The sequence below is a fragment of the Peromyscus californicus genome, unplaced genomic scaffold (genome assembly GCF_007827085.1).
Source record: "Peromyscus californicus insignis strain IS unplaced genomic scaffold, ASM782708v3 Scaffold_5__1_contigs__length_169319896, whole genome shotgun sequence".
NCBI classification, from domain to species: domain Eukaryota; kingdom Metazoa; phylum Chordata; class Mammalia; order Rodentia; family Cricetidae; genus Peromyscus; species Peromyscus californicus.
Window position 1 is genome coordinate 77,360,768 of NW_026294573.1, and position 72,089 is coordinate 77,432,856.

Below are 72,089 nucleotides of genomic sequence, written 5' to 3' on the forward strand. Positions count from 1 at the left end.
ATTTTTAGTTATGCAGTTTACTAGTTGCTAACTCAGCTTTTCATTTTGATCTTTCATGGATTTTAGTGATTGGATAAGAGTAAGCTACCCTTCCAGCTGCTGGTGGGTCATGGCAGAAGTAAGCACTCCAATTCAGGCATTGAGTTTCAGTAGATTGAGTAGTAGACATAATCACATGTAGATATCCAGGGAGATATAAATGATTATTACCCAATTCCTAAAGCCTATGCCAACATCAATAGGATTTTTGGTAAATAACAACAATGGAATTTTGCCTATTATGTAAATGGTGTCTCAACCACTCAGTGCAGTGCCTTAGTTCTTGAGTAACTGCAGCAACAATTTGTCTAAAACAGGGTTTTCCACACTACTCACAAAGTCCCTTATTTTTACAATTTCACAGGGTAGATGAAATTTTCCTGTGTCCACCTAGCTCCTGCAGCTGCTCAGACCCAAGTAAATACACAGAGATTTATATTACTTATAAACTTTATGGACATGGCAGGCTTCTTGCTATCTAGTTCTTATATCTTAAATTAACCCATTTCTATTAATCTAGAAGTTGCCACGTGGCTTGTGGCTTACCGGTACTTTTACGTCTTGCTTCCTCTGTGTCTGGCTGATGACTCCTGACTCTTCCCAGTGTTCTCTTCTCTGCTTGTCCCATCTATACTTCCTGCCTGGCTACTGGCCAATCAGCACTTTATTTATTAACCAATCAGAACAACACATTCACAGCATACAGAGTGATATCCACAGTATTACAGTCCACATTTTCTTCATGTATATTTCATTATAGTATATATAGTATTGTTTTTTAGTATTTATGAAAAATTTCCAACACAATAGAAGTAGAAAACATTAATTCCTATGTACCACCACCCAGATTCAATAATTCTTTTAATGTATTACACACTTTCCATCTTTTTCCTCCTTCTGATTCCCTCTTTGTTATTTGAAGTGGATCTAAGTTGCCAATGATTATTTCAGTAGTTATGTATTATCTGTGAAACATAAGCTCTTCATAAAGCATATTCATGTATATAATCACACAACCATTATAATCAAGTTAATACTTGAAACTTGTGATGTCTGTCTTCCAATTACTACTTTCGTCAGATATGTATGTTTTTATTAATTTAAAATAATATAAGATATGCATACTACTATTTAATGCCATACTCCATTTTATGTTGACAAGCTTTCTTTTTTTCTCTCTCTCTCTGGCCTTCATGTTACTAATTAGTCAAGGAATTATTTTGCCTGTCCTGATTTTCTTCACATTCTGGTTTGAAAATCCATGGTAGTATTCAGTGCTTTTCTTTCCCATCTCTATTTACTAAAAAGCAGTAGTATAATATAAATGCTTAATCAGATCCAAGTTTGTTTTATATGAAAATGATGTTGAGTACTTACATCAGAAGATATGTATGCTTTTCAACAGCATTAACACTGTGTGATTAATTTCTAAACACAATAACTAATCTGTGTCTTACTAATCATGATGTTCTTTCATTCCTCTTAATTTATTAGCAAGAATACTTGTATAAAGAAGTGACCCCTGAGAGATTCTTTCATTACACAATGGAAAAGTTATTTAGCCATGACAGAAAAATAAAAATGCTTGATTTCCCCTATTTATTATCAATATATATCCAACATATTATTGTCAGATAATAAGTAGGTTCCCTAGCAAACACTATGATCTCCTTTAGTAAAACATTCATTTCAATTTATAGCTGAATATTATTGTGGTTATGTGTTATTTTAATGACTTTTCTATTGTTATCCTAAGAGACCATGTCCAAGGCAACTTAAGAGAGAAAGTGTTTACTTTAGAGCTCATGGTTTCAGGGAATTAGAGTCCATGACCATCATGTTGGGAAGCATGACAGCATGGCACTTGAGTTGTAGCTGAGAGCTCACACCTGAGACACAACCATGAGACATACACACACACAGAGAGAGAGAGAGAGAGAGAGAGAGAGAGAGAGAGAGAGAGAGAGAGAGGAAGAGAGAGAGAAAAATGATTTCAGGGGTTCAAATGAACATATCCTGTTGTGGCTGTTCTCTTTCCCTGAGTTTGTTGTGAAAAGTCCCAAGTTAGTGCTAGTGTTTTTGAATTTCTGATATTATATCTTTCTTCTAAAAATTGCGGGGAACATTTCAATATTTAGATAACATCTGCTTTGAAAGTAGGATATATTCTTCAGAAAGTGTTGGGCCCATTAGTTAAATCATTTTGGGATCCTTTTGGGAATTACCCTAGTCACTTTCCTCTTGGAGTTATCAATACTATGATTAAAGCAATTTGAGGAAGAAAGTGTTCATTTGGCTTACAGGTGATAATCCAGCATCAAGGAAAGCCAAGGCAGAAACTCAAAGCTGGAACTGAAGCAGAGACTATGTAGGAATGCTGCTTTCTGGCTTGCTAAGATTGCTTTTACAACCCAGGAATCCCTACCCAGGTATAGCACCAACCACAGTAGCCCAGGGTCTGAACATCAATTTTCAATCGAGAAAATGCACCACAGAAATGCTTACAGACAATCTAATGGAGGTAATTCCTCAATTGAGGTTTCTTCTTTCCAGGAAACTCTAGTTTGTTTAAGTTGATAAAAACTAACCAGCCCAATTAACCCTTGGTCAACCTGACATAAAAATACATCAGTATGAAATAATAACATTTCATTTCTGTTTTTAATCTTCGATCCTGGTTACTGTCACAATATTAAACAATATAAATTTAAAAGTCCCACAGTCTCTAAAAAGTTAAATCCTTAAGGTCCAAGTGCTCTTTAAAATTCCAACATTGCTTTAAAAGCCCACAGTCTCTAACTGTGGAATGATATAAAATAATAAAAGTGTATATGTTTACATAGTTCTTATTCTCAGAGGGAAAAATAGGGGCAAAGTTACACTCAAATCACAGCAAAATCAAAATCCAGCAGTGTCAATAGATCAGTGCCTAATGTCTGGGGCTCCCTCATGATCTTGGATCCACAAAGGCGTAGATATCTCCTCTTCTTCAGCTTTACCATTGTTGTATGACAAAACTTTTCTTGGGGAGAGGATACAGGAATGTCTACTCAACCTACACAGGGTGCCCTCTACCAACAAATGTATGGATACCATCAAATTTCAACTTGATAAACCAATGCGTTTTATTCTGATTACTTACATGAGAGAAGGTGAGGGGTACTTACCTGTGGTGATATTTTGTTTGTGCTGAAATGTGGTGGTATTTTATTTGTATGTTAATAAATAAAGATTGCCTGAAGATCAGAGGAAATAGCAAGCAATTTTAAGTAAACACAAAAGTCAGGCAGTGGTAGCACACACCTTTAATTGGATCACTTGTCAGGTATGGTCTCTGTGTTTTTAAGGCCATACTAGGGAACAGAGCCAAGAGTGGTGACACACGCCGCCTTTAATCCTAGTACCAACCATAGAGACCTGGAGGTCTGTATAGACAGGCAGTGACAAGGAAGTAAGGTACCTGGGCTAAGAGCCAATGAGAGGGCAGAAAAGCAAGGCATATAAAGGCATGGGTAGACAGGAAGTAGCTCGCATTTGGAAGCTGCAGAGCTGGTGAGGTAAGGTTGGCTGGCGGTTATTCCTATTTCCCTGATCTCTAAGGCTTTCACCCCTATATTTGGCTCTGTGTTTTTTATTTAATAAGACAATTTAGAAATTCATCTACAATTACCTGAGCAGAAATGACTCAAAGACAGCTATATCACCCAAACTCACCTCAGATGAGAGACAACTCACAAAATCTGAGAATCTGGAGTACACGGCATAGCCCACAGGCAGCTTAACAAGTTGGAGACTGTCCCTTACAAATAACTCTTCTCTAAACTTCTTCCAAGCAGATAGGATAGTTTCTGAGTCTTCCAAGAGGCGAGTAGGGTCTGAGAGTGGTTTTTTGTTGTTGTTTTGTTTTGTTTTGTTTTATTCAGCTTGCTTATCTGAGAGCATCTCTCGGCATCTCTATTGCTTTCTCTGGTTGGGAGGGGCCTAGTGAATCTTGTCAGTTTCAGAGAATTCCTGAAACTATTTTGAGTAGTTTTCTCCCAGGCTTTAAGAGCAGATGGAATATTTCAGTCTTGGAGGAAGTTGTTATACAATAGCCATGTAGTGTGTGCATAGCTTGTTTTGCAATCTAAGGACATATGCTTCTGTCTTTAGCAGTTGTCTTTTTATCCTGGCTTCTTTTACCTGCCTGAGTCTGTGCTGAACATAAGGTTTTATCTTCAACAGTGGTCTCTCCTGTCTTCTCATGGTGCCAAGCTTCAGATCCTCTCCCTGACCCCCTCACGCTTAAGGCTTTCATATTACTAAACTTGGCTGCTAGCTTGAGGCACAATCTTGCCCTCCTGCAGGACACAGTTTCTGTGGGATCTTCCTAAGGAAATGTAACCAAATGATTTTACTTTGAAGATGCTAGTTTCTTATTAACCATAGCTAATTTCTCAGCCTCATATAACCAGTGTCTCGGTGAAGCAGAAGTTTCAGTTATACAAGTTTTTAATCCAAAGTATTATATAAATTATCTTGCTAGAATCTTTGATTCCTATTGAAACCTCATGAGTCAGAACTTCATTGTCTGTACCTCTCTCAATATTCCTGTCTTCTAAGCCCCCAGAACATCTCACTAAGCTTTGAACACTCAGTTTATTTCCCATGCCAAAGTCCCCAAATTCTTCCCCAGTTCTCCACAAAACAACATGGTCTGAACCATCACAGCAACATCCCCCTATCTGGTACCAATTTTTGTCCTACTTACTTTCCTATTGGTGTGATAAACAACATGTCCAAAAGCCACTTAGAAAGGAAAAGGTTCATTTGGCATATAGGTTACAGTTCATCACCCAGGGAAACTAAGGCTGTAACTCAAGTAGGGACCAGGCAGTAGTAACTGAAACAGAAATCATGGTTCAACACTGCTTACTGGCTTGCTACTACTCAGTGACTTGCTCAGCTTATATTCTTATATAACCCAGGGCCACCTATCCAGGGATGGCACTACCAATAGTGGGCTATGTCCTGTCACATCAATGGTTAGTCAAAAGTTGCCACACAGACATGCCCACAGGCACCTCTTCTAAAATGACTCTAGTTTATGTCAAGTTAACAAAAGCTAAACAGCACAGAAGGCCATTAGAATGCTTTACTTTCAATATTCAAAACTGTTATTCTTTACAGTATATTATATTCACAGCATAACTGAAAAAAGTACATTTATTGTGAAAAACAGATGAAGCCCTGATTGTGTGAAGTTATGAATTAGCTTGTGCTGTTGTCATGGTTATGGCCATGTCAGGAATTCCAATGCTTCAGACCCATGGGAGTGGCAAAATGTGCCTCAGATAAGTTCAGAGTGATTGAATAGCCTTCCTAGAGGGTCAGAGTGAGAATGTTGATTGAAGAAAATGTCCACCATGGTTCATTCCCTCTGAATATTTACAGCCTAAATACTGTTACCTATGAAGTACAGCTTCTATCAAGATTAGCTAACCTACCTACTTTATTCAGCCATGTAGCATAAACTCTGACTCCTTGATTAAGCTGTATGCATTAATACTATCTCCCTATTCAAGTGCATATAATAAACTTGCTGAACCACCAGGGTGCTGAGACTTCTTTATTCCACACTCTGGGTCCTATTCCAGCTTCTCTGTCTCTATGTACATGTGCTGTCCCTTCTTCATTCCCTTGCAGTTGCTAGTCAGGTGAAGTCTCTGGAGTCATGCAAAGATGTAGTATAACCCCCTCATTACTTTTATACACAGTGACTCTTTTGTTATATTTCATTAACCTACTTTGAGCCCTCTTTATGACATAAAGTCCATTATCTATAAAAAGGTTGATTGATTCTGTTTTACATACTTTGCTTTTGGACAAGTGTATAATAATATATATTCAACAGTGTAGTTTATAGAATAGTTTCTTTTAAAAATCAGAAAAAGAACAGTTCTAAGAGTTGAAAATGAATTTTGACATACATGAGACTTTATTATTTTTTTCCTAAATAGAAACCACATTGATGTCCTGAAAGTTATATTCAAAACTAGAATTGCCACTTAGTTGTAGAGTGCTTGTTTAGCATATATGAGGCCATGAATTATATCCTAAACCCAAGAAAAAGAAAGTTGTATTGAAAAAAAAAGTTTAATATTGATAATATAGAAGAAATGGCCCTCTCAGAACAAGATGTTCCAGGCCCATCTAAACCATAAGACAGCCTTTATAGCTTTGTTCACCCCAATAATCATTGCTATGTATTCTCATTTCACTAAGTTATTTAATGATGAGCTTAGAATACACTTTCTCATTTGCTTTCTGTGTGATATTAAATTATCCAGACTATGATTTCATCAGTAAATGTTTAGCATCAATAGGATCTCCCTAAGTTGGTCCTCTTGTAGGCAATCAGCTTAAACATCTATGTTCACTGTCTTGGGGAAGGGAAGAAATGCCATAAATAAAAGTAAATATGATCAATTTTGTTTTGTTTACACAAGGTGAAATCTTAGTTTCTAGATGAATTGAAACATTCAATGTTTTTCTACCATTGTAAGCAAAGTTATGAGGAATGAAATGAGACATATTCTATTGGTTCTGAAAAAATTTGAATTCCTATCTATTCCCTTTCAGGAACTCTTGGGAAATATCAATTTAATCTCTCTTGAGTCCCATTGTTGGGTCCTGACCCCTGTTCCTTGGGTAGCTGTTGCCTTACTTGCTGACCTTGATCAGATGTCCTCCCTATGCTAATTCCCTGCCAGTTTCCTTCCTCCTAAACAACTTACCAGAGGTTCCTTGTTTGTGTATCCTGCATATTGGTGTATGCAAGAATGTAAAACATCTGTAGCTAACTTCTACCCTCTGGGGTTCTCCCACTGTGCTATAAGCCTGTATTTAAGGCCTCTTCCCTCCTTCAGAAAATGGCATTCTACTGAGATGAATGACCCATTGTCTTGTCTCTGTTTTAATCCTCAGCCCCTCACTGGGACTTGGTGAACGGGTAGTAGCACGGGCTCTACAAGTGGAGGTCCCACCCACCAAGATCTGAGAAAGAAGGGATACACTGAAGGACACCCAAGTAAGAGCAGGTGAATTGTTATGGGTGCAGCTAGTTCACAGTCGCTCCTGGAGGAACAGTTAATTGGACTGCTGAAGCAACAGAGCACCACCATTAAGAGCAGGATGGCTAAAGATTTCATTCAGATCCTCCAGAATGTTAGTCCCTGGTTTCTTGTTTCTGGGAGATTTAATATACCAGATTGGGAACAGGTTAAGAGTGACTTACAAAAAATGCTTGCATAAAGAACAGCCTGATTCCATACCCTTAGCTACTTTCTCTTTGTGGCACTTGGTTAAATATGCATTGCTTAGTGATAATGTCAAAGTTCAAGAACAATTAACTGAAGCTAAAGCTGTGGAAGAGGCTCGGGTAGAGGAGGCTTTCAGATCCCTTCAAACTTCTGATGTTTCTGACTCTGCAGAGTCATCTTCAGAGGGTGATGATGTAGAAGTCAGTTTAGAAAAGCATACTAGATGCTTAAGAGGGAAATTACAGAAGATTTCTTTCAAGGATAGACCCCCAGCCCATAACCCTGACCTTTGCAGCATGGAGGTCCTTCCTTCCATACCCATAGAGGGGTTAACAGGGGGAGTTGCTTTCCCAGTTATAGAGACTCAAAATGCTCAAGGTCAGAGGCAAAGGGAACACAAGCCCCTAGATTTTAAAAGCATCAAACAGCTTAAGGAAGCTGTAATGTCATATGGGCCCCATGCCCCTTTTACCACAGCTTTACTTGAATCTTTTTCTGCCTTAGATTATACCCCTAGCAATTGGATGCAGCTGTGTCATGCTGCTCTCTCTGGGGCAGGGGGAGGGGTTATTTAATTTGGAGGAGTGAATTTCAAGAACATTGTCAAACTACAGCTAATAGGAATGCCACTATAGGCTTTCCTGTTTGCAATCTTGAGATGCTGATGGTACAGGGCAGTATGTGACTTTATAAGCACAGATTTTGTATGATCCCACAGTTTATGCACAGATTAGTGTAGCCAGCTGCTACTAGAGCATGGAAAGGGCTGCCTAATAAAGCTGTTGGCAAACAAGTATCTAAAGTCATTCAGGGGCCATCAGAACCATTTGCAGAATTTGTAGATCGTCTGCTTCAATTAGCAGGTAGAGTATTTACGGATGCTGATCAAGCCACGCCTATAGTAAAGCAATTGGACTTTGAAAATGCCAATAAATATTGAGAGGAGGCCATTAGGCCCCATAAAAATAAGAGCTTAAATGATTATCTTATGATATGTAGAGGTATAGATAGGTATCACATCATGGGACAGGTAATAGCTTCAGCCATGAGGGAGAAATATTCTGGAGGAGCCTACCAAAAAAACCTGTTTTGGATGTGGCCAGCAAGGGCATTTTAAGAAAAATTGTTCTCGAGCCCAAACAGTGGCAAAGACACCAGGACTTTGCACCCCCCCCCCCCAATGTCAAAAGGGCCATCACTGGAGTAATGATTGCCGATTTAAGGTTGATGCTCAGGGAAATCTGTTACTGCCTTTGGGAAATGGGCAGCGGGGGCTGCTCCAGACCCCCCACAGCCAGGTGTACAGAGCCCTGGATACATCTGTCCCAACCCCAGTTTCCCACCATCCTATCCAGTTAGTTCATCGCAGAAATCCCTTTCTCTCCAAGACCTTATCAGAGGCACCCCGGAAGTGCAGGATTGGACCTCTGCACATCAGATGGGCCCCCAGGCTCTCAGTACTGGGGTCATGGGTCCACTACCTGCAGGATCTTTAGAACTGATTCTGGGCAGGATCAGTGCTCTTACGCATGGTATTAGAGTAATTCCAGGAGTGATAGATGAAGACTCTGAAGGAGAAATAAGAATCATGTTTGAGGCTGGTAAGGGGGTGACAATTATTCCCCAGGGTGCATGCATAGCACAATTGCTTTCGATGCCTCACTTTCAAACTAATAATCCTTTTCTTAAATCACAGAGAGGTTAGGGTGGATTTGGCTCTGTGGGCCCTCTAGCCTGCTGGGTTTCCACCTTAGAACAAAGACCCATGCTAAATTTGAAAATTAATGATCACAATTTCAAGGTCTTTTAGATACTGGTGCTGACACTTCAGTTATCTTGATAAAACATTGGCCCAAATCATGGGCCCTCAAAGATTCCACCTCTAACCTACAAGGTATTGGCACAGCTCAGATGCCATTACAGAGCAGGCTACTCTTAAATTGGAAGGATAAGGAAAGTCATGCAGGAACTTTTCAGCCCTTTGTGCTACCTAACATTCCAGTGAACTTGTGGAGATGAGATGTGTTAGAAGGTATGGGAGCAGTGCTTACTACACAGCCTGCACAACAGATGCTGAAGAGTCAGGGCTACTGCACAGACAGAGGCTTAAGAAAAATGCTACAAGGAGATCCACTACCTGTGGCAGACAAAAACTATGTTACTAGATGTTCTGGGGATACTAGAGTGCTGTGGGATGGTCTGTTTGTCAAATTGCTCTGATTGGTCAATAAATAAAACACTGATTGGCCAGTGGCCAGGCAGGAAGTATAGGCGGGACTCACAGAGAGGAGAACAGAGAGAACAGGAAGGCGGAGAGAGACTGCCAGCCGCTGCCATGACAAGCAGCATGTGAAGATGCCAGTAAGCCACAAGCCACGTGGCAAGGTATAGATTTATAGAAATGGCTTAATTTAAGATATAAGAACAGTTAGCAAGAAGCCTGCCATGGCCATATAGTTTGTAAGCAATATAAGTCTCTGTGTTTACTTGGTTTGAGTCTGAGTGACTGTGGGACTGGCGGGTGACAGATTTGTACTGACTGTGGACAAGGCAGGAAAACTCTAGCTACAAATGGTGCCCAATGTGCTGACAAGAGTTTCCACCTAAAACCTGAGAAAAAAGATACTAAAATGGAACTAAAAACAGTTCCTAGTTGTTTCTCTCAAGTTAGTGGCAGCCTGCATGTTTGAGCTACTATGGCGGGTTCCTGGAGTGTGCGCTTGACCAGCAGTTTGGCGGGAATGAGGCCTCTGCAAGTGGCACATTAAGCTGCATGGTGGATTTAGCCTTGGCTAGTACAAAACAAAAAGAGGTTTCTGGGCTCCATGCTGCTTTGATAGAAGCATAGACCCACTGTTTCTGAGAGTTGATGGCTCCCAGAGCTGGTGGAAAATGTATCACCGCCATGTTGGGAAGCTGAAGTGGGCGGAGCCAGCAGCCACAGCGCCATTTCAGTCTTAGAATGGTGCAGTTTAAAGCTATAGACTCAAGGTAATATAAAAAATAAGCCATGTAAAGATGGCTACCACAAAGAGAATCTGGATTATGCTCTCTTTGATATTCGTAACTGAAAAAAAAAACATTTGATTGCAAAAGCTGTTGAGTTATGCCAAAATGTATATTTTAAAGGTACCTTGACTTCAAAATTTGGATATAAGACTATGTTTCTTTTAAAAAAGAGGCTCTGCTTTTGTTTCCACAGAAAGCCAGAGGCTATGGATTTGTTCCAGATTAAGATGCATCAGGTTTGACCAGCCAAGACCCCCTGAAAGGTCTCCGATGACACCAAGGTCTAGATGATCCAACATCCAGAACCGTTTCAAGGCAACTGGCTCAGATGATACACCCTCACGGACTATTCCATAATCCTAAAATTTTCTTTGTGTCCCCATAAGATACAACACCCCCCTCCAGCAGGAAGTAGTAAGAGAAGCTATGCCCAAATTTCCAAATATACCAAGCTGACTTTGGAGATGTGTAAAAGTTAAAACCTTCCTCTTTAAAAAAAAAAAAGAAAAGGGGAAGTGCTGTGGGATGGCCTGTATGTCAAATTGCTCTGATTGGTCAATAAATAAAACACTGATTGGCCAGTGGCCAGGCAGGAAGTATAGGTGGGACTAACAGAGAGGAGAATAGAGAGAACAGGAAGGCAGAGAGAGACTGCCAGCCGCTGCCATGACAAGCAGCGTGTGAAGATGCCAGTAAGCCACAAGCCACGTGGCAAGGTATAGATTTATAGAAATGGCTTAATTTAAGATATAAGAACAGTTAGCAAAAAGCCTGCCACAGCCATACAGTTTGTAAGCAATATAAGTCTCTGTGTTTACTTGGTTGGGTCTGAGCGACTGTGGGACTGGTGGGTGACAGATTTGTCCTGACTGTGGACAAGGCAGGAAAACTCTAGCTACACTAGAGGATTGGGGTTTTTCCATAGGAGTCACTGTACAGCAGCCTTCGATAATACAACTGATAAAAATCACTTGGAAAAGTGATGACCCTGTGTGGGTGGAACAGTAGCCCCTTACTAAAGAAAAATTAGAGGCTGCAAATGCATTAGTTAAGGAACAGTTAGATGCTTGAGATGCCATTCCTTCCACTTCACCCTGGAACACACCTATATTTGTTATTTAAAAGAAGTCAGGAAAATGGAGGCTATTACAAGATCTTAGAGCTGTAAATAGAACCATGCTTCTCATGGGAGCAACACAGCCTGGTTTGCCTGCCCCTGTGGCAATTCCTAAACATTGGCATTTAATTGTGATTGACTTGAGGGATTGTTTCTTCACCATTTCTTTACATCCTGAGGACAGTCCTTGCTTTGCTTTTAGTGTTCCATCAGAAAATCTCAAAGAACCTTATCAGAGATATCAGTGGGTGGTTTTGCCCAAAGGAATGGCCAATAGCCCTACTACATGTCAAATTTATGTGTCTTTGGCTATAGCTCCAGTTCAAAAAGCTTTTCCAGATGTTTATGTAATTTACTATATGGATGATATTTTGTTGGCTGCTGAAGGCAAAAAACTTGTTTTTGATGCTTTTTCTAAACTACAAAAGGTTCTTAGCCTGACTGATTTACAAACAGCCCCATAAAAGGTACAGGTAAGCTTTCCCTATCATTATTTAGGTCATGAATTGTTACGCACAGGCATATGTCCACAAAAGTTTACTCAGCTTACGGATCAGCTACACATGCTTAATGATTTCCAAGCCTTTCTGGGAGATATTCAATGGTTTTGGCCCACTTTAAAGATTCTAGCAGGTCAACTTCATCCTTTGTATGATGTCTTAATGGGCGACCCTGATCCTTTATCTCCCCGTGAATTAACAGCTGAAGGGTGTACAGCCCTACAATGTGTGCTAGAGGCCCTGGAGCAGGCTCATGTGCAATATATAGATCTTTCTTCTCCCTTATTGTATTTGATGCTTTGTTTTTCTCATTCACCTACTGGAGTGTTTTGGCAAACAGGTCCTATTCTATGGGTACATTCCCCAACTTCTCCAGTGAAAACCATTATACCTTATCCTCAGGCTGTTGCTCAGATTATATTTAAGGGAATCAAGATTAGTGTTCAAACTTTTGGTAAGGAGCCAGATATTGTGATGACCCCATACACCCAGTCCCAAACAGCATGGTTGCAAGCTAATGATAATGATTGAACCATATTGACATGCTCCATGCAGGGTCAGTTTGATACTCACTACCGCTTCAATGATGTGCATCAATTTTTTAAATTGCATCCTGTTATATTTGCAGAAATAGTACAGATGACTCCTGTCCCTCAGGCCCGTGTGGTATTTACTGATGGCACTTCACGTGATTTTGCTGTGGTAGTTTCTGGTAACACAGTGAAGATAATGAAAGTCCAGGGCACTTCTGCCCAGATGGCAGAGGTACAGGCACTGTTGCTTGCTTTACAGATGTTTTCTGATGAACTTGTAAATGTTTATACTGATAGCCAATATGTGGCACATGCCATTGTGGCTTTGGAGACAACATTCTACATACCATCCATCTCTCCCATTCATGAATATTTATTGCAAGTGCAAGGACTCATTTGGTCCCACTCTCATAACCTTTATGTGGGCCATCTTAGAGCTCATACTCTATTACCTGGACCTCTAAGCAAAGGTAATCAGAGGGCTGATGCCGTTACTTGTATGACTGTCACATTAATTTGTTCCACCTTTGAAAGGGTTACTCAGTTGCATCAACATTATCATCTTAATGCTGGATCTCTCTGTCATCATATGGGCATAACCTGGGAATCAGCCATCCAGATAGTTAAATCATGTCCTATTTGTGTTGAATTTTTACCTGTTCCTCATTTGGGAGTTAATCCCCAAGGATTTTTACCTAATCATGTGTGACAAATGGACATCACACATGTGCCTTCCTTTGGAAAATTACAATATGTCCATGTATCTATTGATACATATTCCTCTATAATTTTTGCCTCTGCCCATTCAGGTGAGAAGGTTAAGGATGTGAAGAATCATTGTCTTCATGCTTTTGCTTATATGGGAGTGTCAAAATGCATAAAGATTGATAATGGTCCCACCTACAGCAGTACAGTGTTTTCAAAATTCTGCCAAGATTTTTCTATTGTTAATAAGACTGGTATTTCCTATAATCCTCAAGGACAGGCTATAGTAGAATGCTGCCATCATACCTTAAGAACATGTTTTGCTAAAGTAAAAAGGGGGGAGCTAGGGGCTCATCCTTCCTCTCCACATTCTATTCTTTCCCTTGTTTTATATATTTAAAATTTTTTATCAGTGGATTTTGCTGGAATATCCTCTGTAGATAAGCACTGGAGGGCTCCTGTTGCAAATCATCCTCTGGTGGGATGGAAGGATCTTTCTACTGGCACTTGGAGGGGACCTGATCCGGTGCTTGGGTGGGCCCGGGGGTCTGTTTATGTCTTTCCGCAGGACAATGAGGTTCCTCTTTGGGTTCCCAAGTGCTGTGTGTACTCTGTGGCTGCTGCTGAATCCCAACATGGCAGAGACTCATTGGGCCTTTGTGAAAAACTCTCCCCTTCTGATGCCAGTGGGGACTGAGAGCCCAATATGTCTGGCCTTGGCAAGCATTAACATAAGCCTAGGAACTGAAGCCATGCGGTTGGATTCTCCAGAAGGTAATGTATGGTAACTGCTTTTTCAAGAATGTTTGAGAACGTGTCACCCAGGCACCTTAGAGATTAAAGAGTAACCCTGACATTTGGTAGTATAGTCACTGACCTCCATTTCTTAACAATACCATGCCAGCTAAGTCTTTTCATTTTCACAATCCTCTTCAAGCTGGTGTAGTACCTACCTTTTCAGGAGTGGCTCTGTGCAACATTTATGGCCTCCTGAAATTCATCTGGCCCCCTTTTGAAGATATCTTAAAATTTGTGAGCCTGAAATGTAGGCATTATGAGACCATTAGTTCTGCTCCTTGTGTGCTATCTCTGTTTTTCTTTGTGGTTCTTAATTGTTCTTTATAGAACTGCCAGCTTAAGTCATGCTGGGTGGTTCATGTTCCTGGAGTGGTGTCCATGCCAGTGGACCATGGCAGTAAGACACAGATGGTGCTCACACACTCCAGAAGAGAATTTGACTTCACTGCAGCTGTTATTACTACTACAGTGGTAGCGGCCACCACTGCTACTGTTTCTGGGATTGCTATTTCACAGTTGGTTACTACAGCTAGTACAGTGGAGACCCTGGCAGCAAAAGTAGCTACCACCATTAATTACTCCTTCATTCTATTGGGTATGATAAATTTAATTCAGCAGTAATATACATTTCAATTGGCTTTGGAAGTTATAATATTAATAAAACTCGAGTTCCACTTACTTTTGGGATGCCCTCTTATGAGGACTCCAATTTGCAGTAAGGCTCATTAAGGAAGGGAATGGCTCAATTGCCCTTAGCCTACTGGCTATGGGTGGGTTAGGACTTCTGTTGGTCTTTTAAGTGTTGAATGCACAGATTGCAAGCCCAGCACCACTTTGAGATCACACATGGTTGAGCCTATATGATAATGTGTTCAATGATAGGTAATTCTTGGAGGGCACCTAACAACCTAAGACAGAGAGCCTGCGTGGCCTGGGCAGGTGTCTTGATGACGGGTAAGGTGATGTGCTGATGTCCCATGTAACCTAAGACAGAAGCTCATTTTTCTTTTTAGTAAGGAGGGAATCTGTTGGGCCTTGAATCCGTTCCTTGGGTAGCTGTTGCCTTGCTTGCTGACCTTGATCAGATATCCTCTCTATGCTAATTCCCTGCCAGTTTCCTTCCTCCTAAACAGCTTACCAGAGAGGTTCCTTGTTTGGGCATCCTGCATATTGGTGTATACAAGAATGTAAAACATCTGTAGCTAACTTCTGCCCTCTGGAGTTCTCCCACTGTGCTGTCAGCCTGTATTTAAGGCCTCTTCCCTCCTTCAATAAACGACATTTTACTGAGATGAATGACACACTGTCTTGTGCTGTGGGATGTTCTGTATGGCAAATGTGCTGCTAATTAGTCAATAAATAAAACACTGATTGGCCATTGGCTAGGCAGGAAGTGTAGGCAGGACAAGGAGGAGAATAAAGCTGGGAAGTGGAAGGCTGAGTCAGAGAGACACTGCCAGCTGCCACGATGAGAAACAGCATGTGAAGATGCCGGTAAGCCACGAGCCACGTGGCAAGGTATAGATTTATAGAAATGGATTAATTTAAGCTATAAGAACAGTTAGCAAGAAGCCTGGCATGGCCATACAGTTTGTAAGCAATATAAGTCTCTGTGTTTACTTGGTTGGGTTTGAGAGGCTGTGGGGCTGACAGGTGAGAGAGATTTATCCTGACTGTGGGCCAGGCAGGAAAACTCTAACTACAGTCTTGTCTCTGTTTTAATCCTCAGCCCCTCACTGGGACATCGTGAATGGGTAGTAGTGCTACACCCATCTTTTCCTTAATATCATGTACAAACAGTCATATAGTATCCAACCTGAGGTAAATGGCTTTTGCACTCAATATAGTGCTTTTGTGCATCCAATAACATTTCCCTGGATTATGGATGTATAGTACTCTGTTTATACATGTGCAATGCTTCTATTTATCTTCATTTACTAAACTTAACATGTAAGTAATTTTTACAATTTTTGACTCTTATGAATAAAGCTGTTAGGTACAGTAATTTACAATGTATTTTTGTGTGTGAGCATATGCTTTTGTATTCCTAGGAAAACATTATAATTCAAGAATAAGATTTGAGGATTTTATAACATGAATATATTCAGTTTTACAGTATAATGATGAAAAACATTTTTATTAAAATTTGCCAGTGACTTTTGTATTTCTTTTAGGGCTCTTAGTTTTCAGAATTCTTTGCTTAAAGTTTTGTTTTTTTTTGTTGTTGGTGGTTTTGATAGTTCTTTGTTTTGTTTCTAATTTTGGTATAAAAATCATACTATCCAGAAATGGTTGTTGAAGGCCAGGTGGTGGTGGCACACGCCTTTAATCCCAGCACTTGGGAGGCAGAGCCAGGCAGATCTCTGTGAGTTCAAGGCCAGCCTGGTCTACAGAGTTAGTTCCAGGAAAGGCGCAAAGCTACACAGAGAAATCCTGTCTCGAAAAAACAAAACAAAACAGAAATGTTTGTTGTTGTTTCTGACTATTTTATGATATATATATATATATATATATATATATATATATATATTTAAAGTTCGTGTTTATTCCTCTTAAATATTTTTGTAGAATACTGTAGTCAAGGAATACAGAACTGTAATTCTCTTCAGAATATTTCTGTGAAATGAGATTCATTAGTTAAGGGCTCCTCTGTCCATTATTTGACCTCTAGAAACCTTGGTCCATATTTTATCAAATTATTAATTTTTATCAAATGAATTCACTTGATGTCAGTTGCAGAAGTATGTATGTATAAGTGCTTTGGGCATTCGCATTCAATCCCTAGAAAATGAATGTGCATAATTCCTCAGGGATCACACCTATGCTATTTCTTCATCATTTGAGTCCTTTAGTTTGTTTCACTGTATTGAAATATACTCATGAACCTTAGAAAATCTAATAAAATGAGAAAAAATTATTTTCGTTTTATTTAGGAACTTGTAAATAAACTAGATTTATTTTTACTGATTTTCTCTTTTATAATTGCTTTCAATTTTGTTTTTTCATGTTTCATCATTTCTTTCTTAATTTAATTTGCTTTTGAAACTAAGTTCTTAAAGTAGAAGCTTAGGTTGTTGAACTCATGTCCTTAATAAACTCTAATGTAAGAATTTGGTTAAAATAATTAGTCATATTCACTTTTTCATTATAATTTTATTATCAGTCAACTCAAAACATTTCCTAATTTTCCTGGAAAATATCAGAGACTTTCCTATCATCCTTATTTCTTTACTTTTTATTTAATTTTGTGGTGATTAGGGAATGTTTTTAAGATTTAGCTTTTGAAGTATAATAATATTTGTTTGATCAGCCCAGAAGTTTCATATACTGAAAAATATTTTAAGTGGACTTAATAGCAATATGTATCCAAGTATGTTCTGGTTACATATTGCTTTTAAACTCCAGTCTATTATTATAAAATAATTACAATAACATGTTACATCTAGGTGATTGATACCATTATTTAAATTTCCTATATTGGTACTGAATTTTCTGCACTAATTATATCACTAAAAATTGGATATTGATATAATTATGGTTTCATCTTTTTCACTGCATGTATATTGCTTCTATTATTTGTCAGGACTGCTATATTAATGTGTTACAGACAGTAAAGAATAGAAATTAACTTTCCAGAGTTTCAGAAGCCAAAATTTTATGTTGAAGTTGTTACAGAGTTGTTCATGCTGAGGTCGTCTCTTTGGTTTACGTATTGCCATCTGCCCTATCTTCACATGATCTTTTTTTCTGTGTGCTACTACATCCCAAACTCTCATCTTGGGAGGATTACAACCATAGCAGATTGGATCTCAACCTTACCTCAATGATCTCATTCAGTCTTACTGCTTGAAATTGTGAATTGTTTGGCTTCCATCAGGTAATTAACCATGACCAATAGTGATTCATACAATGTAACAGAAATGGCACCTTAATTAACTTGAGAATATATTTCAATTTAGCATAAAAAGATGAAACCTACTTAAGAGAATTTAAAATTATTTAATACCACATTTTATAATAATTTGACAATATTACTATTCTCGTGTAGTAACTAGTAACAAAGCATGAAATGAACTTTCCTTTCACTAAAGTAATTTATATGTCATTTTTATGCATTTGTGATTTTTTTCTGAGTGATTTATAGATGCTATAGCATTTATTACATGTCACATTTTGAGGATGTTATGAACTAAATATTATTGTTTTCAATTAATAAATTATGATAGAGATTTTAATTATGAAGCTGTGGTTCCAAGACTATTCACTCTCTCCATCATTTCCAGCATGGGAAGCAGCCCATCAGGTGTTCTTTTCCAGTAGCTGGAGTCACATTATTTTCTCATAAACTCAAATTCCAGTGCCAGAGTCTATCTCTTATTCACATGTGCTCTGCTAGTGGAGTTTTGACTCTGTCTTGTCCTTATCCTTTCATTACCAACTGACTCTGATTTTAAATTAATTATTTCATTTTCAAATGAGTGTGTTACTAAAATAAAAGTATAAGATTGGATACTTTGCAACCCCTACCTTAGCCCTGCTTCACCCTTTTTTGAACAAATGACCTTGCCTTGTTGAGATAAATAGAGTTGCTGTGGTTACAATTACAAAAAGAACATAAGAAGTATAAGCAATTAAAATGAGCATACAAAGAAAAGGGGGATTAGGAGAAAGCAATTGATAGATTGGACCCATCCTACCTATAGGACTCGACAAAGTCTGAAGGGGAAAGAAATTTAATAGGAGGAGAAAGGCATATGATTACCCAATAATTATTTTGTTATGGTTTGTTGTTACCTCTTAGAAACCTGCTCTTCTCTAATGAGAGACAAAAAGGGAGTGGATCCTGATGGGAGGGGAAGTGGGAAGCAACTGGGAGGAATAGAGGGAGGAGAATCTGTAATCAGGATATATTGTATGAGAAAAAAAAATCTATTTTTCATGAAAGGGAGAAAATAAAATGAAATAAAATAAAATAAGAAAAAAATCAAGGAATTTCCAAGCAAGCCTTTTCTAAAAAGTGAAATATTATAAGATATGTTGAAAACAGTATAAAATGGTGCCTCATAAAAACATATGATTATAGCTTTGTAAATTGCTATGCTTATAGTACATTTTATAGTACATACTTATGTGCCTATCTACACTAAACTGTTGTAAAAAACCATTAGCAAAGCTGAGAATAATCAATAAAATACATTTAACCAGAACTAATTAAGCCATTCAACAATGGTTAACTTGGATGAAATTAATTTATCTACCCCTCCATTCTAAAATACATTAGGTATCTTCTATATTGTGGCATGTAGAAGACAAACCAGGTATAAAATATCTTCATTACTTGAATATATAATTTTAAAAATGTCAAAGTCATGTCAGAATTTTATGCAGATTCTCCAGTTCATGCTAGAATGAGTGCAGCTTTCTGCTACAGAGGCTGTTGACTTTTCAGATAGCTGTCAAAGTGGTGCATAAATTAAAGAAATGAGCAGAGGAAAACTAGTAATAAGCTTAGGTGATCATATCAACAAGCAAACCAACCAAATATCTGTCCTAAAGAAGACATATTAACTGAGCATTGGACTAACAGCTGATTCAATTGCAGGATGAAACATCTAAGAGATGGGAACTTTTTAGCTTGACCCTCTTTTCTTGCTGTAGTATCTTTGATATTTGGAATAGAACCTCAGTTCTTTTTTCTACTTCTAGTAAACATAGTTATGCAAGACCTCATCTGTTTCCTTCAAACAGACGTCCTTACTCTTATGTGTGGAATGAGGTTATACAAGTCAATCGACTTGTGGTTTCTTGCCCCAGGGATACAATCTTAAGAGGAAGGTCAACACCAGAAGAATAAATGAAGTACTCACGCTCCTGGAGCTTCAGGAAGACAATTAATTTCAATCATCATTGTTTTGAAAGTGAGCAGGTATGTTCATTTATAGTATTCACTTAATAGGGATAAGTAAAGTGGATAGGTATTCAGAAAAGATAGAGTTTGAAGTGTTTCCCACAACCTCATATGTTTGGACATTGGTCTCTAGCTCATGATGCTGAATTAAGGAACCTTTCAACAGAAAACCCAGCTGGATGCCGTGGGCCATTTAGGGATGGGCTTTGGGGGTTATAGCTCACTCTTTCTCAATAACATTCTCTGTCTCCCCCCTTCTCTGTCACTCACTCTGTATCTCTCCCTGTCTCCCTTTCTCTCTGCCTCTCTCTGCATCATAGTTTCTCTGTTTCTCTCTCTCTCTTTGATCCTTATTAGTAGTTATAACAAGCAAATAATTCATGTTCCTACTAACGTGGATCTATCCACCACTGTGCCTTCTTCACTGTTATAGACGTTAAACCACCAAATAACAAACAAAATTAAATAATTTTTCCTTTAATCTCCTTCATTCAAGTGTTTTATCACTGGATGAGATAAATAGCTAATACAGAAAATTAGTACTGGAAATGAGATAGTGATTTGACAGACCTGCCCACAAGTTGCATAAATTGTTGGAATTAGTTTTTAGGAAGACTGTTCAAGAGTCTTGAGTTTCAGATTACAAAGACCTAGAATTCTGAAAGCAGAGTCATTCTGGTGGGAATCTGGAAGGCCAAGATTACTACAGTTATGTTTGTATCAAAAGGCTGATTTAGAGCTGGAAACGATGGCACACAACTTTTCACAAGTTGGGAACTTAGCTGAGTAGTGTATTGCTCCAAGGTTACCACTCTCTTAATTCCACTTGGCATCTGGCTTTTCTTTGATCTGTGAAAACTTCCTAGCACCTTCTTTATCCTCAAACTGTACATTTTGTATTTTTCCTTGCTCAGCTTGCTCCTTCCCATAGATCTGAATAAGTGCAGCCACTAATAACTATATGGCACAGTCAACACTGGCTGTTTTGAAATCTCCTCTGCCAGTACAATTAATCATAAACTTTTCAATTTAGCCCAAGCATATTTTTTAGACAAGCGAGTAAAGTACTATTTTTTGCCAAAGTACCACAAGAATGGACTCTAGGACACATGCTAATATTCATCTACTCTGACACCTCTTGACCTGGTCCCCCATAGTCAAATTAACTTCAGCACCACTGTCTTTCATGCTTCAACCCTAGTCCCTAGTGAAAACTTTTGTCTTGGGGTTTATTGCTGTGAGGAGACACCATGACCATGGCAACTCTTATAAAGGAAAGCTTTTAATTGGAGCTGGCTTGTAATTCAGAGTTTTAGTCCATTGTCATCATAGTAGTAAGCATAGGGGTGTTCAGGCAGATATGGTGCTGCTGGATAGGGTTTGAATGTTCTACATCCCAACCTGTAGCCATCAGGAAAAGACATTAAGCCACTGGGCTTGGCCTGTAGTTCTGAAGCTTCAAACCCCATCCAAAGTGACACACCTACTCCAACAAGGCCACAACTCCTAATAGTGACATTCCCTGTGAGCTGATAGGGGCCATTTTCATTCAAGTGACCACAGTCAGCTTTTGATTCCAGTTCTATACAATACCTACTAGCATGGAATGCCTGCCTTCAGGTCTTCTCCTTTAAATATTGATTTTGTTCTCCTCCCACAGTAGTAACATGCTCCATCCCCTTGATCTCTCTCTCTCTCTCTCTCTCTCTCTCTCTCTCTCTCTCTCTCTCTCTTACACACACACACACACACACACACACACACACACACACACATACACACACACACACACACATTCACTATCTACTACCTACTCATCTTTCATTAAAAAAATTTGTGTTTCAATTTAAAGTATTGCATGGAGTATTATTTTTATTTTGGGCCATGTGTGTCTCAAGGCAACATATTTCTGAATATCTAGAAGAATATTTCCAACAGCAATCTTCAGATTCCCTTTTCCTTTCCCTTGTTTATTTTCTCCCCTTCCTTTTCTCAATTCCTCTCTTTTTATGATCTCTTTCATCTAACCCACTTAAAAATATTTCATTAACATAACTCCTTAATGATGCTTATTATCATTTAATGTCTAATGGTTTCTGTTGTTATTTTTAATTGATCTGTAGCCATCATTCCTTTTTTCAGTGAATTGCCCATGTTGTTTCACATGCAATGAAGGATGGTGGCTCACTTCCTAAATATAACACCAGTAGCACAGACACTGGGAGCAACAATTAATAGATGGGACCTCCTGAACCTGAGATGCTTTTTTAGAGCAATGTACATGGTCAACAATACAAAACAACAGCCTACAGAATGGGAAAAGTTCTTCACCAACCCCACATCTGACAGAGGGCTGATCTCCAAAATATATAAAGAACTCAAAAAGCTAGACTTCAAAATACTAAACAATCCAATTAAAAAATGGGCTATACAGCTTAACAGAGAATTCTCAACAGAAGAATCTCAAATGGCTGAAAGACAGTTAAAGAATTGCTCAGCATCCTTAGTCATCAGGGAAATGCAAATCAAAACAACTCTGAGATACCATCTTACACCTGTCAGAATGGCTAAGATAAAACACTGCAGACAGCTCACATTGGAGGGGATATGGAGCAAGGGGAACACTCCTCCATTATTGGTGGGAATGCAAACTTGTACAGCCACTCTGGAAATCAGTATGGTGGTTTCTCAGAAAATTGAGAATAAGTCTTCATCAAGACCCAGCTATACCACTCTTGGCATATACCCAAGGAATGTTCAATCTTACCACAAGGACACATGCTCAACTATGTTCTTATCAGCCTTATTCATAATAGCAAAAACCTAGAAACAACCTAGTGCCCCTCAACTGATGAATGGATAAAGAAAATGTGGCACATATATACAATGGAGTACCATTCAGCAGTAAAAAACAATGATATCATGAAATTTGCAGGCAAATGGATGGAACTAGAAAATATCATCCTGAGTAAGGTATTCCAGACTCAGAAGGAAAAACACTGTATGTACTCATTCATAAGTGGATACTGGATTTGAGAGAAGGGATGGCCAGACTGCAGCCCACAGCTCCAGAGAGGCTAGATAACAGGAAAAGACCCTAGGAGGGACACATGAATGGCCCAGCAAAGGAGAAGTGGATAAGATCTACATGAGTGGACTGGGAGTGGCGGGGAAATGGATGGGAGGAGTGGGGGATGAGAACAAAGGGAAATGGGAGGGTCAAGCTAGAACAGGGACAGAGTGAGAGAGCAGGGAGGGATATACCATGATAGATAAGGACATCTTGGGAATAAGAAGAGGCAGGGTACCAGGGAGGCTCTTAGGAATACATAATGATGACCCCATCTGGGAGTGCTGGCAGTGGTCTAGAGGGTGCCTGGACTTGTCTACTCTGGTGACTGGTCTAGTGAATACCCTAACCACCATCATAGAGCCCTTGTCCAGTGACTGATGGAGGCAGATGCAGAGATCCATGGCCAGGCACCAGACTGAGATCCGGGAACCAATCTATGAGAGAGAGGAGGGATTCTGCAGGTGGAGGGCATCGAGATCATGATGGGAAGACATGCAGAGATGACCGGCCACACTGGTGGAAGCCCATGAACTGTAGACTAGTGGATGTGGAGCCCCCATGGAAGTGGACTAGGCCCTCTGGATATGGAAGATGGTTGTTTGGCTAGAACTGTTTAGGGGGGCACCCAGACAGAGGGATAGGGATCCATCCTTGGTGCATGGGCAGGCTTTTAGGAGCCCAGAGACAGTGGTATGACACGTTGTGCAGCTTTAGTGCAGTGTGGAAGAGCTTGGACCTGCCTAGGCTCAATGTGCCAGGCTCTTTGACTCCCTATGGGAGACCTTGATTTGGGGAATGTGGGGGATGTGGGGTGGCTTGGGAGGGAGGGCTGGGGGTGGGAGAAGGGAGGAGATGGGATCTGCCGGTGGTATGTAGAGTGAGTAGAAAATTTCTTAATAAAGAAAAATAAAAAGAAAAAAGAATAAAAAAATAAAATAAAAATCAAATAAATAAAAACATTACACACACACACACAAACACACACACAAGGATGGTGGCTCAATCCATTATCATTTAGAGGGTCAGTTATATCTCTGATACAGTGACTCTTAGCAGCTTGCTGTGTGCTTTCCAGAGGTTAGGTGAATGTTATGTACAAACGTTCTCCTTTTCTCCATTTACCAGTTTAGAATCATTCAACAAAGTGATATTATTGTAATAACAGCAATGTTGCATAGAACTGGGATAATCACAAACAAAAGAAAACCTGAAGTATAAGTGGAGAGTTCATAAGACTGCATCATGGGGAGACAACTTCCTTGACATTCCTGGAGGAAAGCACTAATATTAAGGCCTTGCCAATCAAAGGCAAGCTAGGACAGCAACTGGAGAAATAAATGGCTACTGTCTTCTTTTGCTACATAAAGAGAAATACTCATTCCAAAGTTACATGGGTAGTTTATGGTTCATTACTTGGGCTAGGGAAGGTATAAATTTTCAGATACTATATTACGAATTTCCCCTGTTTTGAACACTCCCAGCATACCTCAAGCTTAAATATTGCCTTAAATATCTTTGATCTCTTTTCTACTTCATTGGAGCATCAACAATATGCTAGCCTAGGAGCTCTTTAGACTATCCTACACTTGCATCATAGAAGGAAATTTTTATATACTGCCTTCCTCATTCTGTACCTTGAGATTGCCCTGGCTTGGACTTGAAGAATTTCTCTGTAATTGAAATCACCTTAGACTTTTACTGTTTACTATGTTATCCATACATTTGTAAATCTGCTAACAAAATCACTGTCAAGGTGGCCATCTAATTTAATATTATTACTGATGTGATGAAACACTATGACCAAAGCAACTTGGAGAGAAAATGGTTTATTTCAATGTTCATCATCAAAGTAAGTCAAGACAGGAACACAAACAGGGAAGTAACCTGGATGCAGGAGCTTATGCAGAAGCCAAGGAGGAGTGCTGCTTACTGACTTTCTCCTCATGGCTTGCCTAGTTTGCAATCTTATATAACCCAGAAATATCAGCCCAGTTGTGGCGCCACTTACAATATTCTGCACTCTCTTATATCAATCACTAATAAAATGTTCTATTCTGTACATTCTACAAATTTGGCTATAGCCTAATATTATAGAGGTATTTTCTCAATCAAGGTTATGATGATATATTGTTTGTAATCTAAGAAATAAAACTTGCTTGAAGATCAGAGGAGTCAGTCACAGAGTTAGCCACAGAGGTCAGAAGGAAGTGACTGGACAGAGAAAGGAACATAAGGCGGGAGGAGACAGGAACTCAGGCTTGTTCAGGCTCAGAAGTTGGTGAGGTAAAAGGTGGTTGCTGTGGCTTGCTCTGCTTCTCTGGTCCTTCAGCTTTCACCCTGATATACAGCTCTTGGTTTTTATTATAAGACCATTGAGAATTTGTGCAACACAAGGTCCCTTCCACTTAGTTGACTATAACTTGTGTCAAGCTGACATAAAAGTTGTTAACACAGTGACCATCCTTTAAAAGCATTAAAAAGAATTCAATTGGTTGCATGATAATTATTCATTCTTAAGACTCAATAATCAGTTCATCATAATATAGTATTTTATGTCTTTTCACAAAAGTCACATTTCACTTCCTCTAATGTATATGTTTAACACCTAAGCCTAGTTAGTGCCTCTGAATTTCAGTGTATTTGAAGACAGAACCTGTAAAAGATAGCCAAGTTACAGTAATCTCATTACATAAAGCTTTATTCAAGCTCAATTGTGACTCTTAGAAGAGAGACACCAGGGATATACAAGAACAGAGTGAAGTCCTCATGAGGACAAAGGAGAAGACATCGATATGCAGCTGAGAGTGTTCTCCAGGGAAACCAGATATGTCTATGCTAAATTGTCATGTCAGAAGCCAGAACTGTAAAAACATAATTTTTGCTTTTCCTAAAACCTTAGAAAAATGACATTTTTCCCAAAGACCAAGGTCTGACTGAAATTAACTTGGTTAAAACTAAAACAAATTGATAGTGTTCTCACAGGAAAGACATATACATCTAGAAAAATGTTTGTAACAATTCTCCTAATAAAATATCTGCTAACACATATATATTTCACTAATTTAGCAAATATAGTACCTGTTATGAATCTTGAATGTTTGTACACACCAAGACAAATGCAAATATATAATAAAGCCTATGAGACAGCTATATGATTATAACATGCAAATAAAAAGTATTCTTGGGCAGTATAAAGCAAGGTGAAACAAAAGTTTAGAGGATGGAAAGGTAAATTCTGGAAATTTCAAATTAGACTGTGATTTCTTTCAACATTAAAATAAAATTACAAAGGAGGAAAGACACAAGGCCAAATATCACAAAAAGAATAAAGGTAGGCACTTAAGATTCAAACATCAGTTGCTAAATAATACACTGGGCAAGTGAGTTCATTGGGTGTAGATTTGGAAAAGGCTTGAATTACAGGTATAGAAATACATACTTAAGAATTTGGAAACCTTTATAATTATGAGCAGAATATAAAGCAAGATAGCTAAGAAAATCCACTGTCTAGAGACCCAGTTCTGTGATTAGTATGATTGAAGCTAGTTCTGTGATGGTAGTTAGTGTTCACTTTTCAGGTTTATAGTGTGATTAAAGAGCAAGAAAAGAAGGTAATAGTACATGCCCACCACATTTCAGTTCCAGTTCATAAAATTCGTGTGACAGACAAGTAAATAGCCTAGTTTTTATACACACACATCTTCTAAAAATTTGCCTTTTTCTTGATGTCTAGAACAAAGTAAACATCCAAAATTTAACTTTTTGATTACAAGAAAGATCACCTAACATTTATTTCAGGAAAAGTAATACCACAGTAACATACCTAATGTGTATAAGTATCAATTTTAAAAACAAAATGAAATCTTTAAAGCAAAATAGATACGTTTTCTTTTAGTCTTCACTTTTATTATGAGTAGCATTTTCCCTTTGAAGTCAAAAGAGAGATAGTAAGAATAATATTGTGTTTCAATAAATAACTATAGGATGTAGATGCAACAATGAAATGCAGTCGATGAGTGTGAAAAAATGTTTTAGGGAAATCAGACATATCAGACACCTACGTAGGGCATAATATTACAGTTGCAAAAGGAGTTCATTGAAAAGTAACCACTCTAAGCCAAGTTTCCGTTTTAATTTGTTGTTTCTATTTCATAAGACATGAGAGAGATTTTGAGGAAAGGTTTGGATTAGGCAGAAAGTAGATTGAGTTTTCTGCAATCTCATAAAAACATTGTTCAAACCCTGAAATAAAATTCCAGCTTTGGCTCTGTGATGCTGAACAGCTTATTTCATAATTGTTTTTTTTTTTTTTTTTTTTTTTTTTTTTTTGTGTGTGTGTGTGTGTGTGTGAGACAGGTTTTCTCTGTGTAGCCCTGGCTGTCCTGGAACTTGCTCTGTCCACCAGGCTAATCTTGAACTCAGAAATACACTTATCTCTGCCTCCTAGGTGTTGGAATTAAAGGTGCATGCCACCACCAACTGGGGGGAAAATCACTTTTATTACTTTGTGAACTTGGCTTTGTTTTCTTCTCCTTCTCCTTCTCCTTCTTTCTTCTTTTTCTTCATCTTCTTCTCCTCCTTTTCCTTCTTTCTCCTTTCTTCCTCTTACCCCTCCTTCTCTTCCTCCTCTGCTTTCTTCATGCCCCCTGCTCCTATTCCTTCTCCCTTTCTTCCTCCTCATCCTGTTCCTGAAATTTCTCTTCATCCTCCCCCTCCTCTTCCTTTTATTCCTCCTGCTGCTCCTCCTTGTCTTACTCCTCCTCCTCACTATTCACCAATTTGGCAAGCAACAGGGCTAGGGTTTCTCTCATCATATGTGCAATAACAGGCTTGAGCTTAAGATATCATAGCTCCAGGTTTTCAGCATGCATTCTTGTGGGAGAAGTATTAGAATGGGTATATCTCATGATTGAAGCTGTTGTTTATTAAAGCTGGAATGTGTTAACATGGTCTGGAGCAGTGAAGCAAAGTTGAGTTCTGCCAAAGAATGCTGGGACCTAGAGAACTGTGGGCAACCTTGGCTTATCAGTTCTTTGGTAGTACAAATGAGTTCAGCTCGTGGTGGCATATGAGCAAAGCTGACATAACACTCTCAGTCAATATCCCTGTGTTAGGATGTTCACAACTGCTGCCAGTGTGCTAAATACAATCTCGAAAGATTAACAAAGCAACAATAAAGAAGCTAGCAACTGCCCACTTCCTCCTCCCCCTTCCTGAGTAAAGATTATTTCCAAAGCTATTTAAAATAGAAATGGGTTCAAGTGGGTCTTCTGTCCACAGCCTGGTCTTTGCTGCATAAGATTACTTTCAACAATCTAAGATGCATGAATGCCTTTTCATCGCATGAGGAATGAATGCCCACTGGCAAATGAATCATATTATAAAAATTGATTGTATCCCAAAAGGGGAAATGTTATTGAAGAGCCAATGGCCTGGGATGATACACCATTGATCACTGTAAAGAATACTTCCAGAAACTGTTTTTAATCTTTCTGCCAGAGCATTAGCAATTATTCTTTAGCTGGTGGTGAGTAATGACTTGAGTTTCCCAGCTTCCCAATCGATAAAACATTTACCCTACCACTACAAATGTGCTCTTCGCTTAGACAAGCAGAATTTTTCTTCCAATTATGTTTTTTTTTATTGTGACCTCATAAAATATTTTTAAACATATTTCAAAGCTTTTCTTTTTTAAGGAAAGGGCAATGGTTATCCATGTGTTTTTTTTCCTCCCTTCCTTTGAATAATAAGTCCTGAGGGTTTTACAGTGATTTGATAACTGATTGCTTTTCATCATCATTTTCAAACTTAAGACATGATTTGAATTCAGTCAACTGATAAATATTAGGGTTGGCAGTTACAGAATATTCACACTTCCTCTGCATGAAGAAAGATAAAATAACACTACTATGGAGGCTTACCTCTCACACCTTCTGTACACACCTAATACAGCTATTGCCTTGGCTAATGGAGAGCACCTATAAAACAGTTATCAACCTAACAAATAGATGAAGAGAAAAGTTGACATAAAACAAATGTAGAGAAGTGCACTTGATATGTAAAAAATTAACATTCCAGAAAACTTTCAAGAAGTAAAACTCTACTTCCAATTGAAATGAATACCTAAATGCAAGACAAATCATCTACTCTGAATTCTATCACAGTCACTTTTGTGTAGACCAAAATGTATTTTGTCATTTATTTACTAAGTTTTATTTATTAACTAACTTTTTCACCAAAGCAGTTTGTAACTTCAACAACCAAACATTTCTTTAATTGGTCTCTCTTTTTATTAATTAAATTTCAACTTTGAAAATTATCTACATGTACTATGTTATCCACATGTATCTATATTCTGATTATTCTCACCCCCTTTTAATCTGTTCAACTAAGACTCTCTTTTCCTCCCTTGTCTACCCATCCTCCTCACTTTATATTTCTTGCTCACATTCATGTCTCTTTGTGATTTATTCTGTGATAAAATGAGTTTATTTGGGGTTGTTTGACTATGCACTTGGAGCTACCCATTGGATCCTGATGGGCACAGAAGTAGTACACAGCCAAGGACAATAATTTCTTCTCTTCCAGAATTTATTACAAATTGGTAATCAGCTCTTCTACCAGGACCTGTGGTAATATTGTGTCCTCCAATATATTGTGCACCTTAATAAACTTACCTGGCGTCAGAGAACAAAACAACTGCTAGATAGATATAGAGGCCAAAAAATGGCAGCACACACACCTTTAACCCTAGCATTCTTGAGGCAGAGGTCTATCCGAATCTCTGTGAGTTCAAAGCCACACTGGAAACAGCCAGGCATGGTGACACATCTCTTTAATCTCAGGAAGTGATAGCAGGAAGCAGAAAGGTATATAAGTCGAGAAAACCAGGAACTAGAGTCTATTAAGCTTTTAGGCTTTTGAGCAGCAGTTCAGATGAGAGCCATTTGGATGAAGACACAGAGGCTTCCAGTTTGAGGAAATGAGATCAGCTGAGGAATTGGTGAGGTGAGGTTAGCTGTGGCTGGTTCTGCTTCTCTGATTTTCCAGCATTCACCCCAATAACTGTCACCAGGTTTGTTTTTATTAATAAGACCTTTTAAGATTCGTCCAACATGGGCGTTGTTCACACCAAGACTGTGAAGAAGGTGGCCTGGGTCATTATTGAGAAGTACTACACGTGCCTGCATAATGACTTCCACACCAACAAGTGCATGTGTGAGGAGATGGCCATTATCCCCAGCAAGAAACTCTGCAACAAGATAGCCAGCTATGTTACACATCTGATGAGGAAAATTCAGAGAGGTCCTGTGAGAGGTATTTCTATCAAGTTGCAGAAAGAAGAGAGCGAAAGGAGAGATAATTATGTTCCTGAGGTCTCAGCCCTGGATCAGGAGAACGTTGAGGTAGATCCTGACACCAAGGAAATGCTTCTGGACTTTGGGAGCCTCTCTAACCTGCAGGTCACTCAGACTACATTTGGGATGAATTTCAAAACACCACATGGAGCCGTTTGAATCTGTTCTTTCATATTTCCAATAAACCTGAAAACAACAACAACAAAAAAATTGGTAGTCAGTAGTAATGGGAAGTACTTTAAAAGCTGGATATGTCCCTGAAAAAAGAAATTGAAGAAGATCTCAGAAAATGGAAAGATCTCCCATGCTCATGGATAGGCAGAACTAACATAGTAAAAATGGCAATCTTACCAAAAGCAATCTACAGATTCAATGCAATCCCCATCAAAATACCAACACAATTCTTCACAGACTTGGAAAGAATAATACTCAACTTCATATGGAAAAACAAAAAACCCAGGATAGCCAAAAGAATTCTGTACAATAACACAACCTCTGGAGGCATCACGATCCCTGACTTCAAGCTCTACTATAGACCTACAGTAATAAAAACAGTTTGGTACTGGCATAAAAACTGACATGTGGACCAATGGAATCAAATTGAAGACCCTGACATTAATCCTCACACCTATGAACATATAATTTTTGACAAAGAAGCCAAAAGTGCACAATGGAAAAAAGAAAGCATCTTCAACAAATGGTGCTGGCATAACTGGATATCAACATGTAGAAGGCTGCAAATAGATCCATATCTATCACCGTGCACAAAACTTAAGTCCAAGTGGATCAAGGACCTCAACATAAATCCAGCTACTCTGAACCTGCTAGAAGAGAAAGTAGGAAGTAGTCTTGAACACATTGGCATAGGAGATCACTTCCTAAATAGAACACCAGTAGCACAGACACTGAAAGAAACAATCAATCAATGGGACATCTTGAAACTGAGAAGCTTTTGTAGAGCAAAGGATACGGTCAACAAGGCAAAGCGACAGCCTACAGAATGGGAAAAGATCTTCACAGAGGACTGATATCCAGAATATATAAGGAACTCAAGAAGTTAGACATCAAAATGCCCAACAGTCCAATTAAGAAATGGGCTACAGAACTAAACAGAGAATTCTCAACAGAGGAAACTCAAATGGCTGAAAGACATTTAAGGAATTGCTCAACATCCCTAATCATCAGGGAAATGCAAATCAAAACAACTCTGAGATACCACCTTACGCCTGTCAGAATGGCTAAGATCAAAAACACTGAAGACACCTTATGCTGGAGAGGATGTGGAGCTAGGGGAACTCTCCTCCACTGCTGGTGGGAATGCAAGCTTGTACTACCACTTTGAAAATCAATATGGTGCTTTCTTAGAAGATTAGGAATCCATCTCCCCCAAGATCCAGCTATACCACTCTTGGGCATATACCCAAGGAATGCTCAACCACATCACAAGAGCACTTGTTCAGCTATGTTCATATCAGCATTGTTTGTAATAGCCAGAACATGGAAACAACCTAGATGACCTTCAGCTGAAGAATGGATAAACAAAATGTGGTCCATATACACAATGGAATACTACTCAGCAGAGAAAAACAATGACATCATGAGGTTTGTAGACAAATGGATGGATCTAGAAAAAATCATCCTGAGTGAGGTAACCCAGACTCAGAAAGACAAACATGCTATGTAATAACTCATAGGAGGATACTAGATGAGGAACAAGGATGACTGGACTGTTACTCACATCACCAGGGAGGCTACCTGGAAACAGGACCCCAAGAAAGACACAGGGATTGCCCAATGAAGGAGAAATGGAAGAGATCATCATGAACAGCCTGGACATGAGTGGGGGTAATGAAGGGCGAGGGTCGAGGGAAAGAGAGCTTGGGGGAGCGGGAGATCCCAGCTGGATCAACAACAGAGAGGGAGAACAAGGAATAGGAGACCATGATAAATGAAGACCACATGAGAATAGGAAGAAGCAGAGTGCTAGAGAGGCCCACAGAAATCCACAAAAAACAGACTGCTGGCAATGGTTGAGATACAGCCCGAACTGACCTACTCTGATGATGGGATGGCCAAACACCCTAATTGTCGTGCTAGAAACCCCATCCAATGACTGAGGTATCTGGATGCAGAGATCCATGGCTATGCCCCTGGTGGATCTCTGGGAGTCCAATTAGCGAGAATGAGGAGGGTTTATATGAGCGAGAATTGTTGAGACCAAGGTTGGATAAAGCACAGGGACAAATAGCCAAACGAATGGAAACACATGAACTTTGAACCAATGACTGAGGGGTCACCAACTGGATCAGGCCCTCTGAATGGGTGAGACAGTTGATTGGCTTAATCTGTTTGGGAGGCATCCAGGCAGTGGGACCGGGTCCTGTGCTCATTGCATGAGTCGGCTGTTTGAAACCAGGGACCTATGCAGGATCGCTTGGCTCGGCCTGGGAGGAGGGGACTGAACCTACCTGGACTGAGTCTACCAGGTTGATCTCAGTCCGCAGGGGAGGCTTTGGCCTGGAGGAGGTGGGAATGGGGGGTGGGCTGGGGGGAAGGGGAGAGGGGTGGGAGTGGGGAAAACAAGGGAATCCGTGGCTGATATGTAGAACTGAATTGTATTGCAAAATAAAAATACAAATTAAAAAAAAATCAATACAAAAGTTCAATAAAAAAATAAAATAAAGAAAAAAAAAGCTGGATATGATTCCATGACATTGTTCAGGCCAGTCTTTTTGGTCAAATGCAAGTAACTGTAGGTGTTTTACGTTTGTGACTATAATATGTATAATGTGTCAAGAGGCTATGATTTTGCAGCCCCTCCTCCTATCTTCTGGCTTTTACATTCTTCATGTCACCTCCTCCATGATGTTCCCTGAGCCTTAGAGGACATAGTATAAAGTCTTGTTTAGGAATGCGCACTCAGCTGTCACTTATTCTAAGCTTCATGGCTGTCTTTGCATTCACTAAAGATGCTTTGCTGAATATGGATGAGAATAGCTGTTGTCTACATGTATAAACACAGATATTTAGAAGACAAATGATACTATCTCAATTTAGTTAATCAACTAAAATTTAAGTTACCCCTTTGGGCCTATGACCTTCTTAGATATGGGTGGTTGATTAGGTTTACAGAATGGGTTGCCTCCTGTGGAGGAGGCTTCATATTCAATCAGAGGGTGCTAGGTTACCCATACAACAGTGCATCTTCTGTGGAAGGTTGATTGTGTAGTTCACAGGGTCCACAGTTAATTAATGTTGATATCCTTGTTTCCTCAACTGCATGCATAGAACTCATTTGAAAGCTAGCCAGTGGAAGAAAAATTCAGACTTAGTTCCAATTTGTTCTTCTTGAAACCAAAGTGTGTGGAGTGTTCATCATTTGGTCTTGTATTCTTGTTCTGCTGAAGATTTGTAGTCACAGACTTTTTTGATTGCTTATTCATTTATTTCAAGTGGATTTGGAAAACTAAATCTACCACTAACAAGTTACATTCTTAATTCTTTCTCCAACCAAGAATGGTTTTATAATAAAGTGGTTTGAACTAAGTAAACAAGGTGGAATAATTTTTCCTTATTACCACTATTTGTGTGTGTGTGTGTGTGTGTGTGTGTGTGTGTGTGTGTGTGTGTGTGTGTGTATTACCTGTACTGGGTTTGTAGCATAATTTCATATTAACTTAGTGAAACTTAGTGAAGATAATTCTTGGATTAAAGAGTCAGAGATCTGAGCATTCTATATTCTCTTATTCTCTACACTTTGACCAGTTGAAGGATTCTATATTAATCTGTATTTACTGCAAATAGAAGCGTCACTGATAAGTGTTGAGAGATGCAATAATCTATGGGTTTAATGATAAGTCATCAGAAGTTGGTTTAATACTATTTCTATCACCTATTTTCATTACTCTGGTAGATGAATAACAGTCAGGAAGTAATTTGTGTCTTTCATGATGTCTGTGCCACTATTGTACAAGAGGACATTTCTCGCCAGGCCAGTAGTTATTGTGGCTCCACTTCTATTTTGGCATCTAAATCATATCTCCTCCTCCCATGGTTCATGCATTATTCCAATGGGGGTGGGAGCAGAAAGACTTTAAGAGCCAGAGATTGTAGATGAATACAAAGAAAGTATCCTCACAGTAATTGTGGTAGCAGGCACAAGACCCATCCAAATTCAAGCCAAAGCACATTTAACCATCATAGTGGAGATGGTCACAGAGACCTACCCATAGCTGAGGACTATTGGCATTTGATAGATACTAGGGGGATAGTCAGTTTCCTATAAGAGTGTTGTCCCTGGTAAGTCAACCCTGTTCCAGTAGAAGGCCAAATATCTAAGAACTATAAGTAATACAAACTGAACTTGATGAGTTGAAAAAAATATAAAAAAATTGGGTAAGTAGTGAAGAAAAGTAGATCTTGAAGGAGTTAAGAGAGAGTGAATATGATCAAAACACAGTATAAAAAATTTCTCAAATATCTAATAGAAAGAAATCAAAAGAATTTTATTTTAAAACCACCAAATGAAAAAAACGTACACTTTATAAATTTCTTCCCATATGTTTGCTCAGAGCCATCAGTAAAATCCTTGTATTTTTTACTTTGTTTTATTAAGAAATTCTTTATTTATCTTACAAACAATCACAGACCCCCAGCTTCCCTCCTCCCACCCCCCCATCTTTTGCCCCAACCCAACCCCTATTCCCTCCTCTGAAAAGATAAGGTGTCTCTTGGGGAGTCAGTAGAGCCTGGTACATTCAGTTTAGGCAGGTGCAGGCCCCTCCCCCTGCATCAATGCAATGCAAAGTGTCCCATCATAGGTAATGGGCTCAAAAAAGCCAGCTCATGCACCAGGGATGAATTCAGATCCTACTGCCAGGGGGACCCCTAGAGATCAAGCTACAGAACTGTCATGCTTATGCAGACAGCCTAGTCCAGTACCATGGAGGCTCCACAGCTGTTGGTCTAAACTTCATGAGTTCCCACTAGCTTGATTTGGTTGTTTCTGTAGGTTTTATAAATCGTAATCTTGATATCCCTTGCTCATAGAATCCCTCTTTGCTCTCTTTGATTGAACTCCTGGAGCTTGGCCTGGTGATTGGCTGTGGATCTCTTCATCTGCTTCCATCACTTACTGGATGAAGGCTCTATGATGACAGGGTATTCAACAAAATGATTACCAGGGTAAGCCAGTTCAGGCACCCTCTCCACTACTGCTAGAAGTCTTATGGATTCTTATGGTCATCCTTATGGATTCCTGGGAACTTCCCTAGCTCCAAGTTTCTCCCTATCCCCAAGATGTCTCCCTCTATCAAGGTATCTCTTTCATTACTCTCCCACTCTGTCCATGTTCCAGCTCAACCATCCCATTCTGTTATGTTCTTATCCCCCATCCCTTATCCTCTATTGCCCTCCCCCTTACTCCCAGTTTACTCATAGAAATCTCATTTCCCCTTCCCAGGGTGATCCATTCATCCCTCTTAAGGTCCTCCTTGTTACCTACCCTCTCTGGAGCTGAGGTTGTAATCTGGTTATCCTTTGCTTTACAATTAGTATCCACTTTTGAGTGAGTACATGCCATGTTTGTCTGTCTGAGTCTGGATTGCCTCACTCAGAATGATATTTTCTAGTTCCATACACTTGCCTGCAAATTTTATGATGTCATTGTTTTTTACTGCTGAGTAGTACTCCATTGTGTAAATGTGCTACATTTTCTTTATCCATTCTTCAGTTGAGGGCTATCTAGGTTGTTCCCAGGTTCTGGCTATTATGAGTAATGCTGCTTTGAACACAGTTGAGCAAGTGTCCTTGTGGTATGATTGAGCATTTCTTGGATATACACCCAAGAGTGTAACATTGGGTCTTGAGGTAGATTGATTCTCAATTTACTGATTTCCAAAGTGGATGTACAAGTTTGCACTTCTACTTACAGGAGAGGAGTGTTCCCCTTGCTCCACATCCTCTTCAACATAAGCTCTCATCAGTGTTTTGAATCTTAGCCATTCTGATGGGTATAAAATGGTATCTCATAGTTGTTTTGATTTGCATTTCCCTGATGACTAAGGATTTTGAGCAATTTCTTAAATGTCTTTCAGACATTTGAGATTTTCATGGTGATATTTTATTTATGCTGAAATATGGTGATATTTTATTTGTGCTTTAATAAAGCTTACCTGCAGATCAGAAAAAAATAGCAAGCTAATTTAAGTAAACAATAAGTCAAGTAGCACATGCCCTTTATCCCTTAGCAGGCAGGATGTCTGTGTGTTCAAGGCCACACTAGGGAACAGAGCCAAGTGTGGTGACACACGCCTTTAACCCCAGTACTAATCATAGAGGTCTGGATGTCTGTACAAACAGATAGAAAGTGATGGGGCTGTGTAGGAAGAGGAAGTGAGGTAGCTTGGCTAAGACAGCCAATGAGAGGGCAGAACAGCAAGAGAATAAAGGCATGGGTAAGACAGGAAGTAACTCACATTTGGAAGATGCAGAGTTGGTGAGGTAAGGTTGGCTGGTGGCTTTCCCTATTTCCCTGATCTAAGGTTTTCACTCCTATATTTGGCTCCATGTTTTTTATTTAATAAGACCATTTAGAAATTCATCTACAGATTCTTCTATTGAGAATTCTCTGTTTAGCTCTGTAGCCCACTTTTTTTATTAGATTGTTTGGTATTTTGATATCTAGTTTCTTGAGTTCCTTATATATTTTGGAGTTCAGCCCTCTGTCAGATGTGGGGTTGGTGAGGATATTTTCCCATTCTGTACATAAAGCTTACTTTACCCAGCAGGGCTACATAAGGGAATTATTTGACCACAGGAATAGTTATTAGGTATTTGGAAGGGTCTACACTTGTACATGCAGTATGATTTGATCTAGCAAGGTGGAGGTCTTTTGCCCTGCCCCTTGACATTGTTATAGAAAGCCCTTTTGAAGAGACAGAAGGGGTCAGTGGAATTTGTTTTTTGTTGTTGCTGTTGTTTTTCTTTCTTCTAGCTTTCTTTTCTTTTTTTTCTCTTTTTACTAAGAAATTTTCTATTGACTTTACATGCCAACCACAGATTGCCCCCTTTTTCCCTCTTCCCACTCCCCCCAACCTTCCCCCCAAACCTACCTCCCATCCCCACATTTTCCAAATCAAGGTCTCCCATGGGGAGTCAGCAGAGTCAGCAGAGCCTGGCATATTCAGTTGAGGCAGGTCCAAGCCCCTCCAACACACACACCAAGGCTGTGCAAGGTGTTACACCCTAGGCACTGGGTTCCAAAAAGCCCACCCATGCACCAGGGATGGATCCTGATCCCCCTGCCTGGGGGGCCCTCAAATAGTTCAAGCTAAACAACTATCTCCCATATCCAGAGGGCCTAGTCTAGTCCTATAGGGGCTCCACAGCTATTAGTCCATAGTTCATGGGTTTCCACTGGTGTGGCTAGTCATTTCTGCAGGTTTTCCTATCATGATCTCAATGTTCCCTGCCCACAGAATCCCTCCTCTCTCTCATTGATTGGATTCTTGGAGCTCAGTCTGGCACCTGGCAGTAGATCTCTGCATCTGCCTCCATCAGTCACTGAACAAAGGCCCTATGATGGCAGTTAGGGTATTCACTAGACCGGCCACCAGAGTAGACCAGTCCAGGCACCCTCTCGACCATTGCCAGTAGTCCAAGTTGGGGTCATCCTTGTGGGTTCCTGAGAGCTTCCCCAGCACCCTGCCTCTTCCTATTCCCATGATGTCTTCATTTATCATGGTATCTCTTTCCTTGCTCTCCCACTCTGTCCCTGTTCCAGCTTGACCCTCTTAATTCCTTGTGTTCTTATTCACCATTCTTTGCCCTCCATTACCCCCCTCTCCTTGCGCCACTCCCAGTTTTGCTCATGTCAGTGGATTTTGATCCAGGTCCTGTGGTAATACTGTGTTCCCCAAAATATTGTGCACCCTAATAAACTTATCTGGGATCAGAGAAAAGAACAGTCACTAGATACAGTGGCCAGAAAATGGTGGCACACACACCTTTAATCCTAGGATTCTGAAGTCAGAGATCCATCTGAATCTCTGTGAGCTCAAAGCCACACTGGAAATGATCAGGCATGGTGACTCACGTCTTTAATCCCAGGAAGTTATGGCAGGAAGCAGAAAGGTGTTTAAGGCATGAGGACCAGGAACTAGAGCCTGGTTAAGCTTTTAGGCTTTTGAGCAGCATTTCAGATGAGCAGCTTAGGAATTGGTGAGGTGAGGTTAGCTGTGGCTGGTTCTGCTTCTCTAGTCTTCAAGCATTCACCCCAATACCTGGCTCCAAGTTTGTTTTTATTAATAAGACTTTTAAGATTTGTGCTACAATGTCTTTTCTCCTCTCCACTATCTAAAAGTTCTTTCTTTTCTTTTCTTTTTTTATCTCTCTCTCCTCCTCATAGGAACCCTGTAAAAGATGGGAGCTGCCCTCCCTACAGCAGAATGTCTTTCTAAACCAGGTAGCTTGATTTATCTTAACTGCCTCAAACATCATGATTCATTTAAAGACATTTCTTCGATCTTTACTGTTTATACCTACAGACAGTGTTAAAGAAAAATCCATGGGGTAGAGTACATTGACAGATAAGCAAGGTTTTTGTTTGTTTGTTTGTTTGGTCTCTCCCTCCCCTAACTAGGAAAGTTGTTTCTGTATTCTAGCTCTTGGACACAAAGTAAAGTGGTCACAATCAAGTGGGATGCTGACTGTGAAGGACAAGGATAGGGATGAAAATATTTTAACAACCATTTTTGATAAAATGATGTCCCTGTTGGAAATATTCTTCTCTGAAAACCTGCTTATTTCTTTTAGACACAAACTTCATTCATCATATGGTCAGCAACCTGACCTATGTTTTTTCTTATGTCTCCCTAAGAATTCCATGTTTTAAAACTATTGTTACACACTGCCATGTAGCTGTAGACCCCTAGCTGACTGCACTTCTTTTCCTAGAAACTTAATCAAACATACACATCTCTACGTTCTGGAGCAGGCATCCTGGGGCACACAAATTGGGATTAGTGACCGACCCTGCTATTCATTCTGACACTGTACACCATGGATCACATTCTTTTAATGAACAGCAGGGGATAAGAGAAAAGGCAAGCGTCATTAGCCAAAAGTTAGCTGAGGATTCAAAAACTATTCACTTGATTCTAAGAAGCTCTTCTGAAAAGAAACCCTTTGGCTCCTGCATCTGTGTAACAAACAGTATCCCCAAGGATGATTTGTCCTGGCCTTTAGCACAATAAAACATATGCCAAGTTTGAGTCACATGTATTTCCTTGTTCACTTATCTATTATTAAATTTCTGGCATGATTTAAGAGAATTAGCTACTGTCTCTGAGTTTGTGGATTGTAGCATAGCTATTCTTTATTTTACAGCTAATAGCCACTTATGAGTAAGTATATATGGTGATGACCTCAGCTAAGACTCCTAGCAATAGTGAATATGTAGCCTGAACTTGCCATGTCCTGTAGCTGGAGAATTTCTCTCCAGCTCCCACCAAGTCCCAGCAGTCCTACAGCCCACTTGTAAAATAAACACACAGATTCTTATACTATTTAAGCTGTTTGGCCTAATGGCTCAGGCTTCTAACTATCTAGTTCTTAGATCTTAAATAAACCTATTTCTATAAATCTATACCTTGCCACATGGTATACCAGTATCTTACATGTTGGTACTCATGGTGGAGGCTGGCAGCATCTCTCGACTCAGCCTTCCTATTCCCAGAATTCTCTTCTCTGCTTGTCCTGCCTATACTTCCTGGCTGGCTACTGGCCAATCAGCATTTTATTTATGCAAAGCGATATCCACAGCAATGTCCTGTGACCAGATTTGTTCCTAGCCCAATTGTCATCAAAGCAGCTTCATCCACTTTGTTGGAAACAGATGTAGGCCCACAGCCAAACAATAGGTGGAGTTCTGGGAATCCTGTAAAAGAGGTAGAAAAAGGATTGTAGGAGACAGAGGGGTCAAGGATACCACAAGAAATCTCACAGAATCAACAAATTTGGGCTCATGGGGCCTCATAGATACTGAATTGACAACCAGGGACTGTTGTCAATTGACAACCAGTACATGGGACTGATGTAGGCACTCTACATATATGTGGCAGTTGTGGAGCTTGGTCTTTTTGTGTGACTCCTAACAGTGGGAGCAGTGACTGTCTCTGACTCTTTTACAAGCTTTTGGTATCATACTCCTCATACTGGATTATCTTGCCCAGCCTTAACACAAGGAGAAGTGATTAGTCTTATTGCAAGTTTATCTGCCATGGTTTATTGATAACAATGGGAGGCCTGCCCTTTTTTGAATAGAAATTGAGAATGAGTGGATGTGGAATGCAGACTGAAGGTGGAGGGGTGGGGATGGGAGGAGAGAAGAAAGAGAAAACTGTGTCTCGGATGTAAATAAATACATAACTTTACTTTTTTTAAAAAAAGGCAGAGAATTAGTTTTGGAAAGTAAACCTACTTACAGGAAGCTTTGTTTAGTGGAGAATTTTTCCATGCTCAATATGCAAAGACTTAAACACAACAGCTAAGAGATGATGGTCAGGGATTTATATTTGAAACCACCCTTATTGGGCTACAGATTCAACTAATTAAGAAGTGTTACTGAGAGAGGTATTTTCTATGTTCTTTGTTCCATCTTCTGTTACCTCTTTGCTCTATTGCCTACTTTCTTGACTAGTGCCATGTGTCAGTATTCTTCCTGTTGAAGACTGTGTTCTGGGTTAGCTGAGGTACCGAGGTAATTGCATTTCATATTTGCCTATTATTAGGTCATTAGGTTGTCTTTAAGCTTCTTGACATTTAAGTGGTCTCAATCCATAACATAGTATATTTTTACATTTCTTACATGATATTTATAAAAGCTTAGTTTTAATCATTTATGGTAATTAATTTTATCATAATACATATAAATATAGTATAAGCTACAATAATATTTAAAATTAATCAGTTAAATTGTGATCCATAGCCAGAGACGTAGACAAATTCTTATGCCATGAGCAAGCAGCTGGTACAGGAATGGTAAAATTACCATATAGGGTTGTGAGATTTGTCTCCTAAGTAACTTCAGAGCAATCTCTGGAGTTAAACTAGCTGCACAAGCACACAGGATACTCTTCACAAACAAGTCTGTATCCTTGTGAGGTGACACAAATACATAAAATCAAACTGCTGCCCTGCCTCCTCTAGATGGTTCATGGTTTGTTTTTTTTTTTTTTTTGTGGGACTTTTTGCTGTTATTGTTTGTGGTTTTTTATTGTTAGTTTTGGTAAAGCTTAAGATAACAAAGATTACTGTAGCATGGAATGGATCTGACATGTCCACAAAAAATTCCTGTTTAGATGGTTTAATTTCCAATGCAGTAGTAGTGTTCGTAAGTGGGACTTGTGGGAAGTGGCTGAATCAAGGATCTCTGACCCCATAAATGTAGAAACCCATTTTTTTTAACCATAACACAATGAATGTGAGGAAATAGGCTTTCTTACCAAAAAAGCAAAAAAAAAAAGTGTCTTTTTACTCTATTTGTTTGATGGTCTGCCTGTCAGGAGATAACATGTCACACAGTCCTTGCCACAGTGTCTTGCCTTACTAAAGGCTGGGAAACATAGTTCCATGTGGCCATAAACCTAAAGTGATGACCCAAAAATATTCTTCTTTTGAGAAGTCTTGTTTAAGCGTTTTGTCTTAGGGATTAGAACATGATTTCTTGCTGTATTGTGTTTAAGTGACTTTGTTTTGTTTAATTATGATTGATGGCTAGATAATACAGCCCACAATATATCATATAAACATATTATAATAGATAAAATATTAGAATAATACCATTGTAAAGAATGCAGGTTGAGGTAGAATGCTATGCATAATCCTCCGTTTTTTTAACTTAATGCTCCAAACCTATGAATATGGAAAATAGAAAAATGTAATTAAGAGGCTTGAACTTGAAGATATTTGCCTGCATCATCAAAATATGCCAAATTTAATCACATGATTTTTTTTTTTTTTTTTTTTGGTTTTTCGAGACAGGGTTTCTCTGTGTAGCTTTGCGCCTTTCCTGGAACTCACTTGGTAGCCCAGGCTGGCCTCGAACTCACAGAGATCCGCCTGGCTCTGCCTCCCGAGTGCTGGGATTAAAGGCGTGCGCCACCACCGCCCGGCTTAATCACATGATTCTTAAAAGTAGAGAATATTTTCCTGCTGTGGTTAGAGAAAGATGTAATAAGAGAAACATTAGAAAGGTGGTGCACTTCTGGTTTGGAAGACAGGAAATGAACTCACCCACATAAGGCAAGCAAGAAAAGACAGGGAAAGGGATCTTCCCTGTTAGTAATTTTTTTCTTTATGACAAAAACATTTGAGCAAACAATTTATGAGGGAAAGACTTTATTTTTGGCTCATAGTTGCTTTCAGTCAGAGTCTGATGGACCAATGCTTTGACCTGAAAGACAAATACTATCCAGGTGGCAGAAATGTATTGGAGCATATCTTATTACCCACGGCAGCCAGGAAGCAAAGTGATGGGACAAGGCATGCCTTTCCAGGGCACACTGCCAGTGACCTGCTTCTTCAATGACACCCCACCTCCTAGTTTGACCTCCTTATAATGCAATCACATTATGAATCCATCAAGAGAGTAATCCACTGATTAGATTAGAACCATCTGGATCCAATCACTTCCCAACTGCTCAAGTGCTACCAATCACTCCTTTAACAAGAGCATACTCAGGATATTTCACCATAAATCTGTACAGTTCTCTAGATTTTCCCAGAGCAACAGAGCCCAGGCAATGCTTTAACTTGATTCAGTGCTGGAAGACTTCTTACCTATAAGACTGTAGTGCTAAGCATGTACAAATTTATGTCAGAGTTTCTATCAAGCAGTTGGTTAGAACCCAATACAGACATGATAGAAACAATGCACAGATAGAAGTACTCATTCTGTCATTCTCATACATATCCAATGTTCACATGATTCTGCCAAAGATTAATTCAGTTTATACATATAGAACAAAAGAGAATGGGTTAATAGCTAGAGTAAACATGAGTGAGAACAAGATTACTAATAGATCCTGCTTAGATTAACAGCAAAATGTCTACAAGGTGAGTGTGGTTACAATATGGCTTATGATTTTGTGGTTAGCTATAATATTCATTGCTTTTGTTTATAAATTATTATTATAGCTGAACTTTTGGGCACAGTTCTGAATGGTTACACAGTTAATTAACTGTAGCTACCTCCATCAAAGGAATGTCTGATAATACAGATGGAATGAGTACAGTATCCCAGAGGGTCATTTGGGAGGAGGGGAGTGGTTAATAGGAAGGCATTTCAAGATTTTTCACCTCCTACAAAAATATTAGAAACCATATTTTGTTCAGAATTAAATTTTATAAATGTCAAAGCTAATGGTCCATTTAAGATGAATATACAGTTGAACAGAAGATGTAGCCAATCACCCAGGACACATAAATTAAGTCATATTCCATCAGATTTGAGTTTATAAAAAATACAAAAATTAGATTTCCACATCTAGTGAAATACTTTGCAGCCTTAAATGCTCTGGGAAAGGAATTTTCCCTTCCAGGTGAAGCTGTAGGTTGAAAACCCAAGCTACCTTGTAAAAGCATTTTCACATCCACCTGCTTGGACTTTGTCTTCCCTGGGTGAGTAGTGTTCCCTGAGTCTCTGGCAGTTATCTGACCTGTGGTGAGTGCCCTGAGTAGTGTGTCCCTAGTCATCTGACCATCAGTAAGTGCAACACTAGTGTGCCCTGCATCTCTGTTGGTCATCTGCCCTTCAGAGAATGCAGTGAGGAGTGTACCCTGAGTCTCTGGCAGTCATCTGACCTTCAGTAAGTGTAGGATATTTTCTCTTTACTGTTTACTCTGTGCTTTCAGAGGGAAAATCTCATTTTGCCAATGTTCCATCCCCTTAATTTAGCTGGTATATGCTTTGTTAAAAGGGAAAGGTCACTGAGGACCAAGGTATTGGAAACCAAACTTTTGTCTCTAGATGGCAGTGGAGACCTGCTGAATTTGACTAAATTCCACTCCTGGTTGATTAGCATAGAAACCATTGCTCAAAAGAAAAAAATTCGACCCAGGAGAGTCAATTCAGGACCTAACAAGTATTTGACATTAATTGTTTATTAATAGAAATAAAAGATTGAGCTTCACTATTAGGTTGAAAATATGTCAATAAGTATGTTAAAATTAGTGCTTGGCTCTTCCACTTGGTGATGGGAGTGGATAACTGTACTATGGACTGAAAAATTTCACTAAAATATTGTTTTGCACAAGAAAGACAAGAACATGACTATTCTCAAACTGATTAAAGCTGCTTTTTACACTGTCTACTTACCTGTAATTATTTAAGTCAATCCAAAGACACACGAGAAGACTTGAAAACAATAACATAAAATGATTGCAATTTCTTGAAAAAAAAATGGCAAAATGTAGCAGCCATTTACAGAGAAAAGTTGAATCACCTTTTTGATTCACTGGTGTTTCTAACAGATGTGTTAACCACATAAGGATGTAGCAGATGGGCTTTATGCTCAGTTTGATCATAAACTAAGCCTTATGGGATGTTGATCCAGAAGAAACCTCAAGTATCATTTTCATTAGGTCTTCTTATTGTAAAACGAACAAGGCCAATACAGGCACCACTCATGGTCCAAAGACTAGGTGGCTGAATCAATTCCAAATGACATGGGACATAGTCTGTTCTTATGTCTGCAGTTTGTTTCTAGTCATGTGAAACCATGTGAAAAAGACAGCTCTGTATTGAGTACAAATAAATATTGAGATGTTCCACAACTGTTTTCAGTCACTCTGCTCACTACAATACATTTGTGATTTTCTAAATATAGGTATTAGGCTGTACTATAATGGTTTTGAATGTTAGAGGACTTTTCTGAAAGTGCTAGAAAGAATGTTGACAGGACCCCATGTATTATTATGGGAAAATTTTTAGAACAAGGAAACTAGTATGCATGTTGTGGGATGCTGAACTAGCTCTTTGCTCCAATCCTTATCCAGATGATGGTGATAATAAGTTCATACTCTCTTGGTTTATGAAAGTATTATGAAGCCCAAGTTATAGAAAATGAATAAATGTGCTTTCTAGAGGGCCACATACACCATAGTTACTGATTCAAAATAAAGCAGAGTTAAAAGAGACAAACATTCTTTTACTCCATTTTGTGAAATCTCTAGAACAGGTAATTCCACTGAGCCATAGAAGACATTTTATAAGGCTTCAAGAAAGCAGGGCAATGTGGGATGATTGTTGAGAAAATGGAATTTCTTTGAGGTGAAAGGAATATTTTGGAGCTCTATAAATCTAATGGTGGTTCAACACTGTGATAGTACTGAATTAACTCTTACTTTTAAAACTATTAATTATAATTTATGTAAATCAAAAAACAACAACAAATGCTGAGAATAACAGGAGTGTATTATGGTGTTAGTTTTGTCAAGAACATTTTGCTAATAAAATCTCAGACTAACAGGATAATTTGGCATTATTTAAAATAAGGCATTATTTAAACTGGTTTCTGATGCTGATACCCACCACCACCCATAGTTGGAAAATATTGAAGTGCAGGTGCTTAACTCTGCTAAGGGGTCCACTTCTCTGAGCTTCAGAAAATTGTTTCATGGCATCACCTTTCTCACTATTGGGCATTCCTCTCCCCTCTTTGTGAGATTTTCAAAGTGTGCCTTCATTTTCAGTACAAATTTAAGAAATAGCTCAAGGGACCATGACATTTTCATCTGAATTTGTTCAATGAGATACTCCATACACAGGTGGAGCCATGGACACAAAATAATGTAATTATCTTTGTTGTATTTCCCACAAATTTTTCATTAGATTGGTGGAAATGCAGCTAAATAAAAGCCAAACAATACTGAGCTCATGTTGGCTGAGGAGCTCAGGATCTCAGGCCTGTAAAAATTGCCAGCTTGATGTACCTAGTCATATGGAAGAAGAGGCACTGGGTATACCTTTGAGAAACTGTCTCTACTGGGGTAACTGAAGTCAGAGAACCTGCCTACTGTGCATATTGCCACTCCCTTGACAGCAATAATTAACTGTATAAAAAGGAAAAAGTGAGCTAAGCACAAGCATTTATCACTCAGTGCTCCTGACTGTGGATGAAGCACAAGCAGCCATCCCAGTTCCTTCCTTGATTTCCCTGCCAGAAAATAGACTGTGTTTTCGAACTAATAAGTCAAAACAAACCTGTTTACACTTAGGTTTCTTTTGTCATGGTATTTTGTACAGCTACAGAAAAGTAACCCAGACAGAAAAATCAGCATTCAGAAGTGGGACAAACCTGAACAAACCTCATCTTTAATGCCTATGACTTTGAAACTAGTTTTCAAGAGGAAGTGCAAGAAATTGCTATATTGAGCTAAAAAAAAATTCCCTCAAATGATGTAAGGACAAGGTAATGGGTCATTCTGATAGGAGCTTGAGAGACATGGATGCTGAGAGAAATACACAAAAGATCTTGTTGAGAAAGTTTCAGAGGAGAACAAGGATTCTATCAGAAACTGAAACTGAAAAAGAGATCATTTGTTTCATTCTGTATGTGTCATGTGAATTTCAGTGAAGTTGAGTTTGAAGGTAATGGACTCACTTGACATAGGAAATTTCAGTGCAGGAGAGTATTTAGGCTTGTGCTTGGAATGCTACTAAAATTTGGATGGAGATCAGTGTGAATGAAGGAAACCCCAAATGCTGCATAGAGTCAATAAGAGATGTGTCTTCAGGGCAGAACCCTAGCCCATGCATTGGAAGCGAACTAAATCTGAAAAGTTTCTTGCTTCTTGAAAGTGACTACACAGGAAAGCATCTTCTGAAGTCAGTATACAAAAGCTGGTAGAGCTGTTGTTCAAAGATGCCAGAACACATCTTGAGCTGGCAGAAGAACTTGGCGGCATCATTAGATTTTTAGGCCTAGAATATGTAATATTAAGAGGGCCAATTGGATTCTGCTTCACAGTTTCAGACAGAAGTTAAGACAAGCATTGTGTGACATGGTCAGAGTTGTGCAAAGAGACTCTAAGATGTCAGTTTGTGAAGCTTTGGAAGTAAAGCCTGAGGGTAAAGTTGAAGTGGAGACCCCAGAATAGTAAAGATGCCAGGACTGTGGGATGTCTGCAGGCATGGATGTGTATCACTATAAGAGAGAGTCTGTAAGTATTACAGGTGGCAGAGCTGGAACAGTACAGTTAAGACTTTGGAGTCCTATCAATTTCACAATGAGCTTCAGGTGCCCGATACAGAGCTGTAGGATTTGGTATCTGTCTTACTGGAATTTGGTGTTGATTTTGTGTGATTATTCCTTGCTATACCGTGATTCTTTCCTTTTGGAATGGGAGTGTTTATTCTGTGTCATATCATGTAAGAATTATATAATTTTTTTTATTTTAAAGGCAGTCAGTTAAGATTACTTTGAATCTCCTTGGAGAGTATGAGTTTTGTAATTTCAAACTAGTGGAATTGTTAAAGAAGACTATGAGCCTTTGGAAATTTTATCATTTGCATTAAGAGATAAAAATGAGAATTTGAGGACAGATAATAGATGGTTTTAATTTAAAGTAATATATTTGGGTGGCATGTTGACAGGGAGTAGAGTTCTGGTGGTTAATCTCAACTCTCAACTTAATGAGATCTAGAATCACTTGGGGATGGTCTCTGTAAATACCTGAGGGGAATACCTTAACTCAGTTAATCAAGGTGGGAAGATGTCCACTGTAGCTAGTACATTACCTTACTTGGATCCTCGACCACATACATTGGGGAAAAGTAAGCTGAAGTCAAGAATTCAATGACCCTGCTTCTTAAATGGATGAAATGTAACCAGTTACCAAAAGTTCCCACCACTATAACTTCCCTGTCCTGAAAGACTGGACTCTCAAACTGTGACACTATGTTTAGGACCAAGTAGTCATTTAACATTTTACCAAAATTCTATGAACCGGTGTCTACTCTAGGCTGGTTGAAGAGTGTATGAGCAATAAACATTCATTCATGCATCTGAGTAATGCATTCCCTTTGCAACTGCAGGTACATGGTCTTGGAAAGATCACTTCAAAATATTGAAGATAAGTCTTTTGTGTCTTCCACATGACTGATTTTAGAGCATAAGCAGATAAACCTTTGAACCTTGATTTTAGTCTAATCATGTAAGTTACCCCTACTAACATTAGTTGCTAATCTTGAATTTCAGTGTTTTTATTACCTTATATTTATGTACATGCCTATGAGAACTTAATACTTATATCAAATACAGTATACCAGTTGTATAGAGGAGAAATTAGAAGTATGAACACCTTTCTATATTTTATGTTTATAATAATGTAGTGAAATTGGTTTCTAACATTTAGCATGATTGATTCTCAAGCTTTATATCTCTCAAGAATAAATTTTAATTACAGCATATGAGCAGCAATGTTGAAATTTGGAGACTTACATTTCAGTAGCAAGTCACATAACTTACAAAACTAGTAAAAGAAGGAAGAAGCTGCCCTACTGAGATCTCATCACACACCTGTCAAAGTTGCTGTCCAATATGCTTGCCCTTGAGCTCCAACAGCACATCCTTTGTTACAATTCCCAAGATTGACTTCTCTGTTTTCATAATGCATCATACAGGTCTTTTAGAAAATAGCTCATTTTACATGTAATTGTCTTTTGTGTTTCTACATTTTACAGATGACCACATGCTTTTTTGAAGCACCTGTTGTATAAATAGGCTCTTGTGTGTAGATTGAAGAGGGTAAATCATGTTATCAAGTGGAATTCCCTTAGCAAAGACCACAACTTTTCAATGGGCAGTTTTACTCAATTTACTACTCTGCTTAAGAATTTATACTTTATTTAATAATACAAAGATAATTTGTCCAATAAATATAGTATAACTTTAAAAAAACCTAATTCATCTTAATATATCTTCATTTACTACAGAATTAGATTGAGAGTATATCTATAAATATATGTATATAAGGATGTGATCTAATGCATTCAGGGTTTTATAAATCTAATATACTCATAATCATATACCTCTTTTTGAGCTTACACTTAGACATAGAAGAGAAGAAGATTTTTAAAATATAACTGTTTTTTTAAGATGAAACAGTTACTTTAATAGAAAGTGAGCAAAAATGTAAAACCCATAAAGGAAAACTAAAAATAAATAACATATGAAAAGTTTTAAACTTAAGAGTAATCAAGGAAATGCAAACAAATTAGAATTTATCAGAGTTTGAAATTTTACTCAGTAGAGATAGGAATTGAGGATACACACTGAAAGAATTTATTTCTAAAGGGCAATTATTGTATGCCAACTGTTTCAGCATAGAATGCTTTATTTAAAGGAAAAAGCAATTGTTTGCATGTGTTCAAATTAGTACAATCTACTTTGCAAAACGATAGTTTTACATTGTGTATTAACGGTTACAACATTTGTTACTATAAACAGCTCAGTTGTTATAATCACAAGTCCTTGAAAATGTTGAAAACAAAAATATAAGTCAATAAACATTAATTATCAAAGTTCTATACTAACAACTAATAAGATTTTTGGTGATTAAAAAGTTGACTTAGCTGTTTGAGACATACAGATTCTACTTTAGTTTGTTGTCATATGTATATAAAATCTAGGTACCAGGAAACTTTTTCAATATGATGGCAACATGGGTAAAATTATCATCTGACTAGAAATGAAGGTAGGTCAGGGAATAACTTGCAGAAAATGATAACTCTTGTGTTGTATAATAGGAGGTTAGTTGCTTAGAGGGCTCATGAGATTTCACCATTGTGCAGTTCCTCTGGAAGACTGCCCTCTATGAATGTCCCTTCCTGAAACCTTAAGGCAGATCCTTTAGAATTAGTTCTATGCTACATACATATGTATATAGATGTCTCCTATAAAATCTAGGTACCCACATTTACATGTCAGAAGCCAGATACCTATTACCTGATACCATGGTTTTATATACCTCCTAAGATGCTTCTTTCACAAGGAAAATAATTTTTAACATAATATTTTTATTGATTATTTGGAAATTTCATATTGTACCCTGATCATGATCACCCTTACTTCCCTGGAGTGGGTAGCCATTCCAGCTTTGATCTGGAAGTTCCAACCCCCATTGAGGCTTCGGTAACTATCACGCCTTGGCGGGGCCAAGGGAGGACTCTGGAGACCTGAGATCTGGATGGGCGAGCTCTCTCTGTTTCTGGACCCTGGACAGTGGAGGTTGACCGAGCCGAGCTCCAGAGAATACCGCTGGACTGCGATACACCTTCCCCAGACCCTGCGACCTACCTATCCCTTCATTTGTAAGTTACGCCACTAATAAACTTTCCTTTTAACTACGTGGAGTGGCCTTAATAATTTCACCAATACTTCCCAGTCCTCCTAGGTCAACCCTCACCTTTGTGACCCCAAAAAAAGATTAAAAAAAACCCAAACAATCAAACAACAACAAAATGTCCAATTTGTGTTGTCCATATTGTCACTGGAGCATGGTCAAACTCCTGGTGCTCAGCCCCTTAAAGAAAAGTGAGTCCTTACCCACCCCAACCCCCACCAATAGCCCTCTATTATGGAGGGCTCAGCATCTTTATCACAATTTTTAAGAGTTCTCTTTGATGGATTCCTTATTAGGTTGTTATTCTTTTTTGGAGGGGAGGTTGTCTTAGAAGCCTGTTTCTCTTTCTCAACCATGAGTCTGCAGTCATTGATATGAAAGTAGAAGAATATTCCTTGTCCTTAACAGTCTTACAGTCAGCGGGAGCAGGGATCATGGACTTCCACAGGGTATCCTGTAATCCCATCCATGGACATCAACATGGATTCAGGCAGCAGCACAGACCACAGACGTCCTCATGGCTTTCAGTGGTAACACAGGTCATAGACATCAACAAGGCGCCTGGCTGCAGCAGGACCACAGACCCAGACATGGCCCCTGGGGACCTAATGGCCCACATAATCTAAGATAATCAGCAAACTTCTGGTGGCAAGCCAGATATAAGGAGATATAAGAACACTGTAACTTTTTACCTGCTTGCCTTCACTTATGCTGGAGAGTATCTGCTCTGTTGCTGCCATATTTACTTTTCTGTTATCTGCACAAGTTTCTCTGACTTTTTGATGTGGACTGAAGGACCAGTGATTCTCCATCAATCCTCCAGGCCTTCAATGCCAGATTTGGATTACTAAAGTATACAGGCTCATAAACTAGACAACTAGAGCATTTAAAGCTGCTGCAGTATGAAGACTGCCATTTTTAGACTGCCTATACTATATCATGTAAGACAATCAAGTAAATTATCTTTCAATGTGTATTCTTTCTAGCAATTCTGATCCTCAAGAGAACTCTGACTAATACAAATACACATACAAAATAACAGACAAATTCATTCTCCTAATGACTGATGTGGATACGTTGGACCTGTGTGTCATGCTTAACTTGGGCAAAAGACAACTAGAAGCATTGCCTTTGCTTCTAGTTCTAAACAGATAAAACCTAATCCAGAAGCTGAAAGGCCGTCTTTCCCAAGTTAGAAGGTGGGTCTTGAAAAAGCTCCTTGGTGCAAAGTGGAAGATACTTTGAAGAATGAAACCTCTTTCCCAACTCACCCTAGTGGTTTATTTTGGACGGTTTATTTTGGTTTATTATTTGTCCCTTAGCATACCCTTCAATGCATGTGCTGCTCTTGCTTCCCAGCAGAGCCAACACAGCTTCTATTTATTTGATGGGTTTTCTTCCTCCCACTGAACCCTTGGATGCTTGTGTTCATTAGCACAGACATCTTGTTTCTGGTCAAAGGCTCACTCTGAGGCTGATATTTGTCATCCTAACCCTAGACCAGAGAGTACACAGATACATAGACAAGGTTTGGGAAAGGACACAGACAGCAGCTTTACAGACCAAAAGAGCTATAGGTCTTTAATCAGTATCAGCCTAGGACCCTGTTTGAAGCTTTTTACATAGCTTTCCAAGTTCATCCCAGGAATGCCTTGAATTTAGTGTGGATATCACTATTAGAAGCTTGATGACTTATAAAGCATGAAGAAGTGTATGGCAGCACAAGAGGTTTTCTCAAGTCCCCACTGTAAAGCAACTAAGCAGCACTCTATGTGAGCCTAAAGGATAAGCCTCTCAGTCCTCCCAAGTCCTGAGTAGTTTACAAAATAAGCCTGGCCCTCAGCTGCAATAAAAGGTCATTTGTTGACAGAAACAGGTCTACTGAAACCTCTCTTTTATGACCTGGTTCATCTCAAATTTATGTCTGATTTAAAAGTAATAAATCACTTGAAATGACATTTATAATGAAAATGACTGTCAGTTTCAGCAGGTTGTTGTAGAATATTATTTTAAGGTGTGTTACTTTTGTTTATGTGGCATTTGTTTACCTCTGTGAAGCTGTGTTACTTTGCCTTTCTAAAATACCTGATGATCTAATAAAGAGCTGAGCAGCCAATAGCAAGGCAGGAGATAGGATAGGCAGGGCTGGCAAGCAGCGAGAATAAAGAGAAGAAGAAATCTGGGAGGATAAAGAGGAAGGAGCAAGAGAGAAGAAGGAGGACTTCAGGGGCCAGCCACCCAGCTACACAGCCAGCCACAGAATAAGAGTGAATATAAGACATACAGAAGTAAGAAAAGGAAAAAGCACAGAGGCAAAAGGTAGATGGGATAGTTTAAAGTTAAGTAAATCTGGATAGAAACAAGCCAAGCTAAGGCTGGGCATTTATAAGAAATCATAAGCCCCCATGTGTGATTTTTTTGGGAGTTGGGTGGCAGGCCCCCCAAACGACTAAAGAGTAAAGAGCCCCAAACAGCAAAAAGAGCCAACAACAGTAAGTGCAGCCTATCTTACTCCTATTGCTTGCTGTATGGACAGGAGGTAAAATGATGAAAAGTCTTTGGTAATGCTACTATTCTGCAATGTATTTTAGAGCTTCAAAAATACTAATGTAAATATGGAATTGACTTGAATTCTAGTCCCTACACTACTTTATAAAAGCCCAAACTCTGAAAAACTAATGAGGAAAATCTACCTTCAATGTTCTTATGTGGATGGTTTGTTAACCATACCCACACATAAACTGTGCAAAGCTGGAAACAAAAATAAGTCTGAATTAAGGCACCTCATTATGACATTATACTAATATCCTGCCATCAAATCAGGTACAATAAGCAAAGAGTTCTGAATTAACCAAAAAAAAAAAAAAAAAAAAAACTGTTTCGTTGCTATCTCTACATATATATGTAGGTAGAATTTCTTTGTCTCAGCAGAAGCTCTAAAATAACCATTCTGAGACTTATCATTAATTATAAATGCTTGGCCAACTAGCTTAGGCTGGTTACTAGCTAACTCTTACATTTTAAATTATCCCACATTTCTTATCTACCCTTTGACATGTGGCAGTAACTTCTTTCAAGATAGCATATTCATCTTGCTTCTTTCTGCATCTCTTATGACTTGTGAGATTCTGCCCTTCTTTCTCCCAGTGTCCTTTGTGTATTGCTGTCCCACATATACCTCCTGCATAGCTACCAGTCAGTCAGTACTTTTATTAAACCAATCAGAAGATGGCTTGGCAAAGACACACCTTCAGAGTGTACAAAATAATTATTCCATAACATTTCTCTGTTTTGGGTACTACCATATGGGAGAGGGTAGATAAGAATTAGGGGGTTCATTAAAAATGTTGGAGTTACCTAGTAACAAGCCGGGTCTATCAGCTGGGCATTTATGTTTAATAAAAAGTCTTAGAATGATAATTTGGGAGGGGCTTCTGAGACACAGAGAAACTTTGCCTACATATGGCACCTAACATGGTGTACCTGAATCCACATAAAACCTGAGAAGGCTTAAAAATGTTCTAAACACACAAGAATGGAGCCAAATGCAGCTTTCTAGTCTCATGTCTCTCATGCTGGGCAGTACTGAGACATGTCTCCCATCAGATAACTGTGGGAGGAGCCAGATGCCGGCCACCATGCACTACTTCCATGCACTAAGCTCAGTTACAATGGTGGCAGCTAACAGAGTAGTTTAGGGTTCATCTGATGTGATCAAAAAACAATATAGATGCTCAGTATAGACAGATCCGGAAGAAGAAAAAAGAAACTATATGGGTTACAGTGTGTTTAAAAATATACATAGGCTTAGGAGAGAAAAGAGAAAGAGTAGAGACAGTCATAGATTTAAAAATAGTTTAAAAATAAAATAAAGTCCTTAAAAAAGGAATGGAGTAAAAAAATATGAGCCAGGTAAAGATGGAAAATACACAGAAAGTCTGGATTCTGTACAATGTTGTTTTGTCTTTAGATTTTCTGATTGCTAATGAAGGAACAATAGCTGGTAAAACACATTGGATTATTAAAACTGCTAGATTAAACCAACCTATATATTTTTAAAATGACTTCAAAATGGAAGTCAAAAGATGTTACTTTGGGGAAGATGTTATGTAGTAGGACAGGCCTATAGGGTTGAGGAAATTGGCTCAAACCAGTTGCCAAGACATGGTCTCAAACACTTTAAAAAACTATAGAATATGGCATTTAATATGCTTAATATGTTTAAGAACCTGAGGCTTTTTATGAAAAAGAGACAGTTCTGCTCCTGGTAGCACAAATCTACATCAGAGAAGATGTTGGCCATCAAAGAAACTCCATAGGGAGTTTGTTTCCTTTATGGCAAAAGCTAGCTATTTGGGCCAAGAAACTGCCCTTGCCTCTATTGCTGACAGTATACTGTCCTAATTAGATGAAATTAATTTCAGCAGGATGAAAAAAAAATTAAAAAAAAAAAGGTGACTGGCAAATTTTGCCAAAACAAGTTAGGACAGTCCTTCAAAATTCCCTGCTTCTCAAAAATTTCTATCAGATTACTAACCCTGTCAGTCAAACTTGGATGTCTCAATATTACAGAAGAACCTAGGGTAACTATCCAGGCAGCCAGATATTCCTGTCATCTCTTTATTTTAGAAAATTCTTGATCTGCACTTCTTGCTTACTCAGGTAATATTATATCCTTCTCAGGTCTTTGATGGGGTTGAAGGCCAGATAGTTAGAGTTACAGTTCTCTCTAATCATTGTAGGAAGTAACTTAGGTATAAAACTCTGGACTCTTCAGGAGAGGACAGATGATGGAGACTCTCAATTTTGCCAAATACAAAGGGACTGGATATTGTAACTATAATTCCTACTTGATAACTGTTTTTGTTGTATATAGTTTTACTATGCTAAAGTTAAAACCTTCCTTTTTATTTAGACAAAAAGGGAGAAGTCTGTGGAACAATCCTTCTGTACACTGTGAAAATGTGTTGCTCTCATTGTTAACAAAAAGCTGCTTGTCCAATAGCTAGGCAGGATTTTCATGGCAGAGAGAATGCTGGGAAGATGAAAGGCAGAGTCTAAGGAGTCTCAAACCAGACTCGGAAGAAGCAACATGGAAAATTCATAGATGAGGTAAAAGAGCCTCAGGGCAGCACATAGATTAACAGAAATGGGTCAATTTAAGTTGTAAGAGATGATTGGAGATAAGCTCAAGCTATTGACCAGCCAATTATACTTAATATTAAGTCTCTGAGTGCTTATTCGGGAACTGCTGTTGGGGCACAGAGAAACTACATATATATAAAGACACTTTCCAGCTGAAATACTTGAGTTATTTCAGAGGCATGAAAAAGGACAGGTAAATTTGCATTCTGCCTGGGCATGCATTGCAGATTTGTCTGATGGTACAGACGTAAAAGCCCCTCCTGTAAAACCAGCTTAAGTTTAGAGGAGGTGTTTTATAATTCCCAATCCATTCATTGTGGCATTATGGTACTTCATAGCCATGTGGCTAAAGGACAGCATTCACTGACTCATACTAACAACTTACTTTTATTGTAAAGCTAGTTAGGATAAAGCACTTGAAATTGGTTTCTAATGATCTCCTGACATTGTGTTTCTTCTGATTGCCTAACAACTTCCTTTCTTTCTTCCCTTTTCCGTTTCCAGATCCCAGGTCCCCTTCATTATGATTATGAACATATGAACTTGAGCTCTGAAGTGCTACTGTCTACCACCACCCAACAAAGACTTTATTACTGATCATATAAATAGGGATGGATTGTTGGTGAGCCAGTACACTAATCAGGTGAACCAGATATGACTTGGAATCCACCTAAAATTAACGTATTTCTCTCTAAATCAAGAGGAGGAAATTGTTATGTATTTCATGTTTCAAAGGAAATGGTAAAACAAAAAACTTACAAACTTTAAGTTTTACACTTAAGTATTTGTTATAGCAAAAAAGGAAACTAAGGTGTACAAAGGAAAAGTATGTATGTGGAAGCTAGTAAATCCAGCACTTTAAAACCTTGAATGCCGACTTGACCATATAAATTGTATGTACCTTCTAATAACTTTCAATATGGAAACACATTCTATTGAGGGTTAAATATTTTCTAAGAATTTAGCATTTCCTATTAAAGTGTTAGACAATCCTTTCCAATAGCTGTGGTCAGAAAGTAATCCACTTTTATCATGAATTATTTCCTATGTTTTTAATGTAAAGATGAAACATTTAGTCTAGGAAACCTCTTCCTGAATAGAGTGTGGACTTTGTTATGTTTTATCTTCTTATAACAATTTACTGGACATTAATTTGCTCACCACTCAAGTACTTGCTATTGATGAAAATGTCAGTATATTCGTAATATAGCCAGCACTCCCTAAAACTTAAAACACACAATCACGGAAGAGAGGGAGGACAAAAATACTACTGGATGCTAATAAACGTGGGGGAAGATAAATTTAAATTCAAAATTATGACCAACACAGTTTTTTTTCTTTCTGTGTATTTGTTTTACCTTCTAGGTTACTGGTTTCCATAAAATCCTGCTGGCTTAGCAGCATAGAGGATATTTTAAACTTAGCTCTTATGCTAGAGTGTATATTAAATATTTGTTCAGCTGAGTAAAACAGTTCTACATTTCCTTAATGTTTGAACAGTAAACAGTTTATTGAAAACTGATTTTTTTTTTACATCCATGTATGCTCATGTAGGTGCCCTCTCAGAAGAGAGCTTGTGATATGAAGTTTCTCAATTTTTTGTACCTAATGTAAACAATCTTAGCATTAACCCCATTTTCAACATGGTTATGTTCCAGAAAGGGCTGGGCTTCTGGCAGAGGTTGGTACAGGCCTCAGGTGGTTGGCCAGACTGAGGCAAAGGAAGAGTGGGCATGGGGGGCAGAGTGGACTGAAAACAGAATAAGAGTTTCAAGATGATAAAAATATTTATGTTAAAAAGAAGCATGAACAGTCTAAGTACTGCCTCATGGGTAGCACACTCTTTCATTTTTGCTGTTTTATTTAAACTGAAGGTATTTGGATCTCAGACAAACTGGAAAAGTTTGAGATTGCTATGCAGAATGATAAGTGAAAGATGAAGTTCACAGAAATGCCTTAGTTTGGTAATCTGTAAGTGAGCCAGGGAACAAATGTACACACCACTAAGTCCATGCCTCTTTGGATCAAAAAGAACATGTTGCCAGTCAAAATATGCTTACTTTGGTAACTGATATATGCAGGTTTTAAGGCATGCACCCTGTAGAACTTTCAAAACATGTCTGTGTCACTTTTTATTTCTCTTAAAATTTTCCCACAAAAATATTTATTTTTTGTCCTCTTTCTGTATCTCCCTTCACTACGTTTTTAGAAGGTTGGTGTTTTCTGGGACTTAATGTTAACATATCTTGCAATTTTGTCCTTGTACTGCAAATTATTTCTGCCCCTAAGTTCAGTGCTACCTCTAGTGGTGAAGATGCCTTATCTTTAATTTGAGTCTATTGTTTCTGCTTAAAGATGTTATTTCTATGATAGCAAAGCATTAGAGGGAAAGTAGGGAACTTGCATCTCAAATATCTATTGTGTTTTGTTTTCCTTCTGAAGAATTGCTTCACACTTGCTTTCATTGGCATAACTTGCTGTTAGAATTGAGATAGTTACTTCAGAATATAAATACAATATGCTATTTCATGTGAATAAGTGGCTGAGATGGTGATAGGAAACTGGCAACCCACTCATCTTCAAATATAGATCTTCAAAATAAACAAAACAAAAAAAAATCAAACAAAAACTTTCTTGGATCAGAACCCAGAAAGAAGTGACAGAAAAGAAATGGAGAGGATGCAGTTGGAAAGCGTGACCACTATTTTCCACAATCACTACTTCTGACAGACGCGCACATACCCAAAGACTTTCATGGCTTTGGGATTTTTCCCAATTGGCACATACATTAGAATCAGAAGTGGTATTGATCTTTGGTTGCTTTCTATTGTTTATGATAAAACATTGACCTAAAACAACTTGGAAAGGGAAAAGTTTGTTTCATTATTTCATTTATTGCACTATTTTATTATTATTTCATTACAGCTAACAATTTATTAGCAAGGTAAGTCAAGACCAGAACTCAAGGCAAAAATCTGAATTCAGAAACAGATGCAGAGGCCATGGAGGACTGGCTTACTGGCTTGCTCTCCCTGGCTTCCTAACCCTGCTTTGCTATACAACCCAAGACTGTCCACCAGGAGTAATATTGCCTAGAGTAGGCGTGGCCCTCCTACATCAATAATCAAGAGCGTGCCTTACAGCCTTGCCTATGGACCCATATGATGGAAACATTTTTCTCAACTAAAATCCCCTCTTCCCAGATGATTCTGGTTTGTATGAAGCTGGAATTAAAACAACAACAACAAAAACAAACAAACAAAACAACAGCAACAACAACAAAAAACTAACCTAAACATATAGTTCTGCTCCCTGAAATGGTAAACAGTCAATTGAGAAAACCAATACAGACTCAAAAAACATAGTCTCCTACTCTGGCAATACATCAGTACATAAGTAGAGACTTGCAAAATCTCAATTCCAGAATGTAAATTGAACCTTTTAGAAGTAGGTAAAGGAGGTTCAGTAGCCCATGCTTAGTCGAGATGCCTCTACTTCTCCAGCAACTCTGATATGGTGATATTTTATTTGTGCTCTAATAAATAAAGCTTTTGGAGATCAGAGGAAAATCCAAGCCATTATAAGTAAACAAAAAAGTCATGCAATGTTTGCACATACCTTTAATCCTATCACTTGGGAGGTAGGGATCTGTCTGGATCTATGTGAGTTCAAGGCCACACTGGGAACAGGCATGGTGGCACACACCTTAAATTCCAACACTAGTTAACTGTGGAAGTCTGGAGGTCTGTACAGACAAACAGGAAGTGACAGAGCTAGGCAGGAAGAGGAAGTGATGTAGCTGGACAAAGAGAGCAAATCAGATGGCAGAACAGCAAGACATATAGGCGTGGGTAGACAGAAAGTAGCTCGCATTTGGAAGCTACAGAGTTGGTGAGGTAAGATTAAATGTGGCTTTCCCTATTTCCCTGATCTCTCAGGTTTTTACCTCTATATCTGGCTCCGTGTTTTCTATTAATAAGACCATTTAGAAATGCATCTATACTCTGAGAAGTTGCAAATTTGAGATTTTCCTCCCTGTGCCAGAGAACTCCACAGATAGTTACTTTTTATTTTTTGTGTACAGAATCATAATTTTAGACACAAGATTCACTGTCTTTTTAATCCAGGAGGTATAAAAAGCATTTCTAACTGATGTTAAAAAGAATAACATCACAGTATATAAGAAAGACAAATGTTGGCTGAGTAAACAGATGTGGTCTGTGCAGGAGTCAAGTCTCTTCCTTAAATAGAAAAGAAGCCATATCAGACTTTAAAGTTGTAAAATTTCAAGCTTTCTTTAACCAGCCTGGACTCTGGAGTGACTGGAACTGGGAAGTTATTCTGAAAATCAAAGTCATCAAAAGAAAGGTAAATTGCTAGATTCTTAGACTTCTTCCTGCTGGCAAATTATAATAGGATATTCCTCAGCACCTTAGAGAATCTTCAGAGAGACCAATGGATACTCAGAGCATCAAAGGAAGGTAAAGAATGGTCCACTGCTATGGAGATGACCTCACTTCCCCATCAAACACAATGTGACTACTTACCTCACGTGTGTCACATGAAGAGTGCCTCCATAAGATCATCTCTTTACAATGCCTCCTCCACAATTTTTCACAAAGAAGACAGGATATAAGAATGGAAGGTTGTTGTATGTATGGTTCAATACTCAGGTACTTTGATAAAGATACAATTAGTAAGAAGAAGATGAGGCTGGGAGTGATCTAAATGTGTAACTTAACGTTCAAGAATATTGTGTTTGAGGTAGTTTGGAAAATATCAATCACTTCATTAAAAGAGCAGGTTATACAATATTTGCATAGTACTTTGTTGGATCCAAGCTCCAGAGTCTCCCAATGGGTGGAATTTGTGTAGATGCTGCCTCTAATGCAAAGTCTTCTGCTCAGGAAAAATGATTTCTGGTAACTACAGAAGACTTACTTGTTGCAAACTACATCTGAAAAAAAAAATCTCTGCTTGAACTTTCTTTGAAAGAGTGGAGACAAAAGAAGGCATCCTTTTTGTCCAAAGGAAAGAAAGGACAAGATGAGTGAATGGGATTTTCTTACCAGCAATGAGACCAGTAATAGTCCACAAGGAAGAAGATACAGGACTAGAGGTTCATAGGGTCCTTGAGCTGAAGCTTGATCAATAGCAACATTTCTATTCCTGTGATTGTATTCCTTCTCATATCCATCCTGAGTGAAAGGTTTCTGATCTCTCTACACATGAACAAAAGTGAAGAAATGTGCTATTATATGATCTAAGCCCTTTGCACTTCTGTAGTTCTCTTAGATTTTATTGCTGTGAAAAGGCACTGTGACCATCACAACTCTAATACAGGAAAACATTTAAATGAGGCTAGCTTATAGTTCAGAGAGTTAGTCCATTATCATCATGGTGGAAGTATGGTGGCATGCAGGCAGACATGGTCCTGGGGAGGGTAGCTGCAAGTTCCACATCTGTATCTGTAGGCAGCAGGAAGAGACCCACTAGGCTCTGCTTAAGCTTTTGAAACCTCAAGGCCCATTCCACAGTGACACAACTCCTCCAACAGGGCCACATCTACTCCAACAAGGCCACAGCTCCAATAATGCCACTCTCTATGAGTCTGTGGGGGCCACATTCCACTCCTCATAGGCTTGTAGCCATATAACAATGCAAAATGCATTTAGTCCAATTTCAAAAGTCCCCATAGCCTATCACAGCCTCAACAGTTTTTGTAAGTCCAAAGTTCAAAGTCTCTTCTGAGATTCATGCAACCTCTTAACTGTAATACCCTATAAAATGAAAATGAAAAGCAGATCACATACATCCAATATACAATGGCACAGGTTATACCTTATCATTACAAAAGGGAGGAAAGGGAACAGAGTAAGGAAATACTAGACAAAAGCAAGGCTGAAAACCAGCTGGGCAAACTCCAAACTCTGCATTTCCATGTCTGATATCAAAATGCTCTTCATAATTCCTTTTACCTTTGTTGACTGCAACATACTTCTTTCTCTTGGTCTGTTTCCACTCCTGTTAGCAGTTTTCTTTGGCAAGTATCCTAAGACTCTGTTATCTCCAACATTTTGAGATCTCCAAGGCAATCCAGGCTTTATCTTTACAGCATCACACAATGGCCTTTCTAGCCCTCCTTGCAGAGACGCCACTGACATATACCTGGCCTCAGACACTTTCTTTACATATGCAGATTCCATAACCCCTTTCTTCTATTCTTAACTCTAAAGCCAGAACCACATGGCCAAAACTGCCAAGTTCTGCTATTGCTAGGTCTGGAACATGGACCCCTCATTCAAATACATTTTCAACAGCTATCTGTTTTCAATGTTTTCCTTCATTGCCCAAGATTGGCTGTCCTGAAACCTGCTCTGTAAACCAGGTTGGCCTCAAACTCAGAAATCTACCTGCCTCTGCCTCTGCCTCTGCCTCCTGAGTGCTGAGATTAAAGGCATGTACCAGCTTGCCTAGATATAGCTGTTCTTTAACTCCTTTATACAAGTTGGAAGCTTAGCTGGGTGGGGTCTTAACCTGATGTTACCACTCCATTTAACCCATTTCATCATGTTTTTATCTCCTTGAGCAGAGGACTTAGATTCATTCCTCTTCCTGGTGCCCCTTTTCTCCTAAATTTGTACATTTTATGTTTTTCCTTGCTCAGCTTGTTCCTTTACATTATAGATCTGCATGAGAGTGAGCACTAATAAGCACATGACAGAGTCAATACTAGGTTGTTTTGAGATTTACTGTACAAAGGAAATTATTCTAAAACTCTTCAATTTAGTCTCAGGTAGATTTTTAAAACAAGGCCTAAAAGCAACCACATTCTTGGCCAAAATATCATAAGAATGGCTTCTAGGCCATACAGAATATTATTCTCCTCTGAGACCTCTTCAGTCAGGCCCCCACAGTTCAAATCACCCTTGGTATCATTGTCTTCCATGTTTCTACTAGTATGATCCATTATGTCCCACTTAAAGCATTCAGCTGCTTTTCTAATCTGAAATCCCAGAGTCCACATTCATCCAAACAATATCATGGTTTGACCAATCACAGCAATATCCCATTCCTGGCACCAAGTTTTCTCAGTTAAGGTTTATATTGCTGTGTTGAAACATAATTACCAGAAAGCTAATTGAAGAGTGAAAGGTTTACTCAGGTTAAACGTCTGTATTGTTGTTCATGATCAAAGGAAGTCAGGACAGGAACTCAAATGGACCAAGAACCTGGAGGCAGAAACTGAGGCAAAGGCCGTGGAGGAGTGCTGCTTACATTCTCGCCTTCCCTGACTTGCTCAGTTTGCTTCCTTTTTTCTTTTTCTTTTATTTTCTTTCTTCTTTTTTATTATGAGGCAGTTTTTTTTTTTTTTCATACAGCTCTGAATCAATGTCCTGGAACTTACTCTGTAGACCAGGCTGGCCTCAAATTCACAGAGATCCACCTGCCTCTGCCTCCAGAGTGCTGGGATTAAAGGTGTGTGCCACAACTCCCAGCTGTAATTCTGCTTTCTTATAAAAGCCAGGACCACAAGTTCAGGGATAGCAGCACCCACCATGACCTGGGCCCTCCCCCATCAATCACTAATTAAGAAAATGCCTTATTGATATATCTTATGGAGGTGTTTTCCCAATTGATGCTTGTAGCTAGAGTTTTTCTGCCTGGCCCACAGTCAGGGCAAATCTCTCTCACCCGCCAGTCCCAAGCCGCTCAAACCCGATCAAATAAACACAGAGACTTATATTGGTTACAAACTGTATGGCCGTGGCAGGCTTCTTGTTAACTGTTCTTACAGCTTAAATTAATTCATTTCTATTAATCTATACCTTGCCACGTGGCTTGTGGCTTACCAGTACTTTACATCTTCCTTGTCCTGATGGCGGCTGGCAGTGTCTCCTCCTCCAGCTTTCTGTTCTCTCAATTTTTCTTTGTTAGTCCCGCCTATACTTCCTGCCTGGCCACTGCCAATCAGTGATTTATTTATTGACCAATCAGCAACACATTTGACATACAGACCATCCCACAGCAGATGCTTCCTTCTTTCAGGTAACACCAGCTGTGTCAAGTCGACATAAGAATGACCAGCACAACTGACCCTTGTCAACTTGACACACAAACACATCACTATTAAGCCACAATCCCTCCATTCTCATTCATCCCCAAGGTCTCACATTAAAGTCATTAACTTTAAAAGTCTCACCATCTTTTCAAATTAGAATACATTAAAATTTCAGTCTTTTTATAGTATGCAGTCCCTCTAAAAATTCAAAATCTCTTTTAAAAGTTCAAAGTGTTTCAGTTGTGTTCTACTGTAAAAGTCAAAATTAAATTAGATAACTTCTTTGAGGGGAAAGCACTAGGTCACTGTCACAATCTGAACCAAGTAAAACCAACTTCTAAAAATAACTCAATGTTCAAAGATCTGGGATCCACTCACAACTTTCTGGGTTCCACCAAAAGACTGGAGTCACTTCGCCAGCTCTGCCCTCTGCAGCACACACAGCTTGTCCTTTAAGGCCATTCAGACTTCACTCCATAACTATTGCTGTTCTTGGTAGTCACTCCATGGTACTGACATTTCCAAAATGCAGGGGTCTATTGCACCTGAACTGCAGTTTCACTAATAGCCTATCCTGGGCTCTCTGTATCATGTAAAGCCTCAACTTTTCTCTATGACACATTCAATCCTGGGGCTTCCACTGCTACCCTGGTTGCACCTTCACCAAGGCACTCTCCTGGTCTCTCATACTGCCAAGCCTCAGCTGCCCTCTATGACCCCTTCATGCCTTCCAAACCAGTACAAGCTGGGTGATTCTTACACTGTCAAGTTTAGCTGTCAGCATAAGGCACAATCTTGGTCATTTCTGGAAAACAGCTTCTGTGTGCTGACTCTCAGGAAAACCTTCCCAGAAAATTTCACCTCAATGATGTTAGTCTCTTCTTAATCACTGCTAAATTCTCACATTCAGACAACCAGTATCAAGTACCCCAGCAAAGCAAAGGTTTCACTTTAGTAGTTCTGGTATCTTGTTAATTATAGTTGATTACTCAGCCCCAGCTAACCAGAACCACAGATTCTTCACACAAAAGGCCAGTATAGTCTTTGCTCCCCTCTGAAAAATAACAAGCCATATTCTTATCTTCCAGTCTCCTACAGAACACCCCATATAGCTCTTAACACTCAATGTCTTTTCTAGCCCAGAATTTCAAAGTCCTTCTATAATCCTTCCCCAAATGTGGTCAAGTCTGTCACAGCAGTATCGCACTTCTGGTACCAACTTCTGTCTTAGTTAGGTTTTTTTTTTTTTTTTTTGGTTTTTCGAGACAGGGTTTCTCTGTGTAGCTTTGCGCCTTTCCTGGGACTCACTTGGTAGCCCAGGCTGGCCTTGAACTCACAGAGATTCGCCTGGCTCTGCCTCCCGAGTGCTGGGATTAAAGGCGTGCGCCACCACCGCCCGGCTTTTAGTTAGGTTTCATTGTTATGAAGAGACACCATGACCATGGAAACTCTTATAAAGGAAAACATTTAATTGAGGCTGCCCCGTAGTTCACAGGTTTAGTTTCTTATTGTCTTGGTGGGAATTATGGTGGCATGCAGGCAGACATGCTGCTTGAGAGGTATCTGTGAGTTCTACATCTGGATCTGCAGGCAGCAGGAAGAGACAGTGAACCATTAGGCTTGGCTTAAGTTTCAGAAACCTCAAAGACTATCCCACAGTGACACAGTACCTCCAGAAAAGCCAAACCTAGTCCAACAAGGACATACTTCCAATAATGCCACTCCCTGGGAGTCTGTGGTGGCCATTTCATTCAGCTTGAGCTTCTAAAACCCCAAAGCCCACCCTCAGTGACACAGTTCCTCCAACAGGGCCACACCTACTCGAACAAGGCCACACCTCCAATAATGCCACTCTCTGTAAGTCTATGGGTATCATCATTTCTTTCAATCACCATAATAGTTAAGTCCCATTAAAAATAAACTACCTTATATATTTATTCCAAGTTTCACTGGCTCATTGTATTTTACAGAAGTAACCTTTAAAATACCTGATGCCTATTTTAATAATTAAATGTTTCTAAGGGATAAAATTATCCCAAGCACAAAAGTTTGGGACCCAAAAGTTCAAGAGTCTTCACTAAAATAGAAAATAGCATTGAATGTACATTAGGAAATTAAAACATGATAAAATAAACTTCACAATTGTCATCTAAAATTAACACAAATGATGTAATGGAGACCACTTGTATAGTGGTCTTATGATAATACCATCCCCTTTTTAAGGATGTTAAATTCTGACTGACTGATGAAAACTTCCTGTTTACAGACAGTTGGAGTATTGCAAATTTAGACACAAACTATTTTAGGTTATCTTTTGTCCCTTAGTAGCCCTTCATTTCCTATCTCTGTGTCTGTGGAAACACACTTGTGACTGTTAGGTAAATTGTTTTAGAATGTAGTAACAACCCATTAGCTGCCACCAATTCAAAATCTAAGAATGCCATCAAGTAGATTTTGAAATTTTAAGCAGAGTTTTGTTCATTTTGCTGTAACGTACTTACCAGATGTTTCCACCAGCATGTTCAAAAAGTATCTTATTTGTGACCCTTTGTTGTTCTGTGTCTCAGGTAGGGTTTCTATTGATGAGATGAAACATCATGACCAAAAAGCAAGTTGTGGAGGAAAGGGTTTATTCAGATTACACTACTATAGTGCTGTTCATTACCAAAGGAAAGTCAGACAGGAACTCAAGCAGGGTAGGAACTTGGAGGCCGGAACTGACACAGAGGCCATGGAGGTGTGCTGCTTACTGATTTCTTCACATTGTTTGCTCAACCTGCTTTCTTATAGAACTCATGATTACCAGTCCAGGGATGGTACCACCCACAATTGACTGGGCCCTCCCCCATTGATCACTAATTGAGAAAATGCCTTAAAGCATGATCTCAGGGAGGTATTTTCTCAACTGAGCTTCTTTCCTCTCTGATGACTCTAGCTTGTGTCAAGTTGACACAAAACCAATTAGTACATCCTGTAACATTTTTAAAAAATAATTCTAAATTATTTTATTATGAGCCTGTGTCTGTGTGTCTGTGTGAGTATGAATGCAGATGCCAACAGATGCCAGAGGTGCTGAGCTCTCCTGGATCTAGAGTTATACAGTTAAAAGCCCACACCTAAACCTATAGGGTTGTGCCCCATCCCTGTTAATCTCCATCTCTTGCCAGCACTCCCCTTTCCTGCTGGTTCTATTTCCCTTTCCAACACCTCCTGCAATGCCCTGATAGTTTATGTGTTCAAAAGGGGGAAGTCTGAGTTGGAATGATTTTAGCAAAGTTTGAAAGCTCTGAGGTTTCCATATTTCTCTGAGTGGTTTGAATCGCTAGAAATATACATTTGCAATGGATACATACACAGACTCATCACTGTAATTCCCTTGGTAGACATTGGATGTGATAGCAAGACAATTTAGAAATAATGAGTGGGTAGAAAGAAAATTAAGGAGTTTGTTTATATTAGAAAAAAGCTAAGGCAGAACATGCTATATATTTGCCTCCTTGTTCACTTTGAATGCATATTCAGTTCATCAGTGCAAATTAACCTTTCAGCGAGCCTTTCAGTGATAAGTCCATTAAGTTTTTGGAAATGCCAGTTGTTTGAAATAGCCTATGACAGTGAGATGTACTAAAAAGTGAAGGTGGACTATGACACCTGTTCTATCTCCTCCAACTCTGTAAAATTGACTGAAGGTCACCTTTCCACTCCAGCTAGCCTGAGCCTCCAGGCACAAAGTTGTAGCCATTTACCACAATCATAGCAAAATGATTTAGCAGTAATGAATAAATAGGGAGCAAATTGAGCCATTTGTTGAGATACAGAAATGTAGCCAGAAAATATTTGGCCTTCTGTTTGACTTCAAATCCATAGTCAATTCATTAGAGTAATTTTGCCCTTGCATAGCCTTTCAGTGATAAATTCTACTCATGCGTTTGAAATGCCAGCTGTAAGAATGACTCATTGAGTGTTGAGTAAAATTAAAAGATGGGCAAGAATAAATCCTTCATTTCATCTTATATGAGTAAATTAATGGTGGTGGTTGAGGAAACACATCTGTCTGCTAGTTGTAAATTGATGCATTTAAGGAGAAACATTGAAGTGTTTTGGTTATATTAGTAAAAGGATTTATTGAGGCAACTACTTTTGAGAGTTTTTTTTTCCTTTTGTGGTTAAATAATATTCTTTTTTTTTTTTTGGTTTTTCGAGACAGGGTTTCTCTGTGTAGCTTTGGGCCTCTCCTGGAACTCACTTGGTAGCCCAGGCTGGCCTCGAACTCACAGAGATCCGCCTGGCTCTGCCTCCCGAGTGCTGGGATTAAAGGCGTGCGCCACCACCGCAATATTCTTAATGAAGAAATAGTGAACATCTTTTTAAATACATATATCACATAGGAACAAAAGCCATAACACAAGGAACAGTAAATTGCCTTTTGTTTTGGCAAGTGGTTTCTAAGAAATGTAATCATGCATGGGACATTGGTTACTTTTTCTCATATAGATGTTGGTTTCTATAGGCCTGTGTTTTCTTTAAAGTCCAGAATCTAAAAAGATTGGAATAGGTTTTGGGAATATAAAGTCTTGGTATATGACTTCCTTAAGAAAGTCCACATTCACCATGGTCTCCTATTCCTTGTTCTCCCTCTCTGTTGTTGATCCAGCTGGGATCTCCCGCTCCCCCAAGCTCTCTTTCCCTCGACCCTCACCCTTCACTACCCCCACTCATGTCCAGGCTGTTCATGTAGATCTCATTCCATTTCTCTGTCATTGGGCGATCCCTGTGTCTTTCTTGGGTTCCTGTTTTCCAGGTAGCCTCCCTGGTGATGTGAGTAGCAGTCCATTCATCCTTGTTCTACATCTAGTATCCTGCTATGAGTGAGTACATACCATATTTGTCTTTCTGAGTCTGGGTTACCTCACTCAGGATGATTTTTTCTAGATCCATCCATTTGTCTGCAAACCTCATGATGTCATTGTTTTTCTCTTCTGAGTAGTATTCCATTGTGTATATGGAATAGGAGACCATGGTAAATGAAGACCACATGAGAATAGGAAGAAGCAAAGTGCTAGAGAGGCCCACAGAAATCCACAAAGATACCCCCACAACAGACTGCTGGCAATGGTCAAGAGACAGTCCGAACTGACCTACTCTGGTGATGGGATGACCAAACACCCTAATTGTCGTGCTAGAAACCTCATCCAACTACTGAGGGATCTGGATGCAGAGATCCATAACTAGGCCCTGGGTGGATCTCTGGGAGTCCAATTAGCCAGAATGAGGAGGGTTTGTAAGAGCGAGAATTGTTAAGACCAAGGTTGGATAAAGCACAGGGACAAATAGCCAAACGAATGGAAACACATGAACTATGAACCAATGGCTGAGGGGTCACCAACTGGATCAGGCCCTCTGAGTGGGTGAGACAGTTGATTGACTTGATCTGTTTGGGAGGCATCCAGGCAGTGGGACCGGGTCCTGGGCTCATTGCATGAGTTGGCTGTTTGAAACCTGGGGCCTATGCAGGATCGTTTGGCTCGGCCTGGGAGGAGGGGACTGGACCTACCTGAACTGAGTCTACCAGGTTGATCTCAGTCTGCGGGGAAGGCTTTGGCCTGGAGGAGATGGGAATGGGGGGCGGGCTGGGGGGAAGGTGAGGGGGGCGGGAGGGGGGAGAACAAGGGAATCCGTGGCTGATATGTAGAACTGAATTGTATTGCAAAATAAAAATAAAATAAAATAAAATAAAAACAATACTCTGTAGAAACATTGGGAAAAAAAAAGAAAGTCCACATTCAGCTCATTTCATCAATCAATTTCTTATCCTGTTAATTTCTTAAAATTCATATGAACCCAGTGTTTAACAGAAAAACCATAGAGGAAAAGTTTAAGTATATAGGATATGCAAGGTGCATTATATATAATGTATAATATATAATATATAATATATGATATATTACATATAATATAATATATGTTATATAATATATAATATATAAATATATATATTAACCTAGTTTTTCATTTTAAAATGTTACACATTCTGTCTACAACAGAGAGGATATTGAAATTTAATGAATTTAAAAGCAATAAACTTTCTCAAGGCAACACCTAGCCAGCAGAAGAACTCAAAGGTAAAATTGGGTGCATCTGTATTCCATAGTGACAGTTCAGAAAAGATGTGTTGGCAGGGTTGAGCTGGGCTGTCTAATACTGACTACTGGAAATAGGCACTGGCAACATGCTATGAATGCAATATTGGGACCTACACTGGTCCTCCAGTTCACACTCTTGTCAAATTTGCCTTGACAATAGGCAAATCTTGGTCTCACCTGTACATGCTTACTTGCTTCTTTGGCTTGAGTTTATGTTTACTTTATTTATTTTTATAATTGTTAGACAAGTTGTTAGTGTATATCTCATGGTGAAGACTTGGCAGGCTTAGATCTGTGATGTTATTTTTTGCTCTGAATTGTCATGTCTTCCTAGAGTAACTCAGTACTGACTTCTGCTCATCCTCAACTCAACTTCAGACTTGTGAGACATTTGTAGCTACCTGACCCATTATAGCTGTGACCAACACCTACCTGTTTCTCAGAAACCCAAGCTTTAAGCGATGAATTTCTGGCCCATGTTTACCATGTTACTACCCATTTAAGCTGCCAGCTGCCAGATCCTATTAATAAAAATCTAAGGCATCAAATCAAGTTTTAATTTCATATAAACAATTCTCTCTTATAGTCTCTCGCCTTCTCTAAAAGTCAAATTTAATGGGTCATCTTGTATTTTATGCTATTTCAGATCTTCATAAGCCTATAAAATAAAGCTCTTTAATAAAGAAATAATTTTCCCCAAAGTAAAGCTTGACCTCTTGCTTGGGAAGTAATTTGTAGGAAAAGAGTTTTGTTTGCTTTATTTATTTATTTTTAATATGATAAGTTAGGTCACACTGGACAATGTAATAATTTGATTTGTGGAGGGCTGTTGGCCAGCTACTAAACTACAAAACTGAAATCATCAGCTCTGCCTCTGGAAAGAGGCTGAAGATAAGAGCTTCACATAAGAGCAGCCAACTCTGGGTGGGACTAACCCCAGTGGAATGTGGACATCAAGATTGGTGTAGATTTCTTAGATGGTAGTAGTCTGTGAAAACAGTCATGCAAACTTAATGAGAGGAATTAATGCTGCCTACTGCCAGTGATCCCAAAAGTTGGTGCATGTGTATGCTCTTTCTTTGGCACTCTCCTGGTTCCTGCTGCATGCATTTTGTCCTTCAGCTAACATTAAGTACATCCTTTCCTGAAATGAACAATAACCATAAGTACATTTGTTGTCATTGAGTTACATGAGTCCTTCCAGGGAGTTTTCTAAACAAACTGTGGTCTTCAGAGCCCCTGAATTTGCAAATGGAATCAAAAGTAAAGCAGAATTATAGATTCTCTGTTCTCTGACTTTTAAGGTCAGGAGTCCTACTTCCTGGGTTTAGAAATTAAAACATTGTCTAAGCATGAGGATTCTGGCATTCCCTGCCCAAGTAGCCTGTAATATAAATCCACTAGTTTGGCTATTTGTCCCTGTGCTTTTTCCAATCATGGTCTCAACATATTCTCAACAAGGAGGAGAATAAAGCTGGGAAGTGGAAGGCTGAGTCAGAGAGACACTGCCAGTCGCCAAGATGACAAACAGCATGTGAAGATGCCGGTAAGCCACGAGCCACGTGGCAAGGTATAGATTTATAGAAATGGATTAATTTAAGCTGTAAGGACAGTTAGCAAGAAGCCTGCCACGGCCATACAGTTTGTAACCAATATAAGTCTCTGTGTTTACTTGGTTGGGTCTGACAGCTGTGGGACTGGCAGGTGAGAGAGATTTTCCTGACTGTGGGCCAGGCAGGAAAACTCTAGCTACAGTTATGCAGACTGCATTGGAAGAAAAGTGATCAATGGTCTTACCTAGCTCTTAATCCTGTGAGATTCAGTAATGACCATTGTAGCATGATATGCCCATGAGTACAATATTGGCATGAATGTTATGTGGAGAATCAATCACTTTCTGATTGGATTTACAGGCCACTCCATGGGAGAAAAGGCATGCCTGCTACCATAAATCTAGTCAAGAACCCATGGTTGGGGAGCTAATTAGGTCCC

At 39.0% G+C, this 72,089-nt stretch overlaps 1 protein-coding gene across 1 annotated transcript; it reads left to right on the top strand.

Annotated features, from left to right (window-relative positions):
- The first annotated feature begins 30,098 nt into the window (after positions 1 to 30,098).
- Positions 30,099 to 30,500, top strand: LOC128097885 (40S ribosomal protein S17-like). Its single transcript, XM_052718726.1, has one exon. The coding sequence runs from the start codon at positions 30,099 to 30,101 to the stop codon at positions 30,498 to 30,500; it is 402 nt and encodes a 133-aa protein (XP_052574686.1).
- The last annotated feature ends 41,589 nt before the right edge of the window (positions 30,501 to 72,089 follow it).

Bases quoted from the DNA above. Each gene is read 5' to 3' on its own strand.
- LOC128097885 (XM_052718726.1), top strand. From the start codon at position 30,099: ATGGGCGTTGTTCACACCAAGACTGTGAAGAAGGTGGCCTGGGTCATT.